At 38.5% G+C, this 54020-nt stretch overlaps 1 protein-coding gene across 4 annotated transcripts; it reads right to left on the reverse strand.

Moving 5' to 3' along the window:
• Nucleotides 1–11073: 11073 nt before the first annotated feature.
• Nucleotides 11074–39949, reverse strand: Ddx6 (DEAD-box helicase 6). 4 transcript variants are annotated; one of them, XM_026396323.2, is made up of 14 exons: nucleotides 39842–39949; nucleotides 35964–36432; nucleotides 33191–33254; nucleotides 31724–31828; nucleotides 26455–26584; nucleotides 25505–25651; nucleotides 24350–24444; nucleotides 23245–23367; nucleotides 22943–23071; nucleotides 21747–21863; nucleotides 18853–18916; nucleotides 15052–15153; nucleotides 14054–14236; nucleotides 11074–12924 (listed from the first exon to the last, which is right to left on the reverse strand). In XM_026396323.2, the coding sequence occupies exons 2-13, from the start codon at nucleotides 36161–36163 to the stop codon at nucleotides 14061–14063; spliced, it is 1452 nt and encodes a 483-aa protein (XP_026252108.1). In that variant the 5' UTR covers nucleotides 36164–36432; nucleotides 39842–39949; the 3' UTR covers nucleotides 11074–12924; nucleotides 14054–14060. The 4 variants fall into 4 exon arrangements, with proteins under 4 accessions (XP_026252108.1, XP_026252107.1, XP_026252106.1 ...); XM_026396322.2 differs by lacking the exon at nucleotides 39842–39949 and adding an exon at nucleotides 39378–39468; XM_026396321.2 differs by lacking the exon at nucleotides 39842–39949 and adding an exon at nucleotides 39176–39260.
• Nucleotides 39950–54020: the final 14071 nt, after the last annotated feature.

Here is a 54020-nt window from a genome sequence, read left to right on the forward strand (position 1 = left end):
TCTGAGGCCTGCCCACAGAAATCCTCCTTTGGATCACTTCAGAACCAACTGACCTGGGACCTCAATGACATCTGTAAAGCAATTTCACCCTTCCATAGTCTGTTGGCCAGAAGTGAGTCAGGTCCCAACCTGAGGAGGGATTACACAGGTGTGAACACCAGGCAGTGGGGGCCAAGATCTGTCTACCACAGTTTTTTTTTCCCTACATCATTGTGTGTATTTTACTACGATACAATGTTAATCCTCATTGCATTCCACTGTGCGGATGACTATAATTTATGTAAGTACTTATTACTGAACATGAAATAGATGATACAGACATTTAAATTCATTCCTTCTTTCCCTTTTCTATTACAAACAGTGCTGGAGAGAACACCTTTCTGCCTATGTCTTTATTTGTTTAGAACAAACTCCTGGAGGGCTGGGGGTGGAGCTCAGTGGTAGAACACTTGCCTTGCGTGTGCAAGGCTCTGGGTTTCATCTCCAGCACCAAAAACCAAAACAAACACCTAGAGAAACCCAAAGACACCTTCCACAAGAATGATACATTTGTCACAATTGATGAATCTGCATCATCATAATCACTCCAAGTCCATAGTTTACATTGGTATTATATATTCTATGACAAATATATAATAATGTGGATCCACCATTATAGTAACATACAGAGTAACTTCATTGTCCTAAATATTCTCTGTGCTTCATTTTATTCATCCTTTCTTCTCTGCTAACTCCTAGCAGCCACTGATCTTTTTAATGTCTCCAATTTTGCCTTTTCCAGAATGTCACATAGTTGGAATCTTTCAGTAAGTAGCCTTTTCCGATAGGTTTCTTTCACTTAGTAAAATGCATTTAAGCTCCCTCTGGTTCTTTAATGAATTGATAGCCCATTTCTCTTTAGCACTGACTTGTCTATTGTCTATCTTGTCTATTTTCTCTTCATCCAGTCCATTGTCTAGATGTATCAGTTTCTTTATCCATCATCTTCTGAAGGAGGACATCTTGGTAGCTTCCAGGTTTTGACAGCTATAAAGAAAGCTATAAACACAGGCTTTTGAATGAACGTGTCTTTAGTTAATTTGGGTGAACAACAAGGAGTACTATTGTTGAACTGGGGGTCCAAGTATGATTATCTTGTGAGAAACTGCCAGACTGTCTTCCAAAATGGCTGTACTATCTTACATTTCCACCAGCAATCAGTGAGCGTCCCTGTTGTTCCACATTCTTGGAGCATTTGGTATTGTCAGTGTTTGGGATTTTGGTCAGTCCAAAAGGTGTGTAGTGGTATCTTATTATTATTATTTTTTAGTTGTAGATAGACACAATACCTTTATTTTGTTTATTTGTCTTTTTATGTGGTCTGAGGATCGAACCCAGGGCCTCACACATGCTAGTTAAGCACTTTACCACTGAGCACCAAACCCGACCCTTACTGTTGTTTTAATTTGATGTGAAGCATCTTTTCACGTTTCTTTGCCATCTGTATAGCTCTTTGGTGAGGTGTCTGTTAAGTTCTTTGGCCCATTTTAAAATCAGGTTTTCACTCTCTTACTGTTGAGTTTTAAGAGATCTCTGTGTGTTTTGGATGGCAGATCTTTATCAGGTGTGTCTTTTACAAATATTTTCTCAGTCTGTGGCTTGTCTTTTCATGCTCTTAACATTTGCTTTTGCAGAACAGTTTTTAATTCAATAAAGCCCAGCTAACAATTGTTTCTTTCATGAATTAGAACTGTGGTGAAACTAAAAAGTCATCACAAAACCCAGGAACATGCTTTTTTCTCAGTGTTTTATATGTAGGTCTATGCTCCATTTTGATTTCAGTTTGTGAAGGATGTAAAGTCTGTGTCTAGATTTGTTTTCTTGTATGCACGGCTGGAATTTTTGCTGTATTACTACTTTTGCTCTTTGGTCAAAGATCAGTTGACTGTATTTATGTGGGTCTATTTCTGGGCTCTCTATTCTGTTCCATTGAGCTATTTTTCTAATTTTTTTCTCCAGTTCTGGGGAACAAGCCTAGGACTTGACCACTGAGCTACATCCCCAGTTATTCTTTAACTAATACCATTCTGCCTTGATTACTGTAGCTTTTTTTTTGGGGGGGGAGGGTACCAGGGATTGAACTCAGGGACACTCAACCACTGAGTCACATCCCCAGCTTTATTTTTGTATTTTTTTTTTTAATTTTTAGACAGGGTCACAGTGAGTTGCTTAGCACTTGCTAAATTGCTGAGGCTGGCTTTGAACTTGAGATCCTCCTGCCTTCACCTCCCGAGCTGCTGGGATTACAGGCATTTGCCACCATGCCTGGCTCAATTACTGTAGCTTTATATCAAGTCTTGAAGTGAGACAGTGTCAGTCCTCCAACTTTGTTCTTCAATACTGTGTTGGCTGTTCTGGGTCTTTGGCCTCTCCATATAAACTTTAGAATCATGTTGTCAATATCCACAAAACAACTTTTCCTGGGATCTTGACTGAGATTGCACTGAATCTAAAGCTCAGTTTGGGACCGACTGACATCTTGACAACACTGAGTTTACTGATTTATGAACATGAACAAGAATGTGGTTTCCACAAATTACATGTATGAAGATGTGAATTTAGTGTCAACATACCTTATATACAATCAGATAAATTGTGGTATAAAGGTGTATTAAGAATTGTAATGCAAAAAATAATAATAAGACAGCTCATGTATAATGGCATAATTTGGAGTGAACATACTTTATATACAGAGTTACAAAAATGGTGTTGTGAATGGATAATTATGATTGTAATGCATTCCACTATTGTCATGTATGTAAGAAAAAAAAAAAAAACGAATGTGGTTTCTGCTTGTGTGTCTTCTGGGTAAGCTGGGATCCTGGCTTCTGCCTGTCTCTCCAGTTTGGAGGCAGCAGTTCATCCTGTGTCCTCACTTCTCTTATGGATTCAAGACGAGTTATTTTTTCAGTCTGTTCAGCTTTTCACTTGCTAGGACAGTGTGGCAACTTCCAGGCTCCTTATATGCCAAACCAGAAATCCTGCTTTAGGTATTTTTCTTTACAACTTCATTAAAGAATAATTGTTAAAAAATAAACTGCGGGCTGGGGATGTGGCTCAAGCGGTAGCGTGCTCGCCTGGCATGCGTGCGGCCCGGGTTCGATCCTCAGCACCACATACAAACAAAGATGTTGTGTCCACCGAAAAACTAAAAAATAAATATTAAAGAAATTCTCTCTCTCTCTTTAAAAAAAATAAAAATAAACTGCACACATTTAAGGTTGCAATTTTATTAGTTTCAATATAAAACCATCCTCACTATCAAGATAACAAACATCCCTCACACCCAGAAACTTCCTCATGCACGTTAACAATCATCTACTTCCTCCTATCTCCTGGGCAACCAGTGATTCACTTCCTGTCACTATGAGTCAATTTATATTTTCCAGAATTTGACTTTTATAGGGAATGTATGTATTCTTTTCTTCTTCTTTCACTCATCACAGTTATTCTAAGATTCATTCATATTATTTCATGTGTCAATAGTTCATCCATTTTTATTGCTGACTGGTGTTCCATTACACAGGTATGCCACAATATGGTTACCTATTTAAGCTTATGGATATTTGGATACATAAGGGAGAGGTCTGAGCATTAGCACCCAGGACAAACTGCTGCTCCCAAGACTGGAGAGACAGAAGAATATGGGGTTTATGTGCTACAGGGGAGCATGCTGGTGGTAACCCCTGAGGATTGAGAGTGCTCTAGACTGGCAGACAGGCCTGTTCTACCTACCGTCTTCATCCTCCTCATCAGGATGTCACCAGCTGCCGTTGGGTCCTTGAAACATGGCTGCTGATATTCAGGGCCATACCCCATGGCTTGGGGTGTGGGGAGCTGTGGGAGAGTCCCACTGAATGCCTCAAGGCTCCCTTTAAATCTATTCTACTGGTGGTGTGTCCTCTAGGCAGCCCTCAGCCCTCGCTTTGCAGAAGTTTCTGCTTTTAGTCCGATAAGGAAGTTCTCAGGCTCTGCTTTCTGCATTTCTTGATTCCTGTTGGATTCCTATTCCAGCTCAAAAGACTTGTTGTGCCAAAGTGACATATTTTGGGGGTGACATATTTTGATTTCCCACAAATTCTCAAAGCTTTTGCAAATTTTCTTTTGGCCAACTCTGATCCAGAAACAAAGAGGGAAGAGGATTCTGGGGAAAGTAGTTTTAGCTTAGTCAAGTTGGCAAACTACAAATCCATCAGAGTAGAACTTTATAGGACAGGAGATTTTAGGAAATGCAGTTCCACATTAGCTATGTGGGCAAGTTACAAAACCATCATATTCTACCACTTGCTAACCTGGCATTAATCATACCTCCCACCCCACACCCATCTCTAGCTATACTAGGAATTGAATCCAGGATCAAATGCACTGAGTTACATCCCCAGCCCCATTCCCCATTTTAAATTTTGAGACCCGGTCTTACTAAGTTGCCCAGGCTGACCTCAAACTTGTGATCTTCCTGCTCCAGCTTCCCTAGTCATTGGGATCACCGGCACACACCACCACATGGCCAATCACATCTCTTTTAAAGCCATGTTTAATTTCCAAACAAGACAATAGCAAAATCATGCTCCTGAAGAATGTTCTCCACTATCTATCAAAAAGTCAAACACATGCTAAACCTCTCCCTAGAAGAGGACACCAATTTATATATGTCACTTTATCTTCAGATGATGTTCAAGGCTTTTCTAATTGGGTCAAAATCCCCTTTGTGTAAGATGGTTAATCTCTATTAATAGTTTTCTCTCAGATGGTGGAGAATGTGAGGAGGGAGAACGAGAAGAAATGGTTAATAAATAAGGAAGAAATACTCCGAACTATAATGGTTCTCATCTCTTGCCACTGATTGTGTAGTTATGAATGGTGTTTACTACTTCCTTCTTACTCCTGCCTCAGCCTCCTGACAGCTGGGATCACAGGTGTGCACCACCATCGTGCCTGGCTATTTTCCATTAACTTTTATCACATTATACAGTCACGCTGCAGGATCTGCATCACAGACATGATCTTCTTTATTCTCTTAATGTAGTTATAAAGTTAGTCCACGATTCAAATCAGAATTAATCACCACAAAGTCGTTCTTCGCCTGTTGGTTTATTAGCTTGAGAAGCTCAAAGTAGGCAGGTGACAGTCTCAATTTCCAATCAGTGGAACCACTGCTGAGCTCCTTGGTGGAGATATTCCTCTCTTGGGAACTAACATCTCTGAGCCAGTAGAGCCCAGAGTTGCCTTGGTGTGGTGAGCCAGGCAACACTTGGTTCATGATGGGCAGCTCAGGTTACATATTAACTTGGTGATTCTCAGTGGTCTCATAGTCAGGCTCTACCTACTAAGGTCTTGGTGGCAAACTAGAGCTGTTTTTCAAAAGGGAAATAATATTACAGAGGATGGAATAACTTTTCTTTAAAAACCCTCAAGTTCTGTGCAGTCATTCACCTAAAGGGGTATAGCAAAATCTCCATAAATCATCCCTATCTGCCAGATACTTTAAGATTATTGGCTCTGCTGGATCAGAAGACCCCTAATGTCAGAACTACCTGTGATAACACCTAGATGTGTTGCAAAGCAAGTCAGATTTCCCAGTGAACAGGTTCAAGTTAACACACTCAAAGTATCTAATGCTACCAAACACTCAAAAACCTCTTTCTTAAGATACAGCAATTTGTCTTTCACATAGAATGGGATATTTGCAACATGACCAAGTCCTATCCTACTATATGCTTGAGTTTTAGTAAAGTATCCAGGGCAAATGGTACATCCTGCTCTGTATTTCCATAATACAGTGTACCTGCATGATAATCTTTAGCATTCAGAGGTGATTAGAGGAGTAATAGGACAATAAAGTTGTATCACTGGTCCCGTCAGCTGAAACAAAACTGCTTTTGACAGTTATTACTATCAAGTCTGAAGAAAAAAGGCTTTCACTACAACAGCTGTGAACAGGTGGCAGGGGACATATTGATTTGCTCTACCAAAGCAAACATCTGGAACAGCAGTTGAAGTCACCTCCTGATTTTTTTGATAATCTGTCAGTCTCCTAGTCTCTTCTGCACAAACCAAATATACGAATTAAATAGAGATTTGGTGGGAACCACCAATTCTGCATCTTTTGAGTCTTTGTTGATAGCACTAGTCTATTCAATCTTTTCAGAGAATGTGGTATTGTTGTTGGTTTACTACTTTGATAGAGGCAGTTCTAGTTGCTTCCTTTTAGCATTTTCTGTCAAATTGTTTCTTATTTCTGTGGGCCAGGGAATTCATTTGTGGATTCGGTCAGTTGCTGAGGTTGTCAATTCCCTCTATGATGTCTAGATCTGTTTATACAGATGAAGTAAAGCTTTCCTAGGCTGCTGTTTATTTCAGTCCTAGGGACATGGTAATCAATTAGCTCAAGATGAGGGCCCTTCAAACTCCCAAGGAAGCCTTTTTGTCTTTGAATGTTGATTGCATGTTTAATTTTCTGATTCTGTAAGTGCCTGAGGACCTATTGTCGCTGTAATAATCACCACAGCCCCATTTCCCCGTGTCTTTCCTTTTACCTGCATTTCATTCCATGATACCCCCAGTCAAAATCTGAATTGTGATACCATCATTTGCAGTGAATTAGTCAGGTTCTATCCTCTGTTCCTCCACCAGCCCTCATAAAGATATCACTGAGCTCATCAGATATGACTAACTCAACCCCAGAATTTCATTTTCCAAGTGTTTCCTGGGGTCACTTCTAGTACCAATTACTCTGTCAATTTGAGTTCCAACCAGAAAAAGATGACACACTTGCAACCAAGCTTATTATACACAATCTATTTAGAAAGTAATAAGTGTAGCAGAACCTAACAAGGGGAGGACAGTGGACAGAAAATGAGGGATAGGGTCATGTAGATCCTATCAGAGCTGAGGGACAAAGCAGCCAGAGATAATCTTATAGGTAGGGAACTGGAGGGACACTAACTCTTAACTAGGGACGCAAAGGACCTTACTCTTCCCTTCAATTTCCACAGAGAGCCCCTGGCCAGCAAAAAAAATGGAAGCCAGGGAATAGAAGAAATGTTAACATGATTCATACAGGTCAATTCTAGAGACTGAGATGAGAACAGACTTGGGAAGGCAAATAGATATATCTTGTGATTAGTGTAATCAGAATGGAAAATATAGACACATCTAGGAACTGTTTCCAAGGAAATCTGACCTTATACCAGCCTGTACAATAATCCTAAGTGATTTTCATGTCGATTCTCCTTTCACCTTAGAAAGACTGGTGGCATGTCCCCTTATGTGACTTCATAGTCTAAAATGTTTCCTAGTCAAAGAACTCAGTTTGAAGGCAGGTCACCCAATTTGACTTTCTCATGTACAAGCTTTCTCATGGACAATCTCTTTGAATTCTGAATTTACTGGAACTAAATTATAAGAGCATGTTCTGCTTTCTGCAGAACCCAACCAAGGTCACAGATTGTTTTCCCAAGTTTTTGTTTAATATCTTTAGGTCTTCATTTTTTAAAAAAAAACAGGGGTATACTGCAATTGTTTAAATAACATGTAGCAGTCGCACACACCAGTTTCACACGTTAACCTCAGCAACTCAGGAGGTTAAGGCGTAGGATTCCAAGTTCAAGGTCAGCCCCACATAAAAGATGAAAAACTAAAAATGCACCCCCACCATGGTAGGGCAGTGGTAGAGTGCCCTTGAGTTAAATTCCCAGTACAGCAGGGAAGAAAAATCTTTCAATTGTTTGCATCTATTTTGTTCCATTCTCATACAGGTCTATTCTTTTGCCAATACCCATTAACACTCATTTTGACTACTATAGTCTTCCAATTTCCTGCTTTTACAAGTTAAGGCACAACTTGCCTTCCCATATAAAAGTTTAGAATCAGCTTGTGGAAATCTACAAAAAAGCCTGCTGGGATTGATTGGGAATGCAAACTATACAGATCAAACTTAACCTCACCTTAGTATCTTCCCAATCCATGACCATTACTGCTCTCTCCATTCATTTAGGTCTGATTTCTTTCATATTTTGTGGTTTTCAACATATATCGTAAATATTTACATTATCTATTGAAGGGAGGGGTGGTAAGGTCTGTGTGAGAAGCTTCGTGTCTGAATTTCTTTATTTAGGTCTTCTGATTTCTTTCATCAGTGTTCTATAGTTCTCTTAACAGTTTTTGTGGGTGTGCTTGGCTTTATGCCTGAGAATAATTTTGGGAGGTAATGACATAATCCCTTGACATTGTGGACATCTCCCTCCTTCCCAGCTGATTACTGGGTTCTCTATTTAGGCTATGAAGATTGTAATCGTATGGCGGGACACTATCTAGGATAGATGAACACTCAGATTTTAGTCATCGGGACTCACAGAAATACTGTTGAAAACATCTGACTGCTTCACCATATGAATTACTTAAGTAAAATGTTCTCAGACTGAGACACGCAGCCTGCTATCAAGGATATACAGCACACACACAACTGGAGTTCCAGTGGGCTTTTATTGAGATAAATTAACAAAAATCAAGATTTTTACCAACCATCTTTTCTGAACCTTATAAACTCAATTGAGACTCTGGTCTATATACGGGTACATACAACATAACACATCCCATCAAAAACAGTCCCACTGGAACACTTGCCAATTAACAGAAAGCCAATTTTCCCTTTCCCCAAATGTTTTCAAATTTGAGTTTCCACTGTTCACTTCTCAGTGGAACTGGTCCCTTGTGGCTAGGGACACTAGAATTTTCTCCCGCTTTTTACCAAATTTTTTTTTTTCCAAGTTTGTTTTGTTTCAAAAAAAAGGGAAGTGACTTTGTTTTGTCCAGGCACCCCTCCCCGACAATCACTGGTTAAAATACAGTAGCCTGTATCTTAATAACCCAGCCCTACCCCCTCCCTTGCCCTGCCCAGCATTGTCTACTGGAGAATTTAAATACACTTCTGTTGGAATCTGTCAGCTGTGGAGGGGCAGAGTCCAGGTTCCAGGCTAGCTCCCTCTGACCTCAAGAACAGTTAAAACCTTTGGACACTTAACTCTTTACCCCAAAGATGAGTTTTCAGATCAGAGAGAATAGCTTTTCTTTGGGAGTTAAAAAAAAAAAAAAAAAAAAAAGAACCCATCTTTATGAATATAAAGCAGAACTACACAAGCTCACCAGTGCACATTAAGTTCACCAAAAAGCTGACTGACTTCAGCTCCCACAAGGCCAATAATTTTGCTTGACAGATATTTGGCAAGAAAATGATTCCACAATAACAACTATAAAGATACATAGAACACTGGAAAACGCAGCAAATTAAAATAACATGGCTTCATTCCCAAGAACTTATTTCATCTTTTTGTTACTCATCTAGAAGGTCAGGAGTGTGGCTAAAGGCAGTTTCTGATGAGGTTATGAGCTTCCAAAGTGTTTCTAAATCCTTAGTGCAGACACCCTCCCCTTTGGGACACAGTACCCTCCCCTCCCACCCACATTAAAAAAAAAAAAAAAGAAAAAAAGAAAAAAAATTAAACCAAATGATCAGAATGAGATGTCTTAATTCCAAAAATTTACACTCAAGGCTTTGTGCTGAGTTGTCTTGTTTTAACCAAGCATGATGGTATAAAACACAAAGCAGAGGAAAGATGCTCCCATCTCATTCTGAAAACAAATACTAATTAACCACCCTCCCACCCACCCACCCCAACCTTTTGGACCAACTTGAAAATAATTTGGAAATATATTTTGGTTTTCCTCTCCCTTACTTCTTTCCTTCAAAGATCATTTTAGGATAAACTTATTCCACACCGAAGGGAAAGGCAAGAAAGTTTCATTTTAGAACACAAGAGAAAAACAAAACAGGCTCAGAGGCAGCAAGGTGTGTAATAAATGATCCATAACCCCCTACACTACTACGTGACCAGAAAGCTAAACCACGAATTGGATGTAGTTTTAATAATAAAAACAGGGCCTAGTTATCATCCAAATGAACCACTAGGAAGAAAAATAACCATTACTGAAAAAACAAAAACAAAACAAAAACTGGAAAGAATCTGAAGACAATTTCCAATAGTAACAATGCTCCTTATAAGGGATTAAAAAAAAATAAAAAAAATAAAGGACTAGGATTTGACCTAGTCTTTAGAGCATCTTTCCATTTAATAATTCCTATTCAAGTCAAGCACCAAAACTAGACAGCTGCCTGTCTAAAAGACAGTGTCCAATTGTGGTGTCCCAGATAGTTTTAAGTGCCACTTCCTCAACAGAGGCTGTACTTCAGTAATACTTTCAATTTAAGTCTGTGCTTTAAGAGGGACCCACAGGCATGTGGCACCGGCCAGCAGTCTAAGATTGACAAAGAAGACTGCTTTTTGTTTAGTTACCCACAGGCTCTCTGGCAAGACACAAAATTGCATTTATACTCCTTTCTTGTTCTACATGAATGATCCCTCTTATCTTGCCAGAGGCGGCGGCAGCAGGAGGGGGATATAAGAGAGCTGCATCAGTACAAGGCCAAGATATGTTGGTCAGAAGATGAAAACTTTAAAGTTCCCTCCCCCTTGGAAAAAAGTTACTTCCTTAATATAGGGTTTTTATTTATTACCCAATGTTGACTAGATAGGGCATATGTGACTTGGATGCCAAATAAAGGCGCTTGCTCTTTTTGGGTTTGTACTGTGCAGCTCTTGCTACAGCTGTTAAGGAGTTAGGGCTGTCTGATCAGGAGGCATCTGCAGGATTTTGATCCCCAAGCAATTTGGGGCAAGTCTCAGATAGTTTTCCTTAGAATTAGGCAGAGTCAAAAAAGCAACTTCAATTAACTGATTTCTTTCTCCAGATGAACTGAGCATGAAAGCATATGCAGGATTTATCTGTAATATTTTAGGGGTTTGAAAAACAATGGAAGATAGAAATCAATTTTTAAAAAATTTTTGTTTTTTGCTTTTTTTCCTCCCCAAGATGCCTCCTGATTGACCTAGTACACTGGGTTAAAAGGGAATTAAAAACATTTTTTAAAAAAAAAGTTCACTGGTTTTGATTCATCTCACTCCTTTTGCCTGGAGATCAGGCCAAACATCAAGCATGTTGGGAGGGGCGCAATTTAAAGCAACACTACTGACTGTAAAGCATTTGCCAGCAATTTACAATGCAAAATGACGTAACGATTCTTGTCACAACACAAGAGGATAGCAAGCAGCTTTCTGTAGCATGGAAGTTAACAGCTCTCAGGGGTTGCCCATTTCTGCAGAAGTTTATTTATCAAGGTGGGCAGAGGGCAACGCATTTATACACTACAGGAGATGATCCACAGAAAAATTAAGCTCCAGAACTGCTAACATTACCAAAGCTGATACTGGCTAATATTCTGAAATGCAAATCCATGCTTTATACATATTCTGCTCAAAGACACTGCTACTTAATGTAATTCCCACACTGCACAGATTAATCTTTGCCCCCTTTTGCAGAGTTTGAAAAAGTTCCTCAAACTTTTATAAAGGAAGAAGCAAAATCAGAGAGCTTCTCAAAAAAAAAAAAAAAAAATCACTTTTAATTAGATTTTTGAAATTTTCTTGCTCTCTGGTGAAGACTAGTCCAAATGTACTATGTGACAGTGTGGCAGCAAACAGTGCATTCCAGACCTCTGGGTCCCTTTTCTAACACAGGGTCCCAACAGATGTCTGGTTTCTACAGTAGAGGCCAAAGTACTCCTTTTTAGAATTTAGTGTTGCAGAAAACTGAGCCCCTCTCATCTTTAGCTGCTCCCATAATCACTCTAATCCCCTTAATCCCAGCAACCTTCATCAAAGAAAAAAAATAATATATATATATGTATATATATATATATTATATATATATATATATGAACCCAGAAAAAAACTTATTTACAAAGTTTTTACAAGTATACACACCCAATTTTCTATGGGACACACTTTGCCACAGAGGAAAGAGGGTCAAGGCTCCGACATCATGTCTACACATCAAGTGCCATACTGCTAATGGAGGCGTATGTAAACCAGTCTTTAGTGTTCTGCTATAGAGCACAAAGGCTTGTCATATGGCTCCTGCAATGATAGACTGCTCTTTCCTTTGGGAGCGATGATGTTGTATCTACTCAGCCCAGAAGAAATTTTTACTTGGGATTGTTTTTTTTTTTTTTAAATACATGTATTTACAGTGCGGATGAACTGCAGTTGCATATCAACTCCTCCTCATAAAGTAAAAGAAAATGGTGTTTAACATTACTAGTAAGTTTCATCTTTCAGCCCTGGGTTTTGGTACTAGGTAAAAAGGGGAGAGAGAGACTTCAACTTGAAACCAAAATGGAAAGACAAAAAAATAAAAATAAAAAAAATTTAAAAAATAAAAAAAGAAAGAAAAAAGAAAGGAAGAAAAATCGTGGATTCCTCGGGCTGCGTCTAAAAGATGATATTCTGAATGGTCTTATAGCATAAGGCACTTCGCACAAATAAGTAATAAGCTCTTCAGGCTTAAAAAACGGATGAGCAATTAGGGAGAAGTTGAAATGCACTTGAAGAGTCAGCTGTTGGAGAATTTTGAAATTGTAGACAAGCTTGTGTGTTCAAGATTCTTCTCTTTTTAGGGTTTCTCCCCTTCTCTTCTTTTTCCTCCTTCCTTGTCCCCTTTCCCCCAAAAAACATTTTTTTTTAAAAAACCAGCAGTTAGTGCAACTAATGTTCAGTCAGCACACAGTGCAAACCAGTGGAACAAAAAAGGTATATTCCTTCTTTTCAGTTTTTTCCCTCTTCACCAGTTAAGAAAAGAAAAATGTCTGAGCTCTTTTAAGTCTTCATAGCTCCAAAATAAAAGAAGATGAAAAACCCACAAAGAGAAGAGCACCCCCCAAAAAACGATGTGTCACAGATCCAAAGGAGCGTTCTGTAGTTTTGTCAAAGCCTACAGAAAGAGTGGAGAAATCTAAAATTAACATTTGTGAAAGCTAGGATATATACATTTCACAATTCTCATTCCAAATCTCTGTCTAGTAGTTTCTACTGAATTTTTGTTTACTGTAGAATCCACTGGGGGTGGGGGACAGGGTTGTGGCTCAGCAGTAGAGCTCTCGCCTAACATGTGCTAGGCAATGGGTTCAATCCTCAGCACCATATAAAAATAAATAAAATACAGGTGTATATGTGTGTGTGTGTGTATACACACACACACACACACACACACACACACACATACACACACAGAGAGAAAGAGAGAGAGAAAATATATATCCGAATATCCACTGGGTACAATTAATGAACTCCTCCTAGCTATTCTTGAGACAGAATGAGATCCTGAAAGTCCATGTTGCAGCCCTCATTAGTAACAATTACATCAAAGAAAAAAAAATGCTTATTTAAAGGCTGAGGTTGTAGCTCAGTGGTGGAGTGCTTGCTCACCAAGTGTGAGGCAATGAGTTCAATTCTCAGCACCACATAAAAATAAATAAATAAAATAAAGGTCTATCGACAACTCAAAAAATATTGATTTAAATGAATTGAATAGTATGCCAAAGTACTAACAAATATTTGTAGTTTTGTTCGTCTAAGGGTTTTGCATTGATATTTAACTTAGGGAAAAAGTTAAAGTGAAAAGAATAATTTGAGAATTCTTTAAGCTATATTAATATGCTTACTATGACTTTGAAATTATTGTCAAATTAAATTGGATAAAGATAAAAAAAGATAGCTCTTCAGGAAATCAGAGTGGGCATTTTAAAAAGCCATCTTTATAACTGTTAAACTAAATACATAATTTTTTTTAAACTTTATTTTTGGAATCCAAATGTGTGTTAAGTACTGCTATTACATTCATCAGGAAGCTACATTCCAGAATATCACTAATATATTCTCTAATGATATTACTACCTCACCCAAGCAATGTCTGCTTTTTGCCATTTATGTTAATTTTTTTTTTTAACCCTATTTGCAATTATACATGGTGGCACACCAAATTTCCCCTAGGAAAAAAAGACTCTTATTTCTTTCCTTTACATTTAAAAGTTCTGCTCACTTCACTATTGTTAAGTACATACATGCTTGTTAAGGTTTCTCATCTTCTACAGGCTCGCTGTGGTATTCTGCCACATATAGGCTCTTGTCAATGTTGCTTGGAATAGGTTTAATTTCTGTTCCCAGCTGCTCCTCAATACTTTTCAGGTTGAAACGATCATCATATGTGATCAAGTTGATGGCTAAGCCAAGATGACCAAAGCGACCTAAAAAAAAAAAGTTAAATATGATAATACATACATAGGTATAAGTCTTTAACCTGGCAAAAACACAAAGAATTAATATCTACGTTCAGTGCCAGTCTAGCGTAAGAAAACATTTTTTATGATCTCCTCATTACCAGGTTATCTTCAGATCTCAGTCCAAAATAGTACAGTTGGCCTTCTGCATCTATAGGTTCCACATCTGCGGATACAACCAACCACGGATCGAAAATATATGGAAAAAAGTCTAATTACACTGAGTGTGTACAGACCTTTTTTGGCCATTATTCCCTAAATACTATAGTATAACTACTACTTCCATTGTATCAGGTATTATAAACAAGTTAAGGAAAATTTCTAAGTATACTGGGACAACGTGCATAGGTTCTGTGCCAAATACCATGCCATTTATACAAGAGACTTGAACTTGAGCACCCAGATTTTGATATTCATAGGAAATACTAGAACCAAGACCACATGGATACTGAGAAACAACTGTATTTTATTTTACCTTCTTCAAGTGACAAAATAGATGCTCACATCATCAAAAATTGCCAAAACACACACACTGAATAGTATAGTCACATACAGCACCATCCAATGAGTCAAAATTTCGCATAATTTCATTTTAAGTAGTCATTTTAACTCTTAATAAATTACTTAAGAATTAGAAACTGGAGTTTTAATCAAATGATTGAATTAGTGTAAATTCACTGTTAGATACTCGACCCTTATACTGTTCCATAAAGGAACAAAACTTTAGTAATTACTCTTCTCAAAAACCAACTCCCACAAACCATCCTCTTTCTCTTCCTCACCTGATCTTCCAATACGATGAAGATAGGTCTCTGCCAGCTTTGGGAAGTCAAAATTTATTACCACATTCACAGCTTGTATATCAATACCTCGGGTAAACAGATCTTTAAAAAACAAATAAAAAGATTAATTTCTATTATACCTTTTAATTTAAACAAGCTTCTTCTTGACACCATATTTTAAACACATTTCTTTTTTTTTAAATTATTTATTTAGTTTTTTTTTCCGGCAGACTCAACATCTTTGTTTGTATGTGGTGCTGAGGATCGAACCTGGGCCACACGCATGCCAGGTGAGCGCGCTACCGCTTGAGCCACATTCCCAGCCCCTTAAACACATTTCTTGTAACCTAAGTTTTAAAATTTCAGTTATTAACATGCACTTGCAAATTACTGATAATACCTTTCGTGATTACAACTCACAAATTACCCTTTTCCATTCCTATAAAGTTTTGTGGGTTTTTTGGTGGTCCTACGGATTGAACCCAGGGATTTTCACATGCTAGGCAAGTGCTCTATCAACTGAGCTATATCCCCAGCCCCTGAAAGTGAGTTTTAAATAATGGCCTAAGGTAATTGCACAAATGCAGGAACACGACCGTGATGACTGGTATATTAAATTCATAAAGAAGCCTCAGGAGTAAACAGTAATTTCCTTTAGTCTATTTTCTAGCATTTAAGATTTATACTTTACTTCAAAAAGAGATAATTTTACTAATCAGCATGTTTTGTTTAGCATTCATTCCACTCTGCTAAATAATTTACAACAGACTTGAAGTAAGTTAATGGGTAAAATTCCTTCTATTCCTTTCTAGTCCCATAATTACTATGCTAGTTCAAATTCTGTGGGTGGAGGAGACCTAGATAGAAATAATAGCTAGATTTACTTGTTCCTATCGGCTCCATGACAGCTGAGCATGGTGTCACATGTCTTTAATCCCAGGTACTTGGAAGGCTGAGTCAAGGGGATGGCAAGTTTGGGGCCAGGCTTGGTAACTTAGCTAGACCCTGTTTCAAAATAAAAAATAAATACAAAACAGGGCTGGGGATGTAGCTCAGTGGTTGAGTGCCCCGTAGTTCAACCTCTGGCACCCAACCCCTAACCAAAAAAATCGTTATTAGATAAAATCTAAATTGACAGTTGAGGTCCCCAAGTTGGTCCTAATTTAATTATCTAATACATTTCTACCAAACTCATTCACTTGTTCTTTCTCAAACTTACCTTCTAGGCCTTCTATGGATCATTTATTTAAAAAATTCCAGTCACCTAACTTAAAAATTTCTCCTTCTGCAGGTCTAAAACTTACCCAGGTTATAAAGCTAATTAAAATTACATCTCTTCTCAAATCACCTCACAGCTAATTTACTGTGCATTCCAATGAACACTTACGATTTCCTACTATTTGTACTTCATACTTGCTCATCACTTTTTCCTCTCTTTTGAATCTAGCCCAACTAATATTTTTTTGTAAATAAAGTTTGACTGCAATAAAATTACGCCCTTTGATTTATGTACTAAGGCTGCTTTTGAGCTATAATGACAGAGTTGAGATTACTTGTAACAGACACCATATTGTGTAGAGTCTAAAATATTTACTACCTGGCACTTTAAAGAAAAAGTGTGGAAGCCTTGCCTTAAAGCTGTTTGTCTTTTTGTGTCTGATTAAATCACTGCTCCCTGAAGAAAGGGTAAAATTTAAATGTTTATACATTTCACACCTATGTGTTATGTAGAACTTGTTTAATGACATATTACACACTATCCTGAAAAAACAGAAAGGAGAAAGTATTAGCACTCCAAAACCTTATCTGAGGGCAACCATGTAATTTAACTATTAAAAATAAAACCAACTAACCAGTGTAACAATTCTTTTCAATGTGCAAATGCTAAGAACTTTTACTATTTTATTTTTGGGAACTAGAGATTGAATCCATGGCTTCTCAGTCTCAAATTCCTTTTCTAAAATAAAGAAAAACTGCCAGGCACCTGTAATCCCAGTGGCTCTGGAGGCTGAAGCAAGAGGATTGCAAATTCAAAGCCAGTCTTAGCAACTCAGTGAGACCCTGTCTCTAAATAAAATATAAAAAAGGGCTGGGGATGTGGCTCAGTGATTGAGTACCACTGGGTTCAATCCTCAGTACCAAAAAAAAAAAAAAAAGAGTAATTCACTAATTCACTCTTTAATAAGGGAATGTCTGACGGCAATTGGTACCATTTCTCTATAAATTCTGAGACAGAACAAGAGAAAATAGGACTCGCCCCAGGTCACAATTAGAAGTTTAAAGGAAAAAAACAAAACTAATCTCTAAACTCAAGGAGTCTAATATCTTTTCCATTAAATCAGGTTACTTATATTTTAAGTATACTTAAAGGTCAAGTTGCCATTTGAGGATTAATTCCTAGCTCAATCAATTGTCCTTTCAGATGTAAGGCAAAGACACTATAAATATGCAAGATGTTTTATAATCACTTTCTTTCTTTTTGTCAATCACCACAATTTAATATTCTGGGAGAAAAATATTGAAGTTTATTTCTAGAACAGCATTTTTATGAAAATCCAGATTTTTAAATATTCTAAATCTTTATCTGAGTGATTGTTGTTTGAGTGTATACATATGCAAAATTTAATCAATTATTGTACAAATTAGTGTATTCTTCTGTGTATATCTCTCAAATTCCAAGTTCTCCATTTTAGTTTTTTTCTTTTCTTTTCTTTTCTTCTTTTTTTTTTTTTTGGTACAAGGGATTGAACTCAGGGGCACCCAGCCCTATTTTTGTATTTTATTTAGAGACAGGGTCTGAGTTGCTTAGCGCCTTAACTGTTGCTGATACTAGTGATCCTCCTGCCTCATCCTCCCGAGCCACTGGGATTATAGGCGTGAGCCAATGCGCCTGGCAATATACACTAGATTATTAATCTCATACCAATAAGATTCCAAGTGTAGAGATGGAAGGGTACTGAATCCATTTGCTTTGTCTGACTTGACTGTCTACCTGTCTTTTCAGTTTATTTTTCTTCATGTAGCAAAATAAACCAAAATAGACTAGTCTGTTTCTGAGGAAAAACAAAAAGACAACTTCAAAAACACATGTTAATTTCTTTTTTAAAAACATAAGGAATTTCTTAGTATTCATTTTGTGTTAGCGCATTCCTGTATGCTAAAACTACTCAAAAAACAAATTATTGGGGCTGGGATTGTGGTTCAGCGGTAGAGCACTTGCCTAGCAAGTGCGAGGCCCTGGGTTCGATCCTCAGCACCACATAAAAATAAATACACAGAGAATAAAGGTATTGTGTCCAACTACAACTAAAAAATAAATGTTAAAAAAAACACCAACAAACAACAAAACACAAATTCCAAAAATAATTTAAGAGACAGGTGAGTGCCAGTGGGGTAGAAGGATGAGAGGATGGGAATGGCAAAAACAGTAGAATGAATCAGACAAAATTTCCTATGTTTATATATAAATACATGACCAGTGGTAGAGCGTGTGCTCACCCGAAAAATGGGAAATTATATTCTGTGCATATATAATAGTCAAAATAAAATTTACTGTCATGTATAACAAAAAAGAACAAAAATAAATAAATAGATAGATATCAGAAAAGTATTCTGCAGATTCAGATAAGGAGCCCAACTTTGGGGGTTAACTAAGGTTCATTCTTAAATTTCAGAAATTCTCAAAGTGGTAGTAGGCTATGCTGGTCTACATTACAAGCTACATTGTATGATACATAAAAAAGCAAACAGAAGTATGGGGAAAAAACACAATAGGTAAAAGAAACATAAAAAAATACTTACCAGTGCAAACAAGATTGCGGCATAAGCCATTTCGGAAATCATGAAACACACGATTTCGATGTTCCTAGGAAGAAAAGCACTCCATTTAATTAAAACTAATACACAGCACAAATTTTTGGTCATTGTGTCTCCTAACCAGTCAGTTCTTTTTTAATATTTAATTTCCTGTGGGAGCTGGGGATGTGGCTCAAGCGGTAGCGTGCTCGCCTGGCATGCATGTGGCCCGGGTTCGATCCTCAGCACCACATACAAACAAAGATGTTGTGTCTGCCGAGAACTAAAAAATAAATATTAAAATTCTCTCTTTAAAAAAAATTTCCTGTGGTACTGGGGACTGAACCCAGGGACATTCTACTAGTGAGCTACAGCCCAAACCTTTTAATTTTGAGAAAGGATCTTGCTAAGTTGCCAAGGTTGCTCTTGAACTTGTGGTCCTCTTGTCTCAGATTTCTGGATCCTTAGAATTATAGGCATGCACCAATACACTTCGATTCAATCAGTTCTTTATACCAAAATGATCCATGACATTAAGCTTTATTTTCTCTTTCATTTGTGGTATGGAGGATCAAACCCAGGACCTTGCACATGCTAGGTAAGCACTCTACCACTGACCTACATCCCTAGCCCATGACATTAAGGTCCCTTCAAAACCAAATTTAATGTCTTAATCAGTCTATACTAACTTTCATGGGGGGGGGGGGGACCTATCAGTTTGGGGACCATATACAGTAGTTCAGTCTTATCCTTTGTTTTGCTTTCCATAGTCTGTTACCAATATTAATCTCATATCAATAAGATTCCAAGAGTAGAGATGGAAGGGTACTAAATCCATTTGCTTTGTCTGACTTGACTGTCTACCTGCCTTTTCAGCTTGTTTTTCTTCATGTAGCAAAATAAACCCAAAATATTAAATGGATAAGAAACCCCAGAAATTCAATTGTAAGTTTTAAATTGCACACCCTTTTGAAGAGTGATGAAATCTTGCACCATTCTGTCTGGGACATGAACAATCCCTTTGTCCATATATCCACACTGCACATACTACTGTATACACTACCCACATCACTTCGCTATCTCAGTTATCAGATCAACTGTCATGTCATAGTGCCTATATTCAAGCAACTCTTATGTAATAGCCTAAAGTTGCATCACTCATAATGCCTAAGTGATTTACCTCATTTCATTTAATCACCTCACTTCATAAGAAGGGTGAGTTTAGTAAGATATTTTGAGAGGCATCAGTAACATGACATTATAGTCTACTGCATAATTATTCCATTTTATTACCATTACTAATCTATCACCATGACTAATCTCTAAGTGTGTAATATATAGAAAAAACAGTATTTAGAATGGTTTTATGAAGTTTCAGGCATCCACTGAGGATCTTGGTACCTCCGCAGATAAGAGGAAATTATAACAATAAGTTAAAAATCTAGACCAGAGCTTCCTGTAATAAAGGAAATGTTCTTCATTACTCTCCAATATGAAAGTCACTAGCCATAGGTAGCTGACTGAGCCCCTGCAATATTGCTAATTTGTCTAAGAAACTAATTTTTAATTTTCCTTAAAAAATAAATTTATTTTTATGTGGTGCTGAGGATCGAACCCAGTGCCTCATGAGTGTGAGGCAGGCGCTCTACCACTGAGCTATAGCCCCAGCCCTTTTTAAAAGAATTTTTTAGTTATACATGGGTACAATATCTTTATTTTGTTTGTTTGTTTTTATGTGGTGCTGAGGATCAAACCCAGGGTCTCACATATTCGAGGCAAGCACTCTACCACTGAGCCACAACCCCAGCCCCTCCTTTATTTTAATATATATATTTTTTAGTTGTAGTTGGATTCCATATCTTTATTTATTTTTATGTGGTGCTGAGGATCAAACCTAGGGCCTCACATGTGGTAATATTTAATTTCCTGTGGGAGCTGGGGATGTGGCTCAAGCGGGAGCGCTCTAACCCTGAGCCACAACCTCAGCCCCTAATTTTTAATTTTCACTTTAACTAATTTTTATTTTTATGTGGTGCTGAGAATCGAACCCAGGGCCTCGCATGTGCTAAGTGAGCGCTCTACCGCTGAGCAACAACCCCAGCCCACTAATTTAAATCATCATATATGGCTAGTGGTTATTGTATGCAACAATGCACATCTAGAGCTTACCTAGGAAAAAGGAATAAAATTTCACTTCTGTATCATGCCTGATAGCTTAGAATACACTTACTCACACATTATTCTCAATCTTTTTGCACCTTCTAAGGTATGAGTATACCATTACCCCTTTTTATTTTTAGATAACTGAACCTTAGGGAGTGTTATAATGAAGGGGCCTTTGCTACTAAAGAACAATACTATTTTTCTCTCCTCCTGGTGCTGAAGATTGAACCCAGGGCCTTTCATTGCCACTGAGCTATACCCTCAGTGAAGAATAGTCTATTCTTAAATCCAGGGCATTTGGAGGCATATTAAAACAAAACAGCCCATGGGGCTGGAGTTGTGGCTCAGCGGTAGAACGCTCACCTCGCACGTGCAAGACCCTGGGTTCGAACCTCAGCACCACATAAAAAAAATAAACAAGTGAAATAAAGGTGTTGTGTCCAACCACAACTAAAAAATAAATTAAAAAACAACAACAATAAAAACCACCAAACCCAGCCCAGTACATTGGTACATGCCTATAATCCCAGCAACTCAAGAGGCAGAGGCGGGATTGCAATATCAAGGACAGCCTGGGCAATTTGACAGGACCCTGTCTCAAAATAAAATAAAAAGGACTGGGGATATTGTTCAGTGGTAAAGCACCCCAGGTTCAATCTTTAGAAATGAATAAAATAAAATCCAAGAAATAATTAAGATTATTTTTGTAAATCTGTTCAAGTCCACTTTATACTCACCTGCCTCATTTTAGCATGGATATAGAAGCAGGAATAACCCAGTTGAGAAATCTTCTTGGCTAGCAATTCAACTCGCTGAGAAGAGTTACAGAAAATGATCGACTGGTTTATCTGAAGCTGAGTACAGAAAAAATTAATTAGTATGAGAAAGAAAAGCAAAGACTTTCATTTGTTTTGCTAGTAACTAGCAAAGAAGAAAAATGCCAGCATGATGGCAGATTACCTAAGCAACTCAACAAGCACCCCCCACCCCCTGCCATAAAATATATTAAGAAACAAGGGCTGGGGATGTGGCTCAGTAGTTAAATGCACCTGTGTCCAATCCGGTACCAAAAAATTTTAAAAAGGCCTAAAATTTGGAATCTTATGATATCAGATGGAAAGTTATAAAAACTGTAAATGTTTTGTTTATTTCATAATTGCAGATAATTATATAATGATTATAACTCATGACTGCCAAAAGCTTTTCCAACCTACATTTTCTCTACAAGGCAAATTAGTCTTGTGTTTAGGAGCAGTGAGCAAACTCTTCAGCACTATGTGAAGGGGCCATGTGAAATAGTGAATCATCAACACGAAAACAAAACAATAAAAAACACAAAAATTTGGGGCTGAGGTTGTTGCTCAGCAGTAGAGTGCTTGCCTAACATGTGCGAAGCCCTGGGCTCGATATTCATTGCCACATAAAAATAAAAAAGATATTGAGTCCAACTACAACTAAAAAAAAAAAAAAAAATATATATATATATATATATATAAAAAGAAAAAACACAAAAATTTGATAAATACGGCATTAGGAGTTCCAAACAGACATTGATTTACAGTATGAGAGCTAAAACAAGAAAGCAGAGTGTCATCTTCCCAGACCTTTAGTTGGGACATGTACATGTCAAGTAAGTCAATTTATGGCCAACCTGCATAATTCAAATGATCATGAAAGTATATTCAGCATTGATTTTGGAGCTATAAATAATTTTAGTGACCAGGCAAATTCATAAACAGACTGTGAATAATAAGGATAACTATAAGTAAGGTTACATTATTGTAGACTAAAAGTGTCTGTCTTGATTATAAAGTTTCAACTTCAGGTCAACAACTAAAACTGCTATTTACTGAAGATCAAAGTAAAATTCATATAACTTTTTTACTGGGATTAAATGATAGAAAATATTCAGCAACAGAAATCTACTACTTACCCTGGAAAAAAGTGTGTTGAGGCAGTGTACTTTTTGGCGCTCAGTTACATATGCGTAGTACTGGGTTACTCCCTTCAGAGTTAGTTCCTCCATCAGGTTTATCTCATAGGGTTTCTGCAAATGGGAATTCTGAAAATAAGAAGAAACACACTTAAAAAAAAAGCAGTATTTTTCTCTCTTTAACTCAAAAAGCCAAAAACTTGAAATAATCAGTGTAAAGTATATACTCTAAGATGTAACTATGGGTAAAAGCATACAAGGCAACAGAATGGCACTGATTACAAGTACAGATTTACACTTACCATGAACTTTTGTACACTAAGAGGGAAAGTAGCAGAATATAGTAAAATCTGCCTGTTTTTAGGTAGCGTGAGAATAATATCCTCCATTATCTGCACAAAATCCTGCGACAGCAACTTATCCGCCTATAGTACAAAGAGAAGACAATTTTTAAGACAATGAATTAATGTATAACGTCGTTGGTTAATGTGTAGTGTAGACAAAGAATAAAGCATAATCCAACAAAAACACCCATGGAACATTCCTGGTTATAAATAAGTTCACTCCAACACTGCACAGAGTACAATGGCACCAAGACAAACTCCCACTGATCCAGAAAGGGAAAAGTCTATAATCCCTATTTTTTTAGGAAAAAGAAAAAAATTCTAGACTGAAGCCACCCCCCATCCCCATGACAGAATTTTTCAGGGGATTCCCATTAAAAGGGTAGTATAAAATATATATTTAAAACCTATACTTAAAATGTAGGTTCTAGAGTCAAACCATCTGGGTTGAAATGTCTCCTTTTTTATTCATTAGCTGTGTTGGGATATTACTCAATCATCTTGAACCTTGGTTTCCACATCTATTAAGCTGGGTTATCTTCTTACCACACAATCCAAATGGGAAAACTAACTATGCCAGAACATTTAACACTGATATTCTACATTTATAAAACACTATAGGGATTCCAGTGATAGAAAGTTGAGTAAGTTCTTAAAAGGCACTTATAACCTATTCAGATAATACATGTAACCAAAAAAAAAAAAAAAAAAAAAACCAATACAAAGCATTAAAGATTAATGGGATTTACAGACAGTATTATAATCAACTTGGCTTTGAGGTTATTCAGTAATTTCTCATCTTAAAGGTACTGTGTCCAACTGCTTAAAACAAAAACAAAAAAACTTATCTGGTATCCCTAAGGGAAAAAGAGACTGAATTCCTATAAATGCCCATCATCTACTACCTTGGAAGATAAACATGTTTTTTTATAAGCAAACCAGTTTAAACTTGATTAGTCATGTTATTAGGTCATAAACAGAAACAGACTTTGCTGTTTCACTGGAAATTATAAGCAAAGCATAGAATTGTACAGAAAAATATCTTTCTAAATGGAGACATTACCTCATCCAATACTATCATCTGGACATGATCAACCTTTGCTACTCCTTTCTTGATAAGATCCAGGATTCTGCCAGGGGTAGCAATCACCACATGCACTACAACAAGATTTAGAAACATTATTCTCATTAATTTTAGTTTGGACCAAAAGGACTGTAAAGGCTTTAACATAAACACTGTTATAGAGACGGGAGTAATATAAAAAGACACAAGGATGTGTTTTAGGCTTTCTATTTCCATTTTACCTCAAGACAGCTAAAAAAAAACCCCTTTACTGCACTTCTACACTGGGTGAGCTACAGCTTCCTAAATCATTTGCTCCAATAGGGGACATACATCCTGTCTGAGGACAATCCACAATAAATACTAGTAGAAATGCCTCTAATCTAGAACAGGAGACTCAGGTGATACTGTTATAATGATAAAATGACAATTTTTAACAGTTGTGCAATATAAAAAAAGTACCAATTAAAGAGATAATTATATATAAAATTCTGACAAAAATCTGTATGATCTTTTAAGTAATCTCATTCTTGCTAGTTGTTACCTTTACATTCAGTATGTACATGGAGATCTCATCATAGAAGTGAACACCAATCATCTTTACTCTTTAATGGCTACATGGAATTCCATTCAGATCAAAGCCCAATGTATTAGCCAATTTATTGATTTAGAGTAATCTGATTTTTTCAGCACTATATACCATTTAGTAAATAACCATATATCCATATATCTATATCTATCTATCTAGTCTTGTACTTACCAATTATTTCTTCAGGAAAAATTCTTGAAAATATACATTTATAATACTGAGATATAATGCCAAACTGCCCACAACAGAGATCAATTTATACTCCCAAATTGTAAGATAGCCTATATTTCCAATAACTGATGTTAACCATTACCATTATTTTTCAGCCTTACAAATTAGATAAATATAAATTTGCCATTTTCAGTTACATTACAAAATTACTACTTACATTAAAAACTTTTCAATAATCAATTTGCCCTTTATTGAATAAAATCATCTCTTTTCATTTTCTATTGCAATGTATCTGTTATCTTAATTTTTAATAATTTTTACTAATTTACTGTAAGGAAGCAACATGTGACTAAAATTATAAGAGAACTATTGTACTTTATTTAACCATTTCCTACCTGTATCATCAAGACGCATTATGTCATCCCGTAAATTGGTTCCTCCTGTGGTTGCCATCACTTTGGCCCCTCCCATGTGTTTGCTGACCTGGATGCAAATTTGACTGACCTGTAGAGCAAGTTCTCTAGTGGGAACAATCACCATTGCTAGAAAATATCAGGGAACAGAAAATGGAAGGAAAAAAAAAGAATGTCAAGAGTTTAAGAAGCTATTAAAAATAATGTTCCTTGTAAATCAGATACTGAGAGATATTAAAAGTCTAATTATCACAGGCCTAAAAGATCATTAACAATATTCTTAACAAGTCCTAATTACATTTGTTTGACAGGGAGAGATTCACTAATTTAAGCATCCAAGTAGGAAACTCCAACTGCCCAGGTTCTATATTTGCACCATAGGAAAGAATGGAAAAGTGATAATTATAGATCAAGAAAGTGGAATACTTGAGGTGACATCTTAATTCCATTAGCTTACCCTGGGTACAACTACAGAAATTTATTTTTTCTCTACTAGACTTAAAATCTCCAAATCATAACTTTTAAGCAAGACTGTTCAGGTTTCTACCAGGAACTTTGCAGACACACAGCTATGACAAGAAACAATTCAGTTCTACAGTTTTTAAGAATGTCCACTAATCTCCTACCAATAGGGTATTAGTACTTAGTTTGATTATGTCAGTGCAATGTTGTCAACAACAAGAAAATTACTCCAGACTATGTAAATTCTGTTGCAAAAAAGACAGAAATATCTTCTACATGGTTCCAAGATTTAAACTGCCATTTTGACTTTAAAATAAAAACAAACTTGGGGCTGAGGCTATAGCTCAGTGGTAAAGTGCTTAGAGTGGGTGAGGTACTGGGATCAATCCTCAGCACCACATAAAAATAAAGATATCCTGTGTTCATATACAACTAAAAATAAAAGAAAAACAAACTTTTCTCCAACTAACCTTGTATATTGTCCTTCTTCAGGTCTAGCCGTTCAAGTAAGGGAATGAGGTAGGCACCGCTCTTGCCTGTTCCATTTTTTGCTCTAGCTAAGATATCCCTACCAGACAATGCAATGGGAATGCTCTCCTCCTAAAAGACAAGATAATGCAAACATTTTTTTGAGTAAAAGCAGTATACAAGCTAATTCTTCTCTAAAATAAGTATATTTTGGTATTGCTTTTAAGTGTCTTACATTTCCATTTTACATGAATACAAAAATCAAAGTAAATTAACAGGACCAGTGAACAGCACCATCATTGTCAACCAATATCCACAACTCATAAGGATACATTTTAGGGCTGGGGATATAGCTCAGCTGATAGAGTGCTTACCTTGCATGCACAAGGCCCTGGGTTCAATCCCCAGCACCACAAAAAAGGGATATATTTTAAGTTGCATCCCAATATAATAACTATGTGAATGTATATGTGTGTACAAAGAAGATGGAGGAAACAGAAAGAACCTGAACATATGGACAAAAAGGCAAAGAATATTTCTTTAAAAATGGGGAGCAGGCGCTAGGATTGTGGCTCAGTGGCAGAGCGCTTGTCTTACACATAAGAGGCACTGGATTCAATCCTCAGCACCACATAAAATAAAGGTATTGTGTCCATCTACAACTAAAAAAAATATTAAAAACAAAAATCAAACAAACAAACAAAAACCCACATACTGGGGGAACCCAGCAGCTCAGGAGGCTAAGGTAGGAGGATTGTGAGTTCAAAGTGAGCCTCAGCAACAGTGAGGCTCTAAGCAACTCAGTGAGACTCTATCTCTAAATAAAATATAAAAACAGGGCTGGGGATGTAGCTCAGTAGTCGAGTACCTGAGAGTTCAATCCCCGGCACATGCCCCCAGACTCTCCCCCCTCAAAAAGGGGGGGGGGGGAACTAACCCACCAACAACGCCAAGGAATGACGATAGATAATATTTTCAAACCAGTCAGCCTATCTGACTTTGTAGATTGGGCTGGAGGTGTAGCTCAATGGTAAAAGTGTGTGCTTAGAATGATGGAGGCCCAAGGTGCAATCCCTAGCACCAAAACCAAAAATAGTAACTTAGCTTATATTTGCATAAAACAGAAATAGGCTGGAAATGTTTAACCTCCAGTCCTATCTGACATTTACTTATATAGTACATAAACCCCCAATGTCTGATATGTCTTACACCAAACTTCTTTATCCTGAAATGTGCTCAAATGGGAGTTCAATCCTATTTTGGTTATCTCATCCTATGGCCATATCTTTAATGACTTCTCATTTTCATATTTAGCTTACTTTGTCATGCATGTTTTACAAAGATAACAATACTTCCTATTAACTTGGAACACGGTAAAGGATTCTCATCAGTTATTAAAAATTAAGTATACATGTGCAGAGAGGAAAATGAAAGGAAGAACAAATACAAAAGGTCTGGGAATACAGATCAATAGTACAGCATCCTTGGGGTCATCCCCAGTACCAAAACCAAAAAAATTTCTATAAACAAACAATAGACAACAGCATCTCAAACACACTATACCAGTCATTCAATAAGAGATTCTCTTTATATTAGAAAACAATATATGCTGGAAAGATAGTTCATCTAAAAAACAACTAAGGTTTTATACGTTTGAAAGTTTGTTTTGAACTCTCTGTAATACTCTATCTTAAAGCAAATATTAAGTAAAAAACATTTTCTGCCACTCTTCCACCACAATTTGACTTTACAGGCCAGCTAATTAGACATAACTAGCCTTTTCATTCTAATTTAATGATGTTATGACACTTCTTACTCGTAAGAAAAGTCCACCCTGTGTGACCTGAAGTTAAATTTTCACTTTAAAATGAATGACCGAAAAATTATGTTAAGAGGAAATGGGACAGAATTTTTAATTTGCAAAATAAAAAATTAGGAAAATAAATAAAACAGATTCACAATCACTAACATATTTTATTCCTTCTACATCTAGGCTAATGATTGAAAGAAATGTCTCCAGTACTTTAAATTATTAATTTATAAATAAATAATTAATAGGCAGCTTAACTTCCATCTCCCACCATGATACCATTTCTATCTAGAATGCCAGCCATACGAGTCAGATGGGTTCCAGATAGGCAAAATAATATAGCTGTCAGACCCATGAAAATGATTCAGTTCCAATACTGTTACTTTAGTCTTACAGACAGATTAAATAATCTGCTTATTAGGGTAAGGCAGTCAAAAGACAAAAACCTTTGACCCCTTGGTCTTTTATTTCTCCCTTCCTTCAGGATTTGAGTCAACTTCGTTAATCTTTAGTTGTTTCAGAGATTCCAACTACTCCCACAGGTTCACCCTCTTCTGTGGTTGTGTGGTACTTGTGGACTGTGGTTTTTAAGAAGCTAATTGTACACTATTCAATTCTATATTATTGAAAAGTTAAGAAGGATGGTCTCTGTCTGTCTGGGTCAGGTTTTTAAAGGATAATACTTTTGAAAATAATGAGGGCAAAATTATGAATGGAGGACTGATGCTTATTACAACACGAAAAGACCCTGAAACCATTACACTAAATGAGAGAAGGCAGTCAAAGACCACATACTGTATGAATCTATGTATATGAAATGTCCCAAAAGGGTTCCCTCCTGCTTCAGGACTGGGAACTGAACTCAGGTGCTCTATCACTAAGCTATATCCCCAGCCATACGCATGTATGTATGCATGCATGCATGTATTTATTGTTTTGACACAGGGTCTTCCTAATTTGCCCATGCTGGTCTTGAACTTGTGATCCTTCTGCTTCATACTCAAGTAACTGGGATTACAAGCATGTGCCACTACGCCCAGCTAAAGATGCAAATTTTTAGGAACAGAAAGTAGATTTATGGTTGGGGATGCAGCTCAGTGGCAGAACATTTGCCCAGAATGCATGAGGTTCCTTGGTTCAGGCCCCGCTACTGCCAAAAAAAAAAAAAAAAAAATAGCAGTTGCTTAAAGCTGTAGGAAAATGAGGGGTGATTGCTGAAAGTGTTTCTTTTGGGTGGGGGGGAAACCAATTGTGGCAATGATCATACAACTCAACACAAAACTAATGAACTGTTTTCTTTAAATGTGTGAATTGTATGATATGTGATTTAGATCTCAAGTCACTGTCTCCTTCTCAAAAAACAATAAACCCCAAAACTTTAGGTCTCTTTTAAGTCTATGTTCCACTTTAAGGTTTAGGGACTGATCCATAGGTATGATTACTGTGTTTCATTTTACCCAGTAGCCCTTTCCTAACAGCAACCCAAATTCCCTCTAAGGAATTATATTCCTTCTTCATCCACTCTAATAAATCAGGTTTGGCTAAACTCCTAAGCCAGGTGGTAAACAGATAGCAAAACTGAGGACATTTGAAAGTTCCCTTCTAAGAAGGAACTAAATATAAATTGTTGTAATGCATCCATTACAGCTTCCTAAGCCATTCAGACCTGCCTCAGTTTATGGCCATCTCCAAGTGTTTTTGCAGACAAAAGCACATGTTCATCTCTGGGGAACTACTACCCCACAGCCTAGAACAAGACCACTTCTTATAGGTTGTCCTTCCATATTCTAATGGCTACAATCATATGCAACCATAGAAAGGTACACATCATATTATATTGAAATCATCTATAAAACTAATTAGCTGTCCCTTCCACCAGACTTTAGGATTGAAACCTTATTTATCACAGAATTTCAAGTGTTTAACACTTTCTAGGTCACTCAATACATGCTTGTTCAATGATAAAATACTCAGTGATGTCACAGCATTTGACCTCAGCACAGCATGGATTCAACTTACATCTGCTGTCTTCATCAAATGGGTACAGGTAATAGTATGTGCTTACACATAAGTACATGCACATGCACTTACTTGTTTTCACTGAAAAGATTAAAGTAGCAAAATGTGTTCCCAGTGCCTACAACATGGTTCCCAATACTATTTCCCATTAAAAGGAAATCAGGGCTCCTTGAATTTCAAGGCTGGGGCACTATCAAGCATAAGATAATCCTGGTATCATGCCAAAAAGTAAGAAAGTGCTAAAGAAAAATAAAGGAGTACATCACAAAAACATAACAACTGGCATGAAAATGTTTTCAAAGGACAAATGTTTAGGCAATCTGGGCATAAAAATATCAGTTAAAAAGGGAATTAATGAGTTCATACTGACGACAGATAAACAGGGTGGAGGAAAGAGAAGGCTCTTCTTTATAAAAGGGTCAAATATGGATGATGTGCTACAGCCAGAAACTCATTATAACCCATAAGAGTAGATGAGACCAAGTAAGAATCATCAAAAGATGTTTAAATGAGGAAATTTTGATGAAGAGCAGAATATTTGCACAGTCCTCAATGTGCCCCAGGCTGCTTGTCTGTTTTAGAAAAGTAGTAATTAGATAGTAGCAATAAACAAACAAACAAATAAATAAAAATCAGATAACACTTTGACAAGGCCATCAATTAACTAGAGGGACAATATGTACATCTTTAAGTATGGTACTTTAAGACTATAACATGACTTCTTCAATATTCTAGCTGAGAAAACATAACTTGAAGCTAATCACATGGAAATATCAGACAAACCCACAGGAGAAACTCCTTTTCCCTATCAGGAAAAAAGAAAGGGGCTGTTTTAATGTGTTAATGTCCCAAGAGGGAAAAAAAACAGGTCATGATTAAAAAACAGGTTAAAGAAACAATAACTAGAGAGAAAATGGGGACTGAAATAAAATTTCCTGTATATGTATAATCATGTCAAAAGGAATCAAAAAATTATGTAAAAATAAAAATATAATGCTAAAAAAAAAAAAAAACCAGCACCACCACACACAACACAAAACCCAGACCCCCCCCCCCCACACACACAAAAAAACCATAATCTACAAGCAATACTTGATTCCAGACTAGATTCTGTACCAGATAGGAAAAAAAAGCTATTAAAGGTATTTTGGGGTCAATTATTAATTAGAATATAAATGATTTGTATCAATGTTAAAATTAATGATTAATTATAATGATACTGTAGTTAATGAATATTCCTTTTCTTAGGAAATAGCCACAGAAAGATTTAGAGGTAAAGGACGTAATTCTATAACTCAACCTTAAAATTTTTAGAAAAATAGTGTGTATAGGTATGTAGACAAGAGAGAAAAGTTACACCACTGCTACAGATCAGAAAGAAAGTTTGTAATGTGTGAAACATAACCATATATGTATATATATGATAAAAAGAGTAAACATACCTGAATAGGAGATGGCTTTTCCCAGCCCATTTCAAAAATTCCCATCAATAACTCCCGTTTCAAACAGTAATCTTCAAACTCATTTCCTTTTGTGGAGGTCACATCCTAATTAAACAAACAATAAAATATGGTACAATGTGTTTGGTAGTTAGCATGTTTTTAAATCTAAATTTATTTATTTATTTTGGTACTAGGAATTGAATCCAGGGGTGTTTAACCACTGAGTTATATCTGAGGCCCATTTTATTTATTTATTTTAAATTAAAGAAAAATTTTATATATATAAATATATATATTATTATAGATGAACAATACATTTATTTGTCTACTTACTTGTTTATTTGATGTTGAGGATCGAACCCAGTGTCCCACTCATTTGAGACAAGTGCTCTACCACTGAGCTATAACCCCAGCCCCCCAGCCCATTTATTTATTTATTTGGCTATCTATTTATTTATTTATTTTTGAGAGAGAATCTTTAATATTTATTTTTTAGTTTTCGGTGGACACAACATCTTTGTATGTGGTGCTGAGGATTGAACCCGGGCTGCATGCATGCCAGGCAAGCGTGCTACCGCTTGAGCCACATCCCCAGCCCTATTTATTTATTTTTTTGAGGTAGGGTCTTGCTAAATGCTTAGGGCTTTGCTAAGTTGCTGAGGCTGGCTTTGAACTTGTTATCCTCCTTCCTTAGCCCCCTGAGTCACTGAGATTATTATCTAGGAGACTTTAACTCTTTACGTACTTAAATATATACTAATTATTACTGTTTTAATCTATATCTCACCTTTTCCTAGAGAATAACCACTTTTCCTTCAACACAGACAAGCCACTTTAAAATTATGCTTTGGGAAAAAGAACTCTGGCCCTAGTCTTCTAAGACTGGTAGAATACTGTTATTTCTAAACAAGTATCAATGCCATAAATTGCTGACCACAAAATGTTAAGTCAAACCCTAGCTCTACCATCTTCCGCTACATCTAGGTTTCTTAAGTTCAGTATAAAGAAAATTCTGTTTTTTTTTTTTTAAATGGTGTCCTGTATCCACCAGGGGAGATAAACAAAAATGTTTCTAGCTATCTAAATGTCCCTTGGGAGAAAAAAAAAAAAAGCACTCCTGACTGAGAACACTGAGTTTTAAAAAAACTAACTTCTTTAAATTTCCAAGTTCTTATACACAAAGTGGGTGTAATGCCTAACTTGAATATCTCACTAGGTTGCTGGGAAGAAAGGAAATTTTTGAGAAAATTAGGTAAAATGTGCATATTTATAATAACATGTTATTTTTTACAACATAATATATAATTCCACCCAAAAATGGTAAAAACAAAAAAATTGTCAGCCCAACATATATGAATAATTTCAACCATTTTTATTTAAAGTAAACTCAATGTCTACTGTCCTATTACAAGGAACTACTTCCAGTTTACCCACCATTTTTACACTAGAATTCTACACCCAACTTACCGAAGTTTTGATTCTTAGATCCTTTGGAGGGAGTTTTAAAGTCTTTTTCCAGTCATCACCAGGTCTAGAGGGAAAATATAGTAAATGTGAACATCAAACTTCCTAGCCTCCCGACAGTTTGATAATACAAGATAATTCATTTAGAATATAATTAAGTTCTAAAAAGCACAGTAATGTCATATACTGGTATTTAAGAATATAGTTAACAAGAGAGTTAACTTCAGAGGAAGTGATCTTAGGAAAAACACAATATAGGGATCAAAAATCAGGAACAGAAGAGTTTAAAGGCATCCATCTTGCTGGGCATCATAACTCATGCCTGTAACCCCAGCTACTGGGGAGGTTGATGACAGGAGGATTACAAGTTTGAGTGAAATCCTGTCTCAAAAAATAAAAAGGGCTGGGGACTTGGCTCAGAGGAAGAGCATCTGCCCTGGGTTCAATCCCCAGCATCCATCCATCCACAATCAATCAATCAATCAATCAATTAATCAAGGCATCCAACCTTTTAGGAGAAGCAGTGTAGTATACAGTGTATTATACAGAGCAACATCAAAACGTATTTTGTTTAACCTACACAGTATTGTAATTTAAATTAGCTGCTAACATTTAAAAAATAGGAGATACATCAGATTTCTTGACTTTCTTTAGAAACTGGAAGCTTCTCTGGGTTTGATCCCTAATACCACAAAAAAAGGAAAAAACTCTGGAATCTTAGCAACACAGTTTCAAATTCTTAACAGGGTAACATGTTGTTTAATAAAGCTTAATAACTTGAGTTTAAAATCAAGCAGCTGTCCCTTTAAATATGGCAAGAACCTTATAATTTGGCATGTTATTCTGTAGGCACTTTAGTTTGTAACTTTTGGTGACTAGTTAAAACCAAGGTGCCTAATTCCCAGCAATTCAGAAGGCTAAGGCAGGAGGATCGGTTGAGCCCAGGAAAAATGTACCTCAACTTGAAAAGTTCAAGTCCTGACTACTTCTTATTAGTTCTATAACCTTTTATAAACATCTATAAATCTCTATTCTCTAAAATAAAATGGGTTGCTAACAATTTTTAACATATAAAGTACTCAATATAAGAATATAAGAACCAATATAAGAATATATATATAGCAATATAAGAACTCAATAGTTGCTGTTCAAAACATCTCAAAGGGTTAATTTATTTTACTTAAAGTTAGAGCCAACATAATACAAATACCCTAACACAGGTAACCCTTGCTACCAATTCCAAAGCCTTTCATCTCAGGCTATACCATCAAACTTTGAGTAAAAATGTCAATTCAACATCCTAGAAAACCAGCCTGTGCATTCAAATTCAATAGTACATGTTGGATAAGATTCAAAACAAAACCTGCCCACAAGGTATTTGCAATCTTATAACGTAAAATAACAATTTAAAATAAGTGATAAGAGTTAAAACAGTAGATGTAATTTTAGAAGGCTTCATTAAAGAGATGGCACACAAAAGTGATATCTGGAGAACCAACAGAACAAAAAAGAAACCATTAATCCCAGAGGGCAGAAAAAGATTAAAACCCACTATTGTCTTACAAAATAATTTTTAAATTGGAAAATACTTTCATAATGAAGGAGCAAAGCTTTACATTTCCTATCCTCAAGAAATAAAAGCAATCTAAATTTTGCTAGCCTATTCATATTTTGTCAAAACAAACTATAATTCAGAAAATACTGTTCATTTTCATACCAATTAAAACATACTTCTTAAAAATAAAATGTAAAAATCTCAATTCTCCCAGTAGGCATCCACCTCTGTTGGAGGTGTGAGATTTTTACTTTATTTTTTGATCCCAGGGGTGCTTTACCATTGAGCTACATCCCCGCTTGCACTTTGAAACAGTCTCCCTAAGTTGCTGACAGGAATTAATTCTTATATATCACTAGTGAGACATATAGCAGTAATTATCTTTATGATATTCTGAAACCATTTTACCCTAGGAAATAAAAAGATCTGGGTTATAATAAATATATACTTCAGTTAAGTATCATCATCTTAAGCTCATGTTATATTTTTAACAAAAAGCCAAACCTTGACTGGGATCAAGTCTAAGTATCAATTCCCTATACTGAATATTTGGAGTGACAATTACCATTCAAATAACACTTAAAGAGGACAATTAGGCTACACTCAGCTTTAAAATATACTCTGTAGTGACAAGAAGCTCTTAAGCCTGAGCCAACAAATGGTTTGGGACTGTTCAAAAATGTGTTTCCAAGAGTTTAAATATCCTAAGTTCCCTTTGATTTGTGTATTCGTGAAAAAAATAAAAAAGGAGGGAAAAATGAATATCCATGAACTAAAAAAAGTTATGAATAAATTTTCGAAGGCTGGTCATGTTTTAAAAATTGAGTCTTCAAATTAGCTTCTTTAAAAAAAATTCCAATTGGTTTTAAAACCGCTGTTTAAAATTTAAATTAGGGTAAGATGCAGTGTTAACACTGGAAAAACAACACTGACAAAAACAAAATGAATCTGATAATTTCATTCATTTGTAACAAATCCAGCTAATAACTATATAATGATTAGGAAAAGTCAGGAATGTTTCCAAAAATAATTTACACAAAATTAATATACATCACCTGTGCCTATGTGCATTACTTGCTAAATTATGTTATTCTACTATAAATATCTAGTGACCATAAAACAGTCATCTTCCTCTTTACAATCAAAATGATTACATTAAGGTCTGAACAACAGAAAAATAAATCTTGGTTCCACATGGGTTTATTATTTTCTAACACTTACTTAATAGTGGTGGTCATACTCTGTGCTTGCTGCTGAGTGCCATTATTGATTGTGTTGGTGTTTTTCAACTGGTTCATCTGTTGCTGTGACTGTGTGCCCCCTCCTCCGGGGCCACCACTGGGCTTCATAGGGCCCCTCAGCTGACCATTTTGACTGGACAGACCCATTATAACAGGGTTCTCTGTTCTGGCCGTGCTCATGCTGTGTTAATTGCAAAGGTGTCTCTTTCAAACTTCAAAACTTTTGAAAGTCAGTAGAGAAACTGTAATAACAGTTTATTAGGCTCTCCAAAACGAAGAGATAAATAAGTCTTGCTCAATATATGAGTCCTTTATTGCAATGCAGGCAAGCACCTGTAAGTCTCTGAACGGTAAGCAGCAGTAACTTGCTGTCATGCACCGAATCAACTTTTTATTTTTAAAAAGCCCTCTAACAAGCTTGAGTAATATCTGAATTCACTCACTTCGATCTGAAACAAAGAAAAAATTAAGTTAGCACACACAGGAAAGTTAAGAAGAAAACTGTTTCCCTTTTAAAGAATTTCTTTAGAACTGTCATCTTTAAAAAAAATAAGAATACTGCCATACTTAGGTCAAATCACTAGCGAAGCTAGGAGAGACAGTGATCAGCTGCCTCAAAAACCAGTCAGTAGTGAGACCAATCTCAAACCATTAAAAATGTGAGATCAAAGCAACCCATAGAAAATTATGGTGGAAATATACTATGATTAAATAGTATTATTAAATATCATGGAAAGATACTATGATTAAATTAGCATTACTAGTCAAAAAAACAATCCGAGCCCGGTGCGGTGGCGCAGGCCTATAATCCCAGTGGCTGAGGCAGGAGGATCACAAGTTCAAAGCCAGCCTCCGAAACTTAATGAGGCCCTAAGCAATTCAGTGAGACCCTGTCTCTAAATATAAAACAAAAAAAGGGCTAGGGATGTGGCTCAGTGGTTAAATGACCCCGAGTTCAATCCCAGTACCAAAAAAAGGAAAAAAACAGTTTCCTCCCTAATGAATTCTCTACAAGTCTCTGCCACCTTTAAAAGTTAATGATTCATTATACTTAATCACATTACAACTCAGTGAAATATCAACCTATTTAATGTAATTCTAGATTTGAACAAGGCAATTTATTCTTTTTTTTTAATTTTTCTGACAGCAACCAAGAACCTTTGAAGAGTTAAATTAGCTTTTAACTTGAACATTGTGCTTTCAAAAAAAAAAAAAAAAACTTTTGTTCCCTTCTGAATTTCAACTATTGAACTTTATGAAGAAATATATTTTCTTTTTTCCCTTAAGTTTTTGTCCTTTAAAACAATAAATAGGATATGGACATGCCTATATGTCAAAATCTTTTGCTTCAAAAACAGCCAAGAAAATCTTTAGTTACCTTAATAAAACCTAGAAACTAAAAAGTTACTAGTTACTTCTCAATAATACTTTTCAAAAAGTACATCTTAATTTAAAATTGCATCTTTAAAAAAAAAAGTAAATTTCCTGTTAAAAAAAAAAAACCAAAACACTGTAAAAAGCTAAACACACTAGTGACTTCAATAAAACTTTCCAAACAACCCAGAGTAGTAAATCTAATTACTAGTTCTTAAAAAGATCTGGTCAACTTCCTCTATTTTTCAATTGTTCCCCAAAATAAAAAAATTTAAAGCTTAATAACAACTTATACCAGAAAACAAAAGTCCAACAGTTATTTTTTAACCCCTTTCCTTTTCTCCTCTTCCCCCCCCAATACTAGCTTAATCAGTGATGATGAGTTTTGCCATACACCAAAATCTCAAAAATTTAAAGCCAAGATAACTCAAAAAACTAGGGAGAAAAGCTCCCTAGTTACATCTACCTTTAAAAAAATTTTTTTTAACAAGTTGCTCACAAGCAAATCCTGAATGTATCACATACACTGAGCTGTTTATTTAGAAGTTTCCCTGACCCCTATTATCTGTTTACATGGTTAAGATCTACTTTTCTGTATTGAAAAGGTTTATATTATGATCAACAATATCATAGGGAGATTTTCTCGTTTGCAAAGCACTAAGACGATGAAGAAGGAACCTCTAAAGACTGAGCGATAGTCGTCATTGTCCATCAAGCACAGTAAGACTTCCTATCTCCTTAAATCCAAAATGAGATAACTGCTCCCTTCTTAAACTGACACCTGCATTGCAGCTTTATGTCTCAGAGAAAGAACTATTCCTCCTACCCCCTTCCCAATTTAGAATTCCAAGTTACATTTCTACGTTTTTCAAAAACCGAAGGAACGTAGACTACTTGGGAGGAGTCCCTGTCGGAGTTAATTACAACACTTCCCAGATCGTAGTTAGCAATTGACAGTTTCACACCCAAAACAGTATCGTCATCTCCTACAAGAGCTTTTGTTTGCAAATGCAGCGCAATTTCTTCTCTAAGCTTTGGCAGCTAGTTGGAGTGCCTGGGATTTACTCTAATGGGAAAAGGAGACTGTAGAAGAAAAAGGGGAGATAGGGGAAAGAGACAAGCCAATGATTGAAGCCCCATAACTACAGGGCGATAATTTCTTGGGCCCCCCCCTCCCCCAACCACACACACTCAAGTCAGCTCCCTCGAACCAGAAGCACAAAGGGTTGGGGCCCTGCAATCCTATCTGCGCAACAAGAGCCAGGAACGAGCTCCGCCGGTTGGAAACAATAGGGACTCCCCCTGTAAGGTCCCTAGGAGGTTCCCCCAAACCCAAAAAGCCCCTACTTTCCTCCACGACTCGGGGACTCCCTAAGCACCGTGTTACTGACCTACAAGGTCTACTGCAATCAAGCAGCTGCCGGTCCTCCTCTGAACCGAACCTTTCAATACGGCATATCCCTGCCGCCCCCTATAGGGCCGCCTCGTACCCTATAACCTCCACCATCACCCCCACCCCCGGTCCCAGCCGCCCCTTTTGGCACTTTCCCATCATCTTCTACCAAGCTCCTGCGAGCTCTTGGCCCGCCTATCCTCCCGACCCCGCCGCGCACCACATTCCTATATTCCACTCCTCTCAGGCGCCCCCACCCCACACAGCTGCCGCCAGCTTTCCTCCCAAGGCCCGGAGAGGCCTCAGGCCTCCGCCCCAGAGAGCCCCCCACGCCGGCCCTAGGGGCTCCCCGCAGCCCTCAGGGCACCGCTGGCCTTGGCCCCACCGCCTCACCCCACACCCCGCGGCTCGGGCCCGAGTCCTACCACCGAGGCCACTGCCGCTCGGCACCCTCGGTCCTTTATTGTTGACTCGAAGCTCCCAAAATGGCGGCGGCTCCTTCCTCCTCGGAAACCTCCGCCCGCCCCCACCCGGCCCCTCGCAAAGGCCTCCGCCCGCCCCCGCCCCGCCCCCGCCCGCTTCGGGGGCCGCGCCGCCCACACCCGCGCCGCGGGCTCCCAGCCCTACCTCCGCTGCTGCCCGCGCTCGCGGTGCCGCCGAAGTCGTCGCCAGGCTGAGCTAACTCGGCTCCTCTGCCCCCTCCCTCCTTCCCAGCCTTCTCCGCATGGCGGCCGCCGCGGCTCCTCCTCCACTCAAGATGGCGAGAGCTCGGCCGCCGCCACTGCGGCGTCACGGCCTGCCGGCTTGGCGGCGGGGACAACCCTGCCGGGGACGCTCGCTGAGGAGAAAACGGGGGGCCGTTCTCTGGCGCCGACGAGAGAGAAGCTCGAGGGGAAACCCTGGCTCCTTCCGGAAGGGACAGAAGGCTGCTTTTTCCACAGCTGAGAAGTGGTTGGGGAATGGTGGCTGGGAAGAGTTGCCCTGACTTCGCCCTAAAGGGAACTTCAGGGGCTATGAGGAGAACCTGCTTAGTCTTGACCAAGGGCACGTTCTGAGAACAGTCTGATCGGGCTCGGGGACGGGATGCTGACCTGACAGCTCCTGCGGGCCGGGGAGGCAGCTGCGGTGATGGGGCCGCGTCGGAGCCCCTTGGGGCGCGCCTCCATCCAGGAACGCGCGGAACTAATGGCCTGGAGGCGCTGGCGCGCGCCTGCCGCGGGGCCGGAAGGGGGCCTGGCCCGGACAGGGGGCAGGCCGGGACGGGAGGGCGTGCGGGGGCCGCTGTGGGCTGGGGGCGGAGAGGGTGCCCTCGAGAGGGACTGGGTCCTGAGGGCGCATCTGGGGGAAACGTGGGGGGCTGGGGCTGTGCCCAGTTTGCCCTGATGGGGAGTATGGAGCAGAGAAGGCACGCCGGGGAGGGGCGAGGGCGCGACCCTTCGCTCTTGCCCCCCGTGAGGAGCGGGTATGGAGAAACGGGCTGATTCTCCACTAGGGGAGGAATACTTCTGAAAAGTCTGTTACATGGGAAATAGGAGTTCTGCAAGCAAATGCGGAACCCGAAGACGGGTGGTGGTGGTTCTCCTGCCTGAGCCTCACCGTAAAGATATTTATAAAGGAATTGGAGCATTCATTCCCATCATCTCAGATCCTGGACTGTTTAAAAGCTAACTAGGTCAAGGGAAAGTAAGACCCTGGGTCTCACTCAGCTGAGAGACTGAATGTACTAAGGGACCGAGGCCAAACCTCGGTCTAGTACCCCTGTAGCCCAGGATGGTCAGGACTTTGTGTTTGGCACCTTCCGTATATTTCTAACCGCGGCTTCCAACTCAGGACCAATCAGAGGAAGCCAAATATGCTCTCTAAACCAATTACAAAAGATGCATTACCTCTCTAGCCCTCCTCCAACTTCCTGGTGCCAACAACCTCCAATCGGAGCTGATCTAAAGCCTTCCTTTTTTTTTTTTTTTTTTCCCCTTTCACTGTTAAGCTTTCCAGTTCCTTGGTCGGCCTGAGTCTATCTACCAAACCAAGTGATGGCATCTGACTCCCTTGGGATAGCAAGGTTTTATTAACCTGTTTTCCTTCGTTGGTCCTCATTTATTTCCATACAATGAGAATGCTGTGGAACACAAAAACAATACTTAAAAACACTGTTGGGATTGAAAAGCTTCCCTTGAAAAAAATTTAAATTCCGAATATAAAGCATGTCATCTCCCACCCATATTTTTTAAAATCATTTTTTGGGGTGCTGGGAATTGAACCAAGGGTCTCACACGTGGCTAAGCAAGTGCTCCACCACTGAGCTACACCCAGTCCCACCCAGATTGTAAAACACCTATTGGTGCAAGGGAATAACCCTGTACATTGTGCTCATTCTAGAGAGAAGGGGACTGAGTGGCTTCTGAATAAGGTGATAATGTGTGAGACAGTGTTCCTCTACTCTTCCCAAATATCAGACAGGTGTAGGGGAGGTGGGCCAAGAAATGTGGGGTCTCCTAGGCCACTCAAGGAATGGGACTGGGCAAAGGAATGGGATTCACATCCACAGGTAAACTGTAACCTTCAAAAGAAATCAGGTTGAGGTAATGACAAAAACAATACTTAAGGAGCTAAAGTGTTTAAAGATTCTTAGTAATTTTTTGTTTTGTTTTTGGTACCAGGAATTGAACCTAGGGGTGTTTTTCCGCTGACCCACATCCCCAACCCTTTTCTATATATCATTTAGATATTATCTTGAGTTGCTTAGGGCCTAAATTCTTGAGGCTGGCTTTGAACTTGGAATCCTGCCTTAAATCTCCTGAGTTGCTGGGATTACAGGCATGCACCACTGTGCCTGGCCTTCATAATGTTCTTTTAAGATAGTCAAATACCTTCATTAATCATTTATGTCAACCCTTTTCAGTTTTCTGGTCGGAGTCACAAATGGTTTAGAATTAAGCTATGGGACTGGGGTTGTGGCTTAGTGGTTGAGTGCTTGCCTAGCACATGAGAGGCCCTGGGTTTGATCCTCAGCACCACATAAGAATAGTAAAATAAAGGTATCATGTCCAACTACAACTAAAAAATAAATATTAAAAAAAGCTACGAATGCTTAGATGTTTGGGGTTCCATTTTAGTGGCTGATAGGTCCAACTGTCTCAATACATTTTTTTCCCTAGTTCAAACAGATTAGCAAGAATCACACAGAATATGATACTTTAGAAATACACGTGAACTGTTTGCTAATGCATATGGTACTCTTATATTTATAAGATGTTAAAGAAATTCTGTTCTTTGGTCTTTTAGTTAATATTGAGTTTAGTAGCTGTGGATGGTCTGTAGTAAATATTGTTCCTGGAGTGTGTACTATCCCCAGTGAACTTACCTATTAAGCAGTTTTCCAAAATGTATTGACCGTGTTTTGTTTCTTGGTAATGGGGTTTGAACCGAGGGGTGCTTAACCACTGAGCCACGTTCCCCAGCTCTTTTTATATTTTATTTAGAGACAGGGTCTCCATGAGTTGTGTAGGGCCTCACTAAATTGCTGAGGCTGACTTTGAACTCATGATCCTCCTGTCTTAACCTCCTGAGCTGCTGGGATTACAGGCATGGGCCACAGCACCCAGTCCCAGCCATTTTTATTATTTATTTTAAGACAGGTTTCAAAAGTTGCTGAGGGCCTTGCTAAGTTGCTGAGCCTGGCCTTGAACTTGCAATCCTCTTGCCTCAGCCTCCAGAGTCACTAGGATTACAGGCATGTGCCACTTGCCTGTCTTCACGGTATTTTTTAGTCAATCTAACTACCAAATTCTTACTCCAACCCATCCCACTTTTTGGACTTTGAACTATGAAGGTGTTAACTAAAGTATTAGGTCTTGACTATTGGGGGGCTCCTACAGAACCTGTCTTTAGGAGATACATTTTAAAAAGGAAAAAACATCAACAGATAGGTTTGTGGTATTTAATATCTCCACTTGAAACACAATAGGATTCTTTTTTTTGTGGGGGGGGGAGTGAGGGGGATTTTAACTCGGGGCCACTGGACCACTGAGCCACATTCCCAGCCCTATTTTGTATTTTATTTAGAGACAGGGTCTCACTGAGTCACTTAGGGTCTCGCCCTTGCTGAGGCTGGCTTTGAACTCTGTTATCCTCCTATCTCAACCTCCCTAGCTGCTGGGATTACAGGCAAGGGCCACCGTGCCCGGTTCACAATAGTATTCTTTTATTTATTTCTCCTAAAAATGAGATGGGACTAAAAATGCTACCTGGAATCCAGTCACAATCCTGGGTCCTCTCAGTACATATTCACCAATCTCATATCCTGACCTCATTTATTTTCCTATAAAGAAAAAAACTTGGCTTCATTTTTTACTTCAATTTAAAGTATTTAGAACCTAGAATTCCAAGTGGTTTGGACCTGGAATGTTTGGTTGTGTGATAATATCTAAACACTCAAATGTGTGGTTTTGATTTTTGTTTGTTTGTTTGTATTAGCGATGGGACCTAGGGGCACTTAATTACTGAGCTACATCCTCAGCCTTATTTATTTATTTACTTATTGGTACAGGGGATTGAACTCAGAGGCACTCGACCATTGAGCCACATCCCTAGCCCTATTTTGTATTTTATTAGAGACAGGGTCTCACTGAATTGCTTAGAGCCTCACTGTTGCTGAGGCTTGCTTTGAATCGTGATCCTCCTGCCTCAGGCACCCAATTCACTGGAGTTATAGTCGTGCACCATCGTGCCCAGCTTTGTGTTTTATTTTGAAACAGGTTCTTATGGCCTTTTTAAGTTGCTGAGGCTAGCTTTGAACCTGCCTTAACCTCCGTAGTTGCTGGGATTACAGCTGTGTGCCACTATGCCCAGCTAAATACCCAAATGTTTTTAACATGCTGAATTGGATTCCATACTCTTAACTTTCTGGGATTTTTAAAAACTAGTTTAACTCAAATTACAGACAAATGTGTTTATTACATAAAAGAAAAAAATTGGGGGATGTGGCTCAGTGGTAGAGCACTTGCCTAGAATGCTCAAGGCTCTGGGTTCAATCCCCAGCACTAAAAAAAAAAAAAAAAAAAAAAAAATTTAAGCAGGACTCAGTGGCACTTGCCTATAATCCCAGCTGTGGAAATTGGGAGGGATGAGGGTGCAGGATCACAAATTGTAGGCCAAACTGGGCAACTTAGTGAGACCCTATCTGTAAATAAAAAGGATTGGGGTGTAGCTCTGGAAAAGAGCACCCTTGGGCCCCTGGGTTCAATCCCAAGTACCACAAAAAAGAAAAAGAAAAAAGTTTTACCCATGCCATATCCTCAATAAAATGATTATATCCCACCTGGTTAAGCTTTGTAGTATAGCATTTACCTTCTTTCAGTGATTTCCAGTGTTATATTCTGCTTTTCCCAAGATGGTTCTATGATGTGAAGTTCTTTGCCAAATGTGATTGAGTAACATCTGATGGTCACTAAAAGGCAAATGAGTCCAAGGAGGCAAATCCTGTTTTCTTTGGACTTCATAGCAGGTAAAGATTGCCTTTTCAGGTTATATACCTGAAGAAAATGAAGCAGCAGTATCTACTGAAGGCTTACTAAGGATGTCCTCAGAGAGGTGGCAGACTGTGCTGAGGTAGACATACTAAGCAGGTGTCTCTAATCCCTAAGAGACCACATCAGGCACTTTTTGCAGGAATAAATGTTCTACCTCCAGAGTAAGATATAAGAAGGGAAGTATGTGGGTTGAACACATTTTCTCAAACTGTAGAGTTTGGTTCCTTAGGACAGATAACAGCCCCTCACTAAGACCAGCTAGCACACTCAGCTCACCAGGTGTTTTTCAGCCTCATTAGGTCTCAGCATTATGTATGTCTGGTCATCAAAGAGAATTCTAGCTACTCATTTTGCCTTTTCAGTTTTCCTAAGATTACTGTGCATCAGCAATTTTAACTTATTTATTGACTTGAAAATAGTGTATGCCTAGGAAGACACTGAAGTCTGGAAACTAAATTTTTAGGCATAAAAATACTGTGGTCAACTCAGATCAATAAAAAACTAATGCATTTTTTTTTGTCTCAGATGACTTGACCCCCTTGGGTACTTTATGAGTTAATTCAAGGGCAGCTACAGACAAGCAATATTGTGATCTTGTTGAATTGCAATGTCATTGATATGTTTACCATGGTCCCTTTGTACCCAAGACTCTGACAAGATTCTAATTTCTCAATAAACTTCTTTGCAGAAAGCCTGAACAATCATGAATACTGCCCAGCTCTGGTTTCCTGCTGCTTGACACTTTGTAGAGCCTTTTATTGATCCTTGAAAATAGAACTGTCATTCGAGCTGGGAAGGGGGCTTATGGCTAAGGAGTGGGCAATTGCATCCTGAGGACAGGAACAAAGGGATCTCTTCAGTGCAGAGATCTCCATATTGACTTTCCTAGTTCTTCATCTGTTTGATGCACTTTATTTTTTTAAATCTTTTATTGATTTTATTTTTTTAAATACACGGCAGCAGTGGAATGCATTACAATTCTTATTACACATATAGCGCATGATTTTTCATATATCTGTATATAAAGTATGTTCATGCCAATTTATGCCTTTATATGTGTACTTTGGGTTTTTTTGCATTACAATTCTTAATACACATATATCACAATTTTTCATATCTCTGTTTATAAAATATGTTGACACCCAATTCGAGTCTTCATACATGTACTTTGGATAATGATGCCCATCACATTCCACCATCCTTGCTAATCCCCTGCCCCCTCCTTCTTCCCTATCTAGAATTCATCTAATCTTCCCAAGCTCCCCCTCCCTATCCCACTATGAGTCAGCCTCCTTATACCAGAAAAAAAACATTCGGCATTTGGGTTTTTTTTGTTTGATGAACTTTAAAGGCTACTTTTTATTATGTTAGCCATCCCCTAAGTAATCCCCCATGTCCCCCTTTAGTGTTTCTCAGTTTCTTTCTCTCTTTAATGTTTCTCAGTTTCTTTCTCTCTCTCCCCTCTCCCTCTCCCCCCCTCCCCCCCTCCCTCTCTCTCTCTCTCTCTCTCTCTCTCTCTCTCTCTCTCTCTCTCTCTCTCTCGATTGAACCCAGGGGCATTTAACTACTGAGCCACATTCCCAAAGCTTTTTATACTTTATTTTGAGATAGGGTCTTGCTGAGTTGCCTAGGTACTCACTGAATTGCTGAGGCTGGCTTTGAACTCACCATCCTCCTGCCTCAGCCTTCTGAGCTGCTGGGATTACAGGTGAGTGCTCCACTCCCAGTTTATTTACTACATCAAATCTACAGTCCATTGATAGATCAGGACTGTCATGTACCTATACAATCTGACTTCCTGCTTTCTCCCCGCAAACATTTGCTCCTCTGGTCTCTTCATAGAACACTTCCACCCCCACTCCCCCTCACACACATACCTTCCATTGCTTTCCTTAGTTAGAAGCCCTTTTATCTCCTTTCCTCTGGGTCTAAGTCCTGCTGAAAGTCCAGCGCATATATTGACTCCAAGTCCTGATGCCACCAAGCTTCCCACTCTTTCACTCATAACCAACCAGAGCTCAGCTTCTGGAATCAGATCTGAGTTCAATTTCCAGTGCCACAACTTATTAACTCCATAAACTTGAAAAAGTCTCTTAACTTCTGAGCCCCATTATAAAATGTGGATAATAGGACTGAGAGCTATAGTAAGTGCAAATGAGAATTTGCATAAATCACTTTAGTAATTGCAGATAGCACTCAGAAATTTTAGTTGGTATTGCTGTTAATATTTTATAGACTTTGAACATCTTCCATCAGATTTCAACCTGAGGTTGTTCAATTCAACTCTGTTTCTCCAGTCTATCACATCTCGCTTCTTTTTTTTTTTTTTTTTTTTTAAATATTTATTTTTAGGTATAGGTGGACATAATATCTTTATTTTTGTATGTGGTGCTGAGGATTGAACCCAGTGCCTCATGCATGCTAGGCAAGCTCTCTACCTCTGAGCCACAACCCTAGCCCTCACATCTCGCTTCTTCGGCTCTGTGCCCTACCTTAGTAAACCAGTGTCACACTGTAAACTCACAGCTTCTACCCCAGCACATGGGTTCTAGAGAGAGCCCAGTTACTAGGCTGATTGGCTCAACAAGTTCCTGGTCCTGTACCTCAGCTATGCCCTTTCTGCTGCTCCCCAAGATTTACTGGTGGTTCTCAGGCATGGATGATCATTACAGGCAACAGAGACTCTTAAAAACACTAATGCCTGGGGCCCATCTAGAGGAATTAAATCAGAATCCAGAAGTCATGGCTCACTCCTGTAATTCCAGCAGCTTGGGAAGCTGAGGTAGGAGAATCACAAGTTCAAAGACAGCCTCATCAAAAATGAGTCACTAAGCAATTCAGTGAGACCCTGACTCTAAATAAAATATAAAACAGGGCTAGGCTTGTGGCTCAGTGATCAGGTGCCTTTGAGTTCAATCCTCGGTATCCCCCACCAAAAAAAAAAAAAAGAATCCAGAATCTTTCGGGCTGGGATCGGCATCATTTTTTTTGCTTCAAGATTACACACATGGGGCTGGGGATGTGGCTCAAGCGGTAGCGCGCTCGCCTGGCATGCGTGCGGCCCGGGTTCGATCCTCAGCACCACATACAAACGAAGATGTTGTGTCCGCCAAATACTAAAAAATAAATATTAAAATTAAAAAAAAAAGAACAACATAGAGAAAAAAAAAAGATTACACACATGTTCTTAATTTGCAGACAAGGATAAGAACCACAGTTATTAAAGAATAATTATCTCCCATAGCAGCATTTCAAATCTTTTCTTTTATCCATAAGCCGACCATCAAACCAAAGCCATTTCATAGGAACTATGTAAACTTTCTCCACGGACTTCTATACATTTCTGTCCTGGAAGATACAGTATCACATCTCCAACTTAGGCTAATTTACCCCTTAAATCTATCTCTTTTTAAATAAAATATTCTATCAGTCACCTTTTTTTCTTTATGTTTTTACTATCTCCCAATATGTTGGTTCTGCCTGTCAAATTTGATTGATGCTCAAGTTTTTCTCCATTCTAAACAACAAACTGAAACAATTTTTCCTGCTGATAGAAAAGGAAGAACAGCATTCACTGATGGACTCCTAGGGACAAGCATCATAGGTGGCATGCTGTTGCAAAATCCTGTCCATTCCTTACTCTGTAGCTACATTTTCCTCTCTGCCTCTTTGTTGTTATTGCTCCCCCATCTTATCAGGATTGAACTCAGGGTCACTAACCACTGGCCACATCCCAACCTTTTTTATATTTTATTTTGAGACAGGGTCTTGCTAAGCTGCTCGCATAGTTGCTGAGGCTGGATTTGAACACACAATCCTCCTACCTTAGCCTCCTGAGCCACTGAGAGTACAAGCGTGAGCCACTGCTCCCAGCTATGCCAGAATAATTTTCCCAGTAATATCACTATCTACTGCAAGAGTCTTCAGTGACTCTCCATTACCTTTAGAATAAAATTGAAACCCCTCCCATCTCCATTTAGAATAAGTAGGAAGCCCCTAGAACCCCCTCCTCCTAACCCCGTGAATGGAAGTTTGGGCTACTGATCTTTGGGTCCTTTTTTTTTTTTTTTTTAAGTATCCTACAAATCTTAATTTCTAAACAAGTAAATATCAGCCTTCATAACCCACTGAAGCAAAAAGCTTCAGGAGTCCATATATATATATATATATATATATATATATATATATATATATATTTAGTTGTTGATGGAACTTTATTATTTATTTATTTAGTTGTATGTGGTACTGAGAATCAAACCCAGTGCCTCACACATGCTAAGCAAGTCTTTACCACTGAGCCACAATCCCAGATGTCCTTTTTTTATTATGAAACTCAAAAAGGTCCTGAAAGCAAAAAAGTGAGATGACCACTGGGAATTATGCCTAGTGACTAGGACATTTCCTTCTCTGACCTCAGAAGGAGCCACTGTGAGGAAATTTTCAAACACTGGGTATGTAAGAGGCTGGCTATAGTTGGATTTTTGTCCATAAGTACAGGAAGCTTTGGTGGTAACACTTTCGGGCACCCAGATAGCACATTTGATGGTTGGTGGTTGGTGGCTGGTGGTTGTGGTCTTCTGACACTGGTTTATTTATTTATTCTGTTTTGTTTATTTGTTGTTTTCTTTTGTCTTGTTTTTAGCTAGCATCCTTAGTTGTTGGTTTGTCTCAGGATGTGTAGTGAGAATAGTCTACTATTCTACTTACTACTGCTACAGGGGCCCAGCTCCTGCTGAGACCACCTTCAGGGACCATTATCAGGTCCAGATGGCCATTGAGCAGGGGGGTTTTGCACAGGTGAAACTAGCCTGCTATCTCCTCACTGAAACGGAGATGGCAGTGAAAGTCCAAACGAAGGTAGCTGAACATCCCCATCCTATCTGAACGGGATATGATGATGGCCATGGGACACTGAAGTGTGATCCAGCTTTTTCAGGTCATTGAGACCATGGAAAATATCTACATCATCATGGTGGGGGATAGCCACAGCACCAGAACCCAGAGGCTGGTGGCATGCAGGAGGAGGAGGCCTAGAGTTCAGATAGCTCTCCAGTGTTATGTCTACTGCCATGAGAAGGGCCTGGAGCACCTAGAACTGAAGGCAGAGAACATCCTGATGGATGTCAGTGACAACATCAAACTCATTGACTTTGGCCTGAGTGCCAGGTTCACAGTTGAGCAGAAACTGAAGAAGTTCTAGGGTGCTCTTCCTGTACTTTGCTCCTGAAGTCACCCAGTAGAAAGAATATGAGGGGGCTGGGGATGTGGCTCAAGCAGTAGCGCGCTCGCCTGGCATGTGTGCGGCCCGGGTTCCATCCTCAGCACCACATACAAAGATGTTGTGTCCGCCGATAACTGAAAAATAAATATTAAAATTCTCTCTCTCTCCTCTCTCTCTCCCTCTCTCACTCTCTCTTTAAAAAAAAAAAAAAAAAGAATATGAGGGCCCTCCCAGTGGATGTCTGGAGCCAGGGTGTTATTCTGTATTTTATGGTCACAGGGAGCCACCCATTAATAGCAATGACATTCCCCGCATGTTTCCAAGGGTACATGAAGCCTCATAAATCAAATATTGATGGTGTATTCTATGCAGACGTCCACAGAGCAAATGATGGGGTACCCATGTTTGAGCCAAGGTTAAGACTCTTTCACCCAGTCATTCTAGTGAGCCACTCCCCAAATACCTGAATCTCACAATTATGACAACCATGTTTGACATGGGTTATGACCCCTATCATACCTGGGTGTCCCTAGCAAATCAAAACCACAATGAGGCCATAGCTATGTATCTCATATTCCAGCACTTGGGGCGGGCTGAACGTTCAAGGTAAAGCCTGTATGTCAGGGGGTTGGGCCTCGACCAGGCCCTGCAGATACTTCCAGTGTCCACCCAAACAAGGAGTATCAGTGTATCAGTGAGCCTGCCCTTCCCACCTTCCTCTTGCCTGGTGAGCAGCAGCTGACTCAGGTGGTCAAGCAGTCAAGGAAGAAGGGCAGTAGAAGTTCCAGCATGTGCCACCATTCATCTTCACTTCCTGCATTCAAGGACACCCACTTCCAGCATAGTCTCTCCTCATGATCTTGTGTCCCACAGGCCCAACCCCTGTACAATCCTCATTAGGTGGGTCACTGCAGACAGCAGCATGTCCTCCCAGCATACTTCCTCAGAACAATCCCCTGACAACAACAAGGATCACCACTTCATTCAATAATTGTTGTTACATGTCATGCTTCTGTGGGCCAGCATTTAGAAAGAAAAAAAAAAGTGTTTCAATGGAAGGAGGGCAGAAACATGCTAGATTCAAAAACAGTGGTCCAACAAAAATGCAGAGCTGAGACAGATAAACCAATGGATAGTCAGAAGACCCTGAACCCTGTGGATCCTGATGTCATGGCTTGGGCATTTGTTAGGTGTGGACTCAAATAGTTGCAGGAGTGAGGTGTGCAAACTGGCTCAGGCTTCTCCACATAGGTTCCAGCCAGGAGCACCTCTGGGTCCATCAGGAATATCTTCTGCCCCCATCTTGAGCCATTATAAATAGAGACTTCATCCCCTTGACCTAGTGTAGATGGAGATTCTCCCCTTGGAGCTAGTGTAGACTTGATTATGTTTGAGATAAAGTATTCTCCAGCCAGGTGCGGTGGTACACGCCTGTAATTCCAGCGGCTCAAGAGGTGGAGGCAGAGGGTGGCGAGTTCAAAGCCAGCCTCAGCAACTCAGCGAGACCCTGTCTCTAAATAAAATATATAAAAGGGCTGGGAATGTATCTCAGTGGTTAAGTGCTCTGGGTTCAATCCCAGGTACCCAAAAAAGAAAAAAAAATATTCTCAAGATTTGTCTTTATTGCTACCAGACCTTAAACTACACTACAGAGCAATAGTAACAAAAACAGAATGGTACTGGCACCAAAACAGGCCAGTAGACCAATGGTAGAATAGAGGACACAGAGACTAACCCACAAAATTACAACTATCTTATATTAGACAAAGTTGCCAAAAACATGCACTGGAGAAAAGATATCATCTTCAACAAATGGTGCTGGGAAAACTGGAAATCCATATGCAACAAAATGAAATTGAATCCCTATCTTTCAGCATGCACAAAAGTTAACTCAAAATGGATCAAGGATCTAGGAATTAAACCAAAGACTCTGCATCTAATAGAAGAAAAAGTAGGCCCTAAACTTCATCACGTGGGATTAGGCCCCAGCTTCCATAATAAGACTCCTATAGCACAAGAATTAAAACCAAGAATCAACAAATGGGATGGATTCAAACTAAAAAGTTTTTTTCTCAGCAAAAGAAATAATCTTTGAGGTGAACAGGGAGCCTACATCCTGGGAGCAAATCTTTACCCCTAACACATCAGAAGGAGCACTAATCTCTAGGGTATATAAAGAATTCAACAAGCTAAGCACCAAAAAAAGAAATAATCCAATCAATAAATGGGCCAAGGACCTGAACAGACACTTCTTAGAAGAGGATATACAATCAATCAACAAATATATGAAAAAATGCTCATTATCTCTAGCAATCAAAGAAATGCAAATCAAAACTACTCTAAGATATCATCTGACTCCAGTCAGAATGGCAGCTATTATGAAGACAAACAACAAGAAGTGTTGTGGAGGATGTGGGACAAAAGGATCGCCACTTCATTCAATAACTGTTGTTACATGTCATGCTTCTGTGGGCCAGCATTTAGAAAAATTGTCTTTGACTTTTTTAATTTCATTTTTTTTCTTTCAGCTTATACTTGACTTTTTAAATTTCATTTTTTCTTTCACTCATACATTACTGGTGCAACTGCAAATTGGTGCAGCCAATTTGGAAAGTAGTATGGAGATTCCTTGGAAATCTGGGATTGGAACCATTATTTGACCCAGCTATTCCTTCTTGGACTCTACCCTAAGGACCTGAAAACAGCATACTACAGGGACACAGCCACATCAATGTTTATAAGCAGCACGATTCACAATAGTTAAACTGTGGAGCCAACCTAGATGTCCTTCAGTGGATGAATGGATAAAAAAAAAGTGTGGCATTTATACACAATGGAATATTACTCAGCACTAAAAATGAACAAAATCATAGTATTTGCAGGTAAATGGATGGCATTAGAGCAGATGATGCTAAGTGAAGTTAGCCAATCCCCAAAAAACAAATACCAAATGTTTTCTCTGATATAAGGGGGGTAACTCAAAGTGGGGTAGGGAGGGAGAGCATGGGAGGAATAGATTATTTCTAGATAGGGAAGAAGGGTGGGAGGGAAAGGGAGAGGGAAGGGGATTAGCAAAGATGGTGGAATGTGATGGTCATCATTATACAAAATACATGTATGAAGATTTGAATTTGATGCCAACATACCTTATAATCAGAGATATGAAAAATTGTGGTATATATGTGTATTAAGAATTGTAGGGCTGGGGATGTGGCTCAAGCGGTAGCGCGCTCGCCTGGCATGCGTGCGGCCCGGGGTTCGATCCTCAGCACCACATACCAACAAAGATGTTGTGTCCGCCGAGAACTAAAAAAAAATAATAATAATAAATATTAGAATTCTCTCTCTCTCTCTCTCTCTCTCACTCTCTCTTAAAAAAAAAAGAATTGTAATGCAAAAAAAGAGTACATGTATAATGGCATAATTTGGCATGAACATACTTTATATACAGAGATACGAAAATTGTGATGTATATGTGATAAGGATTGTAATGCATTCTACTGTTGTTGTGTATTTAAAAATAAATAAATTTTAAAAATTATTGGCTACATGGAAAAAAAAAAGATTTGTCTTTGAGAGCTGGTATGGTTGCACACACCTGTAGTTCCACAACTCAGGAGGCTGAGGCTGGAGGATTACAAATTCAAAGCCAGCCTTAGCATCTTTAACAAGGCCCTAAGCAACTTAGTGAGACCCTATCTCAAAATAAAAAATAAAAAGGGCTGGGAATGTGGCTAAGTGGGTTCAATTGATGGTACCAAGTAAATAAATAAATAAAATAATAGAATAAATAAAATAAAAAAAGGGCTGGGGATGTAGCTCAGTAGTAAAGCATCCCTGGGTTTGATCTCTAGTACCAAAAAGAAGAAGAAAAAAGAAAAATTGTCTTTGACTTTTTTAATTTCATTTTTTCTTTCAGCTTAAATATTACCTCTTACTACATGTCTTACCTGATGGGACACTACTTAAAATAGCGTCCCTTCTTCCTTACTGTGTATCCATTAAATTATCTGGAGTTTTTTTATTCACATTTATTGTCTCTACCCTCCCAAGAAGTACACGCAACTCAGATCCACTTTCCCACTGAGCTTTGATGCTTAATTCCAAATGTTCCTTTGGGTTCCCACCACTCAAAGCTCCTTCATTGCTAAGGTGGTACAACCAGGTTGGTTCAGAATAGTCTGGGTTTTTGCAGCATAATTATTAATAGTGTGCTCACTTATCCTCAAAAGTTTCCAAACTTGGACAATAAATAATAGAATCACAGTCTTATTTATCTATCCATCTATCTATCTATCTATCTATCTATCTATCTATCTATCTTTCCATCTATCTATCTATGAGAACAGAATGCATTACAATTCTTATTACACATATAGAGCACAATTTTTCATATCTCTGATTTATACACAGTATATTCATACCAATTCATGTCTTTATACCTGTACTTTGGATAACAATGATCATCACATCCACCACCATTTCTAACCCCATGCCCCTCACTTTCTCTCCAACCCC

Source organism: Urocitellus parryii, chromosome 4 (genome assembly GCF_045843805.1).
Source record: "Urocitellus parryii isolate mUroPar1 chromosome 4, mUroPar1.hap1, whole genome shotgun sequence".
Classification (NCBI taxonomy): Eukaryota; Metazoa; Chordata; class Mammalia; order Rodentia; family Sciuridae; genus Urocitellus; species Urocitellus parryii.

What these genes read in the sequence shown, in the direction of transcription:
- Ddx6 (XM_026396323.2), bottom strand. Translation starts at nt 36,163, where the DNA reads ATGAGCACGGCCAGAACAGAGAACCCTGTTATAATGGGTCTGTCCAGT. An exon ending in TCAACACACTTTTTTCCAGG is followed by an intron (nt 21,864 to 22,942) that starts GTAAGTAGTAGA and finishes TTCTGTACTCAG; the next exon opens with CTTCAGATAAACCAGTCGAT. An exon ending in TCCATGCTAAAATGAGGCAG is followed by an intron (nt 18,917 to 21,746) that starts GTGAGTATAAAG and finishes TTTTCTTCCTAG; the next exon opens with GAACATCGAAATCGTGTGTT.